Source organism: Lycium barbarum, chromosome 4 (assembly GCF_019175385.1).
Source record: "Lycium barbarum isolate Lr01 chromosome 4, ASM1917538v2, whole genome shotgun sequence".
NCBI lineage: Eukaryota > Viridiplantae > Streptophyta > Magnoliopsida > Solanales > Solanaceae > Lycium > Lycium barbarum.
The window spans coordinates 53,051,132-53,123,220 of NC_083340.1; positions in this window are offsets into that span (position 1 = coordinate 53,051,132).

Genomic DNA, 72,089 nt, shown 5'->3' on the forward strand with positions numbered 1-72,089 from the left:
TTTAATAACGAACAAACAGAACCATATGGTATAACTTGGTAGCGTATCTTTTCCTCCTTTAATTTCTTCTGATCTTTCCCTTTATCATAATACGGGGGTGAGGGGATGGGGCGGTGGTGGGTTTTAAATTATTGTCAATGGTGGTAACGTAGTTTTATACGGTAAAATTCTGCCCACCCTTAGTATTTACACCAAATAAATTACATAAATATAATATATATATATATATATTTAACTCTCACTTAACCATGGTTAATAGCAGAGGCGGAGCCAGGTCGGGAAAGAGGTTCAACCGAACCCCATCATTGAAAAATTACAATGTATATACAAGGTTAATATCAGTTTTTATGTGTATGTATTAGATGCTGAATCTGTTGGCTTCGTAGTGTATTTATTACATCATATTTTTTAATTTTATTAGTGAAAATCCTAGTCCACCACCGCTTAATAGATATTATTCTCACCTAAATGTATAATTAATTGTTTAGGTCAAATTAACTGATTTTATAAACATTGGATGGAAGAAAATATTTACCTATGTGCATAAACTTATGTTTAATTGGTCAGTGGAGAATGAGGAACGTTTAGACGTAGGAAATTAGGAATAGAATACAACATGCTATGCAATCACATGGCAACAGATTTTGCCAATTGTTGGTTGACTCCATATTTTAAGGAGAAATGTGATAGAAAAAGGTTCTCAAATACATGGCCATTAATGTTGGGATTCGTATCCTAAATACCCTTGTAAAAATCAACTAAAGATCCTCTCGGGAAAAAAAATACTGCTAATTGTTTGACCCTCTTTAAAGAGTATTCATCAATTAAGTAAATACTTACCCATATTTCATATTTATATAAAATCAATAAATATAAGATATTTATCTTTAATATAGATATTTATCAATTAACAATTAATTAGTTACATGAATTTTTATTTTAACTTTAACTGCGAGCTAATATTAAATTATTTGACTTTATGGAAACACTAATTTATACTGTACTTACTTTAACTTTAACTACTAGCTAAAATCAAATAGTTGATTTGATGCAATCACTAATTTAATGTTTTTACTTTAACCTTGACTACTGATATACGGTATATATTGTTCGGTGATCGTAATTGATAGCATCCAGCAGATCTAATTTCGGAAAGGAAAGTGAATATTAACTAAATAATCAAAACGATAAGGGGCAGTTTGGTTTGGGTTAAAGGAGATTTAATCTCCACATAAAATCCATTATTAATTTAGACAATAATCAAAACAATAAGGGGCCGTTCGGTTGCTAGTTTTTGTTTCCTCATAAACAATACATACATAATTAATTTATGTAGGAATTTAGATATTATTTCATGCAGGGTATTAGTGATGCATGAATTAAAATTCTAAAATGACAAAACCAATCGTCATAATAGTAAGAATATTTTTGAAGATTATTTAACAAGAAAAGTATTTTAAATTATATTTCCTACGTCCCAATTTAGGTGATGGTGTTTGATTGGGCACAAATTTAATGAATGAAATTAAGACTTTCGAAACTTATGATCTTAAATAACTATAGATATTTGTGTGACTATAAAATCATCTCATTAACGGTAAAATGAGAAGTTTAGCGTTAAATTATTACTAAATATAGAAAGGTGTCATCTTCTTGGATTGATCCAAAAGGAAAGAGCGTCAAACAAAATTGGGACAGGAGGGAGTACATTGTATACTAAAACTTGTTAGTATACTGTGTTCAAAAAAATTCAGTGCAGAAAAATGAGGCATTGCCTCTGTATTTATAGCCGCTGCACATCCATGTTCAGAACAGGCATGGTGTTTGTTCGGAAAGACCTTGCCTTTTCTGAAAATAAGAAGTGACCGTTGGAAATTTTATAATTTCGCGAAAATCAAATAAAAAAACGAAAATGAAAAATAAATTTGATCCAAAAAAATTATCAATCAAATCATTTGACCGAATCCAAAGCCGAAGCCGAGGTGAGCGACGTCAACGGCGTTAGGGGAGTCCCTCTTCTCAACACTTTATAAGCTAGAAAATGTGCTTCTACATATAAGCACACACACGTTACTTTCCACTACCACTGTGGGAGAAAAACCGCTTGGAAAAGTTACTTTTTCCATATTTCATTTCCCTCCATTTCCTAATTCACACCATTTCATCTTTAAAGCCAACCATTTAATGGTCTTTAAAGCCCAACAATGCCCCACATGAATGGGGAATGACCATATTATGAAAAACTATGTGATTCGTAAGCAAGAATTAATTGCATTTGGATAAGTAAATTTCTCTTTGACCTTTCCGTAGTGAACATAGGTCGGATATACTCAATCAATCGGTAGATTTGATATCTTTGAACCGTCAAGCTTTGGTGTATACCTAGACAACCATGTCACACAATTAACCCTTTAACCGTCTTTGGTTCTCATTATTTTGTTCGTTTCAGCCATGAACACAACCTGATTCATATACCCTGTATCATACTTAAAAAACAATGAGCCATGAACATAGCCATGAACAAAACCATTAAAAACCATGAACAAAAGAGCCACGAACACAACATATACCCTGTATCAAACTTAGAAACCATAAAAAAAAAAAAAACTTAATGCCCTATCCAGGTACTAAACACTGTCTCGTCACGAGAATGGACCAAAAAAGTTATTTTGACAATGTTGAACATCATCAATGACTTTGTTTGGTCTCTTTGAACCTAGATCTTGGGATCTCCAGCCATTTAGGTAGAGTTGTAGCCACGATGACTTGTCCTCGGCTATAGTCCCATTCCTCTCAATAATCTTTCAACTACTTCTCTAGATAGGCCTTTAGTTAGTGGATCCGACACATTATCTCTTGACTTTATGTAGTCAATTGTGATAATTCCACTAGAGAGTAGTTATCTAACGGTATTATGTCTTCGTCGTATGTGACGAGACTTTCCGTTATACATAACGGTCCTAGGCATTCCTATTGCCGCTTGGCTATCGCAATGTATGCATATAGGAGCCAAAGGCTTGGGCCAAAATGGAATGTCTTCTAAGAAATTTCAGAGCCATTAAGCTTCTTCACCAGATTTGTTTAAAGCTATGAAATCAGACTCCATTGTAGAGCAGGCGATACATGTCTGTTTGGATGATTTTCAAGACGCTGCTCCTCCACCAATAAACGTATCCACTTGTGGATTTAGTTTAAGTTGATCCACTGATCCAATTTGCATCACTATGAACTTGAATAAATTAGGATACTTATTGTAATGCCAAGAAATTTTTTGAGCATGTTTAAAATACCTCCAAAATTCGTTTCGTTGCCATCCAATTATTTTGGTTGGGATTACTTGTGTAATGACCCAGTTTACTGATAGCACAAGCAATTTCTGATCGTGTGCAGTTCATGATATACATCAAACTTCCTAACACTATGGCATAAGCCAATTGAGAATGATTTTCACCTTTATTCTTAGCAAGAGCAAGGTTCACATCAATTTGTGTCATTGCAACTTTAAAGTCAAAACACTTGGACTTTTCAAGTACCGTTTGGGTATAGTAAGATTGAGACAATGCTAGACCTTGAGGAGTCTTATGGATCTTAATTCCCAAAATTAAATCAGCAACTCATAAGTATTTCATATAAAACTTACTAGCAAGCATGCGCTTAGTAGCATTTATGTTAGCAATGTCATTACTCATTATCAACATAGCATCCACGTATAAACAAATAATGAAGACTTGATTTGTAGTATTATTAATGTAAATACATTTGTCACACTCATTTATCTTGAATCCATTTGACCAACATCGTATGTCAAATTTCGCATGCCACTGTTTGGATGCATATTTTAGTCCGTAAAGAGACTCAACAAGTCAACACACCTTCTTGTCTTTTTCGAGAACTACGAACCCTTTAGGTTATTTCATGTAGATTTATTCCTCCAAATCTCCATTTAAGAAGGTTGTTTACACATTCATTTGATGGAAAAGACTGTACACGGCGGCTAACGCTATTAACACCCAAATAGATGTAATCCTCATTACCGGCCAATATGTATCAAAGTAATCAAGACCTTCGTTTTCTAAACCCTTTGACAACAAGTCTTTCCTTATATTTATCAATAGTGCCATCATTATTCATTTTCCTTTTGAAGATCCACTTGGAACCTAGAGGTTTGTTTCTTGGAGGAAGATCAACCACTTCCCACGTATGGTTGTTAAATATGAATTCTATTTCACTATTGATTGCCTCTTCCAAAAATTTAGCTTCTGATTAAGACATAGCTTCATTGAAAGTTTGAGGCTTATTTTCCAACAAAAATGTTAGAAAATCTGGTCCAAAAGAAGTAGATGTCCTTTGACGTTTGCCACGTCTTGAATTTTCCTTATCATGAACATCTTCCTTTGTTTCTTCCCGAGGTCGCTTAGATCTGTCATGACTCAACCGGAGGGCCATGACGGGTATCTGAAACTAGCCTACTGAGCACCGCCTAGCATACTTCTTCTAAGCTTATCTTAGTGGACCACATGTCTATCTCGTAATCACATAAACTGAGCGGACACAAATTCTCAAAATGAAACCCTGTTCACATGATAATCATCAACTTCGCCTCGTATATACATGCACAAGCCCGCAAGGCTACAAAAAAATTGATATACAATATACGCTAGGGAGGTCATGAAACTTCTGACTATCCACACATGTCTACGAGCCTCTATCTGGAGTACTAGAAATCATAGGGGCGGGACAAGACCCCGCCATGCCCAAAATATATACACAAAAGAAGTATACCAATAGACTGCAACTCCGAAGTAGTAGAGTGCTCCTGAAAATCTGCTAATCAAGCTCCTAAGTGTCCGATCCGTCTCCCTGTCTACCTGCGGGCATGAACGCAACATCCACAAGCAAAAGGACGTCAGTACAAATAATGTACTGAGTATGTAAAGCATGAACAACAACACAAAAAAGATATAAGAAGCAGGAGTTAAGAGATAACCTGTATACCTGATTGCCTCTTAAGGCGGATATCATGCATGCTTAACTTATCTCTTCAAAATGTCGCCCATACATATTTATAGTATATTGTTGTGAAACGTACAGCCCAATCCATGTGTACATATATTTATAATAGTGCCGAGCAACGTACGACCCGATCCATATATATGTATATAATAGTGCCGAGGAACGTACAACCCGATCCATATATATTTATATAATAGTGCTAAGGAACGTAAAGCCCGATCCATATATATTTATATAATAGTGCCGAGGAACGTACGGCCCGATCCATATATATTTGTATAATAGTGCCGAGGAACGTACGACCCGATCTATATATATTTGTCTAATAGTGCGGAGGAACGTACGGCCCGATCCATATATATTTACATAATAGTATCGAGGAACGTACGGCCCGATCCATATATATTTACATAATAGTGCCGAGGAACGTACGACCCGATCCATATATATTTACATAATAGCGCCGAGGAACGTAAGGCCCGATCCATATATATATATATATATATATATATATATATATATATATATATATATATATATATATATCCATATATATATATATATAGATATAGATATATATATATATATAATAGTGCCGAGGAACGTACGGCCCGATCCATATATATTTATATAATAGTGCCGAGGAACGTACGCCCTGATCCATATATATTTATATAATAGTGCCGAGGAACGTACGACCCGATCCATGTGTATTTATATAATAGTGATAGCCTGAATGGGAGCCCAAATATGATGCTACTACTATATCAGAGTGACGTAAGTTCGGTAACCTCCGATGTGTCATTATGGAATCATCACCATCACTATATCCTTAAAGGAATAACTATCATGAGGTGAGATCAACAATAATGAATAAAATTTGTAATCATGTGACAAGCTCAATAGTATCATGAAAACATTAAGAACTTTAAGCTTTGGCTTCTCTAGAATGGAAATCATCATCATTATTCTATCTCACTTTGCTGGAACCATAGCATAAGATAAGGCCGATTATAATGAATGAAATCAAGAATCATATGGTAAGCTCAATCATATCATGAGATCATCTCAACTTTAGACTTTGGTATCGCTAAGCATGGAGTTTTCATAAGCGTCTTGAGAATTAATGATCTCTAGCATTTCTAGGAGTACGGGTAACATGGGTAGCATATATGGGATCGCAACATAGGAATCATGCCTTTTGAAAGGAAGGGTTAGCCTTACATACCTTGCCGTCTTCTTAACGACTAAACATTTTCCTCTAAAGCTCGCAACTGTACATTCAAGAGAATTCATACTAAAGTTAGGTCATTGAAAACATGCTTAAGTTCAAACTAGAGCAACTAAAGGCTAACGGGATTTGGACAGCATTTCCCCTATTCCATCAACTTCCACCATTTTACAAAGCAGCTCCCAAACAACATTAACAACATCCATAGTATCATAATTAAGGAATTATATTCAATTCCATCTCAAATTCATCTAAAATCCTCTTTTCAAATTCATCCCTAGTCATCTTCTTCACCTCAACATCTATGGCTTCTCTACTTTAGATTTCCTCCTCAATAAGAGCTACTAAACCTTTATATCACTTAAACATAAGAATAGGATGAAGAACATACCTTGAAGTAGTAGAATTTCACCTTACTCTACTCTCTTTCCAAGACCAATTTCACCACAACCTTGAAAGGAAGCAAGAACCATCAGTCTCCATGGATTTACCTTGAGGTTTTGATGTTGATTCTCTCTTTGGATGATATGGAAAGGTGTGGAGTAATTCAGATCCTCCAGGAACTCTTTGGAAGACTTTAGAGAAGTGGGGAAATAAGTGTGGAAGGTTGGAAATGAGGTTGGGGTCCTTTGCTATTTAAAAAGGTGGAAAAATCACCCCCGACCCTCATGTGCGATGAGTATGCGGCCTTGCACACTCAATGTGCGACCGCACACTGCCCCTGCATCTCCCGGTTTCGCGAAATTGCATTTGACCTCCAATCCTTATGGGTCCTTCTTGGCACTTGTCTAAAACTTCATTAACCATCTAAGGGGCTCTATATCTCTGCCTCAAAGTTTTGCTAAGAAATGCATAGCTCAAATGATACGAAATTTCCCAAAACATGCCTCAACCTTACCTTTCTCCGACGAACTTACTTCTTTTGCCTCAAATGCCTTTGGAATCTTAAGGTATACTCGTAAAATCATCAAATATCCTTCTTAAACATATAAGGACTTCGTGTTAACTTTAGGATTATGCTAGTCTATTCTTAATGCAAGTGACACAAAATTCCAAGGTGTAACATTCCTCCCCCCTTAAGAACATTCGTCCTCGAATGTTAAACTCATAAGGATTCTGCAAAAAATTCGCCAGAGTTTCCCCTGTAACTGTACCACTATGATGCTACCACAACAACCCAAAATATACAATACCTCCCAGGGATACAACAACAATAACAATATTGGCCACACACGACCAAGAAATTATCAAAAGAAGCATTACATACCCGAGAACAATGATGTCTCTGCCTGAACCTCTTCTGGGGGTGGAAATAAATGCGGATACCTGGACTTCACATCTTCCTCTGCTTCCCAAGTCATTTCCTCTCTGTTATTGATTCTCCACAACACTTTAACTGAGGTTACGTCTTTGGTTCGGAGTCTCTGAACATGCCTATCTAGAATAGCAATAGGTACTTCTTCATAGGACAATTTATCAGTAACTTGGACATCATCTATAGGCACAATTTTGGAAGGATCTCTAATGCACTTGCGAAGCATTGACACATGAAAAACTGAGTGGACTAACTCCAAGTCTGAAGGCAGATCTAACTCATAAGCCACTTGGCCTACTTTACGCACGATTTTGTAAGGTCCAATATAATGAAGACTAAGCTTTCCCTCCTTACCAAATCTCATTACACCTTTCATCGGCGACACTTTCAAGAATACCCAATCATTAACTTTGAATTCCAAGTCTCGTCGATGATTGTCCGCATAAGATTTCTGATGACTTTGGGCTGTCAATAACCGGTCTCAGATAATCTTGATCTTTTCTACCGCTTGCTGGATCAATGCTGGGTCTATTAGCTTTGTCTCCCCTACTTCGAACCATCCAATTGGATCTGCAGTTTCTCCCATATAAAGTTTTATGTGGAGTCATTTGAATGTTAGAGTGATATCTGTTGTTATATGAAATTTCAATGGGTGGCAAATGATCATCCCAGTTACCTCCAAAGTCTAATACACATGCCCGCAACATATCTTCGAGGGTCTGAATGGTGCGCTCTTCTTGCCCATCAGTCTGTGGATGAAACGCTGTGCTAAGCCTCACCTGAGTTCCCAAACTCTCTTGAAAGGTCTTCCAGAAATTAGCTGTAAATCATGCTCCTCTCTCCGTAATGATGGATACCGGGACACCATGAAGTCGTACTATCTCTTTGAGATACAACTTTGTATAATCTTCTGCTGAGTACATAGTTCTAACCGGTAGAAAATGAGCTGACTTCGTAAGTCTATCCATAACTACCCCTATAGGATTTACACTGGAAACAAGGCAAGCCTGTAATAAAGTCCATGTTAATCACTTCCCATTTTCAAGTTGGAATTTCCATAGCCTGCAACAATCCTCCAGGCTTCTGATGCTCAATTTTCACCTGTTGACAATTAGGGCATTGAGCTACAAACTCTCCATATCTTTCTTCATTTCGTCCCACCAATATATGGACTTGAGATCATGGTACATCCCTGTCTCCCCTGAGAACTCCATTTGCAGAAATCTCAAATGGTGACTTTTTCTTTTGAGGAAGTGTATCTCTGAAGTAAATTAATATGGGGTCCTCATATTGGCGTTCCTTCACCTCTACTACAAAAGATAAAATAGCTAAATTCTGAAAGGTAACTCCCGTATTACCTGAGTCCATCAAACGAACTCCTAGGCTGGCTAGCTGTTGAAGTTCACGAGTTTACTCTCTCTTTTCGGTCTGAACGTTACATAAACTGGCCGTAGACTGGCGGCTATGAGCACCCGCTACTACATTTGCCTTTCCAGGATGATATAAGATATTCACATCATAATTTTTAACAACTCTAACCACCACCTCTGTCGTATATTCAACTCCTTTTGCTTGAAAATATATTGGAGGCTCTTGTGGTCTGTATAAATACCAACATGAACACCATATAAATAGTGTCTCCACATCTTCAATGCATGAATAACCGCAGCTAGCTTTATATCATGGGTCGGTTGCTTTTCTCGTGTTCCCGTAACTGCCTTGAAGCATATGCAATAACCTTACCATGCTGCATCAATTCATAGCCTAACCCTACACCTGAAGTATCACAATGAAAAACATAGTCCTCTGATCCTTCTGGAAGTGTCAGGACCAGATCCGAAGTCAATCCAAACGACATTACCCGAAACTCGTAATGACCATATCTAGTTCTGAAAGTTGTCTTCCGAATGTCCTCTTCCTTAACTCTCACTTAGTGGTATCCTGATCTCAAATCTATCTTTAGAAACCATTTGGCACCCTGCAACTGGTTGACTAAATCATCGATTCCTGAAAGTGGATATTTATTCTTTACGGTCATCCTATTCAATTGCCTATAGTCAATGCACATCCGCAAGGAACCATCTCTCTTTCTTACGAACCATGCAGGTGCTCCCTACAGTGATGAACCAGGCCTTATAAAGCTTTTTTCAAGCAAACATTTTAATTGCTCCTTCTAGATATAGACTTAGTATCCCGCCATACGTCAACAACGAAATCAACCTCCTCGAAATCGAAAACGAACCATTTTTTTTGTTCTGCACTCAACATTAGTATAGCAAAAAGCCAATCAATCCATACCCATAATGGCATCAAAATCTACCATCTCCAGCTCAATCAAATCAGCTATAGTATGACGATCACAAACCATAACCACACAGTTCTATATACTTGTCTAGCTATTACCAGGTCACCAACAGGAGTAGACAACTCAAAAGGTTTAATTCACTCGAGTTTCACCCCAAACCGATCGGTAATAAGAGGAAAAATATATGACAATGTAAAACCAGGATCAATAAATACATATACATCATAAGATAATACTGCTAATAGACCTGGGACAATATCCAGGGGAGACTCAAGATCCTGTCGCCCAACTAGCGCATAAGTACGATGCTGAGGAGCACTCGAACTGGACGCTCCTTCTTGATCTCTACCATGACCAACTGGTGTCTGTGAGCTTGCCCTGGAGGGCGTACATATGATGAAAAACCAGCTGTTGATCCTGTAGGCTGGACCCTACCTCTACCACGTATCATTAGACAGTCACGCTTGATGTGTCCTGGCCAACAACAGGCCTAACAAACATTCAAATCTAATCGGCTCGGTCCTCAATGTAACTTACCACACTAAGTACATCGTGGTATAGTTGATCTCATCTGACTGGAACCACTCCTAATCTGAGTACTAGGAATTCTGGAACTCTGAGCTCACCCAAACTAAGTGGGTCTATCAAACCTGGGTCCAGGAAACTGTGGGAGCGCACTAGCTGCTAAATGAGCTGAGCATCTAGAGAACTGCTGCCTTGGGCCACCTTTGAACTCACTGTCAAAGGGTGTGTTTACGATCCTACCGAGCACCGCCTAGCATACTTCTTCTAAGCGTATCTCGATGGACCACATGTCTATCTCGTAATCACAACTGAGCGGACACAAATTCTCAAAATGAAAAAAAATGATATACGATATATACTAGGGAGGTCATGAAACTTCTGACTATCCACACATGTCTACGAGCCTCTATCAGGAGTACTAAAAATCATAAGGGCGGATAAGACCCCGCCATGCCAAAAATATATACACAAAAGAAGTATACCAATAGACTGTAACTCCAAAGTAGTGGAGTGCTCCTGAAAATCCGCTAATGAAGCTCCTAAGGGTCCGATCCGTCTCCCTGTCTGCCTGCGGGAATGAACGCAGGGTCCACAAGCAAGAGGACGTCAGTACGAATAATGTACCGAGTATGTAAAGCATGAACAACAACATAAATAAGATATAAGAAGCAGGAGTTAAGAGATAACCTGTATACCTGATTTCCTCTTAAGGCGGATATCATGCAAGCTTAACTTATCTCTTCAAAATGTCGCCCATACATATACATAGCATATTGCTGTGGAATGTATAGCCCGATCCAAGTGTATATGTATTTATAATAGTGCCAAAGAATGTACAACCCGATCCATATATATGTATATATTAGTACCGAGGAACGAACGGACCGATCCATATATATTTATATAATAGTGCCGAGGAACATACGACCCGATCCATATATATTTATATAATAGTCCCGAGGAACTTACGGCCCGATCCATATATATTTATATAATAGTGCCGAGGAACGTACGACCCGATCCATATAAATTTATTTAATAATGCCGAGGAACGTACGGCCCGATCCATATATATTTACATAATAGTGCCGAGGAACGTACGACCCGATCCATATATATTTACATAATAGTGCCGAGGAACATACGGCCCGATCCATAAATATTTACATAATAGTGCCGAGGAACGTACGGCCCGATCCATATATATTTACATAATAGTGCCGAGGAACGTACGGCCCGATCCATAAGTATTTATATAATAGTGATAGCCTACATGAGAGCCCAAATAAGATGCTACTACTATATCGGAGTGAGGTAAGGTCAGTAACCTCTGATGTGTCATTATGGAATCATCACCATCACTATATCCTAGAAGGAAAAACTATCATGAGGTGAGATCAGCAATAAATAAAAGTTGTAATCATGTGACAAGCTCAATAGTATCATGAAAACATTAAGAACTTTAAGCTTTGGCTTCTCTAGAATGGAAACCATCATCATTATTCTATCTCACTTTGCTGGAACCATAACATAAGATAAGGCCGATTATAATGAATGAAATCACTAATCATATGGTAAGCTCAATCATATCATTAGATCATCTCAAATTTAGACTTTGGTATCGCTAAACATGGAGTCTTCATAAGCGTCTTAAGAATTAATGATCTCTAGCATTTCTAGGAGTATTAGTAACATGGGTAGCATATATGGGATCGTAACTTAGGAATCATGCCTTTTGAAAGAAAGGGTTAGCCTTACATACCTTCATGTCCTCTTAAATACTAAACGTTTTCCTCCAAATCCCGCAACTCTACATTTAAGAGAATTCATACTAAAGTTAGGTCATTGAAAACTTGCTTAATTTCAAACTAGAGCAACTAAGGGCTAACGGGATTTGGGCAGCATTTCCCCTATTCCATCAACTTTCACCATTTTACAAAACAACTCCTAAACAACATTAACAACATCCCTAATATCATAATCAAGGAATTATATTCAATTCCATCTCAAATTCATCCAAAATCCTCTTTTCAATTTCATCCCTAGCCATCTTCTTCACCTCAACATCTATGGCTTCTCTACTTTAGATTTCCTCCTCAGTAAGAGCTACTAAACCTTTATATCACTTAAACATAAGAATAGGATGAATAACATACCTTGAATTATTAGAATTTCACCTTACTCAACTCTCTTTCCAAGACCAATTTCACCACAGCCTTGAAAGGAAGCAAGAACCATCACTTTCCATGGGTTTACCTTGAAGTTTTGATGTTGATTCTCTCTTTGGTTGATATGGAAAGGTGTGGAGTGATTGAGATCCTTCAAGAAATATTTGGAATACTCTATAGAATTGGGTAAATAAGTGTGGAAAGTTTGAAATGAGGTTGGAGTCCTTTGGGATTTAAAAAGGTGGCAAAATCAGTCCCTGACCCTAATGTGCGATGAGTATGTGGCCTTGCACACTTAGTGTGCGGCTGCACACTCTTCCTCCGCCATAAAATGATGTTGGGAAGTGAACTCACCCAAAATGGGGAGTTGGCGACCAGTTTGCGGCTCAACACACTCAATGTGCGACTTCACACTGCCCCTGCATCTCTCGGTTTCGCGAAATCGCGTTCTTTTCGACTCGTTTGATCTGCAATCCTTATGGAACCTTCTTGGAACTTGTATAAAACTTCACTAACCATCTAAGGGGATCTATATCTCTTCCTAAAAGTTATTATAAGAAATTCATAGCTCAAATGATACAAAATTTCCCAAAACATGGCTCAACCTTAACTTTCTCCGATGAACTTACTTCCTTTGCCTCAAATGCCTTTGGAATCTTAAGGTATACTCGTAAAATCATCAAATATCCTTATTAAACTTATAATGGCTTCATGCTCACTTTAGTCTTATGCTAGTCTATTCGTAATGCAAGCGACATGAAATTCCAAGGTGTAACAAGATGCTTCGCTAGATGACTCACATTTCCTTTTATACAGATATATATATATATATTCAAAGAAATCAGCATTATCTGATTCAATTTCCACAAGCTCTGGGGTAAACTAGAACTTATTAACAAGGCATTCATCATCTCCTTTAGTGTTCTATTTTTTCTTTCCGCAATTCCCTTAGATTGTGACAAGTAAGGGGCAGTTGTTTGATGAATAATGTCATATTCCAAACATATTTGTTCAAAAGGAGGTTGATATTCGCCCATATCACCCTTTATCATTTTAATATTTTTCTTAAGTTACGCCTCAACTTGACTTTTGTATTTCCTAAATCCTTCGATTGCTTCATATTTACTATTAAGTAAATAAACATAGCAATATCGCGTACTCTCATCATAAAAGTTATGAAATACTTCTTTCTACTGCGAGATAGTATTGACTTCATGTCATAAATATTTGTATGAATTAAGTTTAAAAGATTTGAATTCCTTTCAACTGACTTATAAGGATTCTTAACATACTTAGATTCAACACACATTTGACATTTTGATTGATTGCATTCAAACTTAGGGAATACTTCCAAACTAATAATTTTACGCAAGGTCCTATAATTGACATGTCATAAACGTGAATGCCATAAAACATTTGACTCAAGTAAGTAAGACGAAGTTGAAATTTTATTCTTATCAACTACCATTACATTCAGTTTGAAAAAACCCTCTGTAAGGTAACCATTTCCTACGTACATATCGTTCTTGCTTATTACAACTTTATCTGAAATAGAAATCCACTTAAACCCGTTCTTGATAAGTAGTGCTGTAGAAACTAAGTTCTTTCTTATTTCAGGAACATGACAAATGTCGTTGAGAGTCACAACCTTATCAGAGGTCATCTTCAGAAATATCTTTCCATAACCTTCAATCTTGGCCGTTGCAGAATTTTCCATTAATATGATCTCGTCGGGTCCAGTGGGAGCATATGAAGCGAACACTTTTCTAATTGCACAAACATAATGAGTGGCTCCAGAATCAACATATCACTCTTTAGGATTTCCCTCTAAATTTTACTCAGACAGCATAGTGCACAAGTCATCAATATCCTCATTTGTTTCAACCATATTTTCTTGACCCTTTTTCTTTTCCTTCTTTGGAGCCCGATCCTCTGTAGCTTTGAGTCTAATTTTTCCATAGTTGTGGCAATTTCCCTTGAATTTCTTCTTACTTGGAAGATTTTTCGAACCAGAGGCTTCTTTCTTTTTGTTGAATTTGCTGGAACAGTTTCAACAATATGTGCTCACCCTATCAATGATTTTCCATTAGCCTTCTTTTTCTTCCGCCTTGTTATCTTCCTCGATCCTCAACCGAACGGTGAAATCTTCCAGCGTCATCTCCATGCATTTGTGCTTCAAGTAATTTTGAATTCATTCCATAAAGGATCCAACTTCTCAATTATTGCCGCAACTTGAAACACGCCATGTATCACCAAACCTACAATAAATAATATGTAAGTAATAGCACACTTAATACTTTCGACAGAAGTATTAATTAGACTTACACCTTTAGCAAGGGGATCGTGGATGATAACTTGCATTTCTTGACCTTGGGTAACAACAAACTTTTTGTCTACCATTTTGTTGTCCAGGAACTTGGCGGCTATACACTTTTTCAATCCGGCATCCTCAGTTTTATATTTCTTTTCCAACACATTCCATTGTTCTTTCGAAGTTTCCATATTACTATAGACGTTGTAATAATCATCCTCCAGCCCGCTAAGTATGTAGTTCTTACACAAAAAATCCGAGTACTTCCAAGCCTCGATCACAATGAAACGTTCAATTTCAGGAGTTGATTCTGGTAGAACCGGAACTTCCTCCTTAATGTACTTTTGTAAACTTAAGTGTTACACCTCGAAAAAATTTCATGTCGTTGTGCGGTGAATAGGCCAACGTAAGTTAAGGTGTATATGATGTCCCTACTAGTAAGAAGGGATACTTAATGATTCTAATTAAGATTCCAAAGACATTTGAGGCAAGAGAAGAAAGCTCATGGGAGATAGTTAAGGTAGAGAATACTTACCCCGAATACAAACGTACCGATAGGTATTCCTGGTGATTTTCTTGGTTAGAAGTTGAGCGGATCGAATCGGTGAAATCTGAACTGAATAAGGGAAATTCTACAGACACCAGTCATTGTTGACGGGTTGTTGACATGTCGACGGACCGTCATTGTGCACCGTCAATATGTTTCTGCAGACTGAGACCTATAGGCGCAAGTCGATGGACCAAGTTTACGGACCGTCGACCCCACCGTCAACACGTTTCTGCAATCAGAGATTCTCAGGTGTAAGTCGACGGACTGTCAATACGTCGACGGGTCGTCGACCCACTCGTCGAACCGCTTATCTGGAACCTTCTAGTTTCAGCTATAAATAGGCGAGTCTTGAACCAAATTTGCAGATTTTAGTCTCTCTCCAAGTCTTGAAGGTTCTAGAAAAATTCTCTCATCATATTTTTTTTATTCTCTCATCATATCATCATATATCCAATGGAAATCAAGGAGTAAACACCAAGATTTACTAGAATCAAGTGCAAGGATACTCTCTAGGGTTTGTGGAAACCAAGAATCTCTTTGGTTTTGAAGTGGGGTTTTCTTCAAGTGAAGTATTTACATCCAAAGTCCATTCCTACATCATCAAAGGTAAGTTTTATGTTCAATTCATGTTATCAAGAACATTGAGAGGTTGAAAGACTTGGATTATGGAAGGAACAAGAATATGGAGTGCAAATATGCAAATAGTGATATTCTTGAATGATGAATTAACTTGAATAATAGTTCTTGACGTGTTATGAGCACAATCTTATGTTGAATAATACAAATGATGTTAAAGGAGTATTATATGAGAATGAATGTGAAGTTGTATTATAGGCATGGTTATAGATGATTTTGAAGGTGGATTTAAGAAGTAAACAATGTTTAACTTGAAAAATTTATTGATTATGTTATCATGGGTGTTCTTATTGATGTTTGAGGGTTATCTTATTTTATGGAAGAAATTGTCGAAATGAAGGAAATGTCGCCAAATTTTAAATTACTCTTAGTTGCTTTAGCCTAAGCTTAAGTATGATTCCGGTTGTCTAATCTTAGTACAAATTCTCTTGAAGGTAGAATCGCGAGCTCGAAAGGCAAGAAAGTAGGCAAGAGAGTTAAAAAGATATAAAGGTATGTAAGGCTAGCCCATCCTTCCAAGGCATGATTCTTATATACATTGTGATTTCTTTTCGGTAGTTCCCATGACCTTCTTACATTCCCAAAGGATGAAAGCTAAAGGGTATTAAAAGTTTCCTACAAGATAGAGATGAGCTATATCCCATGATAATGATACAGTGCTATTATAATGATAATGATCTTTGCATGGTTCCTTGATGGTATTCCGTGTTGATAGCCTCACCATATAGTACTAGTTCCTTCAAGGTGAGACATGACGATCATGATGTTCCATAATATAATCGGAGGTTACCAACCTTACGTCACTCTGATCGAGTTATAGCTTTTACTTGAGCTCTCATACATGCTTTATGTTATGTATATGATGATGAGTACACCGCGCCTATATGGCCGGGCAGTCACCACTACGACAGGCGTAGTGGGCAGCTATGATGATGATTACACCACGTCTAGATGGCATGGGCAGACGCCACTAGTGGGCGGCTTGAGATGTTTAACTCGAATGCGGGCTAATGATGATCACACTGTACCTACATGGTCGGGCAGTTTATTTATATATATATATATATGTGTGTGTGTGTGTGTGTGTGTGTGTGTGTGTGTGTGTATACATGATATGATGATGTTTATATAAGATTTTGCATGCATGATTCCGCCTTAAGAGGCAAGTAGTTACAGTGATCTTTTCTTCGTATGCTTTCTATACTCCTTTGTTATGTTACCATGTATGCCTTACATACTCAATACATTGTTCATACTGACGTCTTTTTCTTTTTGGACGCCGTGTTCATGCCCACAGGTAGACAGGGGGACGGTCCAGATCCGTAGGAGCCAGATCAACTTGCACAGGAGCACTTCCCTACTCCGAAGGTATAGTTTTTGATATATTCTTTTGTGTGTGTGTATATATATATATATATATATATATATATATATATATATATATATATATATATATATATATATATATATATATATATATATATTCGGGCACGATGGGGTCCTGTCCCCTTATGTTCAGTACCCCAGTTAGAGGCTCGTAGATACATATGTGTGGGTAGTAGATGTCTTTTGATCACCCAGTGTATATTGTTGTATATCATTTTACAGCCTTGAGGGCTTATGTGTGTGTGTGTGTATGTGTGTGTGTGTGTGTGTATATATATATGTATTGCCTTGGTGATTATGTGTGTACAAGTTGAGTATGATGGTTAGCATGATGAGTGGTGCTCGGTAGTCAGCTCCGGGTACCCGTCATGGCCCACTGGTTGGGTCGTGACAAAAGTGGTATCAGAGCAGTTCTGTCCGAGGGTGTATCTACGAGTCGGGTCCAGTAGAGTCTTATTGATGGGTCTGAAGCGCGCCACGCTTATAAACAAGAGGCTGCGGCGCATTTAGGAAAAACGACTGTCTTTCTCCTTTATAGATCGTGCGATAGAGATATGTTATAAGGTTTCCTTTTCCCTAATTGTGCGCTATGATTTTAGCGATGTCGGTAAAGAGGAAAGAAATAGCCGCCCAGAAAGGCAAGGCTACAACAGAACGGCGGGTTGAACAGGAGCCGCCGGTATATGTAGAGGAGGGTGAGTCCCACAATGAGGCTCCATCTCATACCTCTCACACTCCGCCTATTTTGGAGGAGCATGAAGGGGCTCCAGCTCTAGTTCCAGTCCCTCTACTGGGTGCTTCGGGTCAACAGATCACCGAGGCCATTTAGTTGTTAGCACAGTTAGTTGCCACCCAGGCTTAGCGGCAGAGTGGAGGTCTGGGTGATAGAGCCACTAGGGCCAGAGCCCGTGATTGTATGAGTTTGAACTTGTCGGAATTTTTCGAGTCAAAGCCAGATGAAGACCCGCAAGGTTTTATAGACGAGATGTTGAGGACACTGAGGATTATACATGCTTCCGATATTGAGCCAGTGGAGTTAGCGTCTTATAGATTGCGGGATGTCGCCGTGCTATGGTATAACAATTGGAGAGCTTCAAGTAAGGAAAATGCACCTCCTCCAATTTGGTAGGAATTCATAGATGCTTTTATTCGTCACTATTTGCCACCGGAGGTTCGAAGAGCCCGAGCGGACAGGTTCTTGAATTTAAAGCAAGGGAATATGAGTGCTTGGGAGTATAGTGTCACGACCCAACTAGGGGCCGCGACGGGTACCCAGAGCTAGATACCGAGCACCGCTCACTCTACTACTCATTTTACTCATTTAATGATCTTTTGCCAGTTTTACGCATGAAAGTATAGGAAACATAATTTGTATCAAAACATAAGTACTTTATATACATATGTCTCTCGGCCATCAAAATAATATATACATAATAATAGCATCTTTTGAGGCCACCTGACCCACACTACGTATCTACGAGCCTCTACTGTCATAATGAATACATAGACGGAACAAGACTCCGTCGTGCCCAAAATATATATACATATTTACCAAAGAGAAATCATAAGCACCTCCGAACAATGGAGTGCTCTCAACAGCTGACAGCTCCTAAGTATCTGGATCAAGCTCGCCTCCCTGTCTACCTGTGGGCATGAACACAGCGTCCAAAGAAGGGACGTCAGTACGAATATTATACTGAGTATGAGAGGCATGAACAATGAAGAAAGGCATCAATAATATAATGAGAGCATCAATATAAAGCATATGGATCTGACCGATAATCATAAATGGAATAATGCATGCTGTCTTACTCATACTTATCATCGTAACATGTATGCATCATATGCAAGCTGCCCGCCCATGTCGGAACGGTGTGATAATAATTAATATAAGCCCACGTCCAGGGCTCCCGCGTCCGGGGTACCATCTCATGCCGCCCACTAGTGGTGTCTGCCCACGCCCGAAGGTCGTGGTGTATCCGTATCGCCGCCCGCCGAAGCGGTGTCTGCCCGGCCAACTAGGCCCAGTATGCAATGCTCATGCCATGCTTATCATAAAATAATCATAATAATGTACTCATTGTACAATACTTATCTTATCATAGCACATGCGTAAGGTTTGAGAACAACTTTACTCTATCGGGGTGACGTAAGGTCGTGACCCCCCGATTACTTTATGGAGCAATTACGGATATTCTGCCTCACCTTGAAAGGACTAGTACATAAGGTGAGTGTAGGCAAGGACTAACATCATCATCATCCTAGCATCATCATATCGTATAACTTATCTCATATAGGCATTTAACTTTTTGGAATGTAGGAGCTCATGGAAAGATGGTAATTCGGACTATAATATTCATGCCATTGGAAAGAAAGGACTAGCCTCACTTACCTTGCCATTTAGCTAAGTTGTTGTCCACTTATTCTCCTTCGATAGCACGTCGTCACCTTCATGAGAGAATTCGTATTACATTAGTTAATTAACTACAAGAACGGATCGCTAGTTCTAGGAAAATTTGGGCAGTAATTCCTTCATTTATACTAATTTTCCCATGTTCTATATCTACCCCCAACATTCACAATGCTATTCACAATATCGCAATCAAAATCATTATTTATGCACTATTAGCAAAACCCACCATTTTCCTCCAATTTTCCCATATTTCTCCCTATAGCTCACCTTAGTGCTTTCATGCATTTACTACTTGTTTCACGTTATAAACATCATTTATATCGTATTTGTACTCACAACACTTCAACATTCATGATTCAATTCCACTATCATTCATTTATGTCACTATTCACTCAATAATGACCAATTCCTATGTTCTTCTACATTTTAAGTATCTAAGCCTTCCAATACCTTGAATCACGTGGTATAGTCATGAAACATACCTTAAATGATGATTGAACAGGCCTTGAGTTGAAATACTTCACTTAGCCAAAACCCTAGTTCCACCCTTTTTAAGGATTTCTTGACTTAGATGATCCTTTGATGTGTTCTTACACTTGTTTTCATGAATTTAGTGGTGTTGATCTTGATGTTCCCTTTGATTCTCTTGAATTCTTATGGAGGAAATATTTGGAGAGTTCTAGAGCATTCTTGAGTTGTATGGAAGAAAAATGAAATGAAATGAAGCCTAAGTTCATTTTAATAATCACAAAACTGATCTTTAATGAAAAATTGTCGGAATGAACGGTGGTCGTAAACCACAGTTTACGGACCGTATTGTGGTTTACGGTCCGTCCTCCATGATCGTTTTTAATCATCCCAGAAACAGAAAGTTTGGCTGAGGGACATGGCAGTTTACGACCTAGGTTTACGGTCCGTAAACCAGTTTACGGGCCGTCCTCCAAGTCGTGTTTAGCCATTTCATCACTTGGCAGAAACTTTGAGATTTTAGAAGGCTGGAGGACGATTGCACTATACGGTCCGTAAATCACTTTACGGGCCGTATAGTGCCCTTTACGACCACTGAGCTGAAAATTTTCCGCAACCTTCTTATTTCCAAAAATTCATAATTAGCCATTCCCGACTTAGTAAAACATCATACACTCAAGCCCTTCATTGTTCTACTCATCACACAAGTACGGAATTTTTTTTGAGGTGTAACATTCTTCCCCCCTTTTGGAACATTCGTCCTCGAATGTTTGACACTCGGGAATTCTAGAAATTTTTTGCCAGAGTCTCCTTTGTAATTTGACTCTACCAACCTGTCACAACAACCCATAATATCATCGCCTTACAAGGCTATATCACACTATCAACACATCCATGGCCACACACGACTAAAAGCATAATACTAAAGTGTACATACCTTACATCTTCGACGTTTCATCTTGAATCCCTTCCGGGGGTTGGAATAAATGCGGGTATTTGGCTTTCATCTTTGCTTCCGCTTCCCAAGTCATTTCTTCCCGGTTGTTGTTTCACCATCGAACCTTGACCAAAGCGACTTCTTTATTTCGGAGTCGTCGCACCTATCTATCTAAAATGGCAATAGGTACTTCTTCATATGTCAGCTTCTCTGTCACCTGCACATCGTCAACCGGGACTATTCTTGTAGGATCCCCGATAAACTTGCGGAGCATCGAAACATGGAACACCGGATGGACTGATTCAAGCTCCGAAGGTAGGTCCAATTCATATGCTACCTGTCCCACCTTACGAACAATTTTATAAGATCCGATGTATCTTGGACTCAACTTCCCTTTTTTGCCAAATCTAATCACCCCTTTCATTAGCGATACCTTCAGAAATACCCAGTCATTTACCTGGAATTCTAAATCTCGTCGGCGGTTGTCTGCATAAGACTTTTGGCGACTTTGAGTTGTTAACAGTCGGTCTCGAATCACTTTAACCTTTTCAACTACTTGTTGGATCAAGTCGGGGCCTATCAATTGTACTTCTCCGGTTTCAGACCATCCAATTGGAGATCTGCATTTTCTTGCATATGAGGCTTCATACGGGGCCATTAGAATACCGGAATGGTAGCTATTGTTATAAGCAAATTTGATAAGGGATAAATGCTCATCCCAACTACCCCTAAAATCCAACACACACGCTCGGAGCATATCCTCCAAGGTCTGAATGGTGCGCTCGTCTTGTCCGTCAGTTTGTGGATGAAATGCTGTGTTGAATTTGACTTGAGTACCTAACCCTTCTTGAAAATATTTCTAAAACTTGGCTGTAAACTGTACCCCTCTGTCTGTAATAATGGTCAAAGGAATTCCATGGAGTCGCACAATTTCTTTTAGATACAACCTGGCATAGTCTTCTGCCGAATACGTGGTTCTAACTGGGAGGAAATGAGCTGCTTTCATGAGCCTGTCCACGATCACCCATATATAATCGTATCTGCCTCGGGAGCGGGGTAATCCCACAATAAAATCCATATTAATCTCTTCCCATTTCCAGGTAGGAATTTCCATTGCTTGCAATAAGCCCTCTGGCTTCTGATGTTCTGCTTTCACCTGTTGGCAGTTCGGACATTGCGCTACGAAATCTGCTATGTCTCGTTTCATGCCATCCCACCAATATAGCAATTTAAGGTCATGATACATTTTGGTCGTACCTGGATGGATGGAATACCGAGAATGGTGCGCTTCCTCTAAAATTCGCTGGCGTAATTTTGCCACATCCGATACACACAGTCTGTCTCGGTATCTAAGAACCCCATCTATGGAAACTGCAAATGGAGACTTCTCCTTCCCACAGGATACATCCCTGTGATGACACATCTGTGGATCTTCGTACTGGCGTTCTTTTATCTCCGCATTCAAGGGCGAGACTGCAGGATCATTAACACTAATTCCTGCCTTACCCGAATCAATTACACGTACCCCAAGATTTGCTAGTTGATAGAGCTCACGAACCATTTCTTTCTTTTCTGAAGGGAATTCACTTAAACTGCCCATTGATCGACGGCTAAGCGCGTCTGCTACCACATTCGCTTTCCCGGGGTGGTATAAAATATTCACGTCATAATCCTTCAACAATTCCAACCACCGCCTCTATCGTAGGTTCAACTCCTTCTGCTTAAAAATATGTTGAAGACTCTTGTGATCTGTATAGATATCAACGTGCACACCGTACAGATAATGCCTCTATATCTTTAAGGCATGAATAACTGCAGCCAATTCGAGATCATGAGTCGGATAATTCTGTTCATGTTTCCGCAACTGTCTCGAAGCATATGCAATAACCTTGCCATGCTGCATCAGCACACATCCTAGTCCCACACCGGAAGCGTCACAATACACGACATAACCATCCGACCCTTCTGGAAGTGTTAACACTGGAGCTGAGGTCAATCTATCTTTTAGCTCTTAGAAACTACGCTCACAAGCATCATTCCACTGAAATTTCGCTGACTTCTGGGTTAGCTTCGCTAATGGGGCTGAAATAGATGAAAATGCCTCTACGAATCTTCGATAATAACCTGCCAAACCCAAAAAACTACGAACTTCTGTAGGCGTCGTAGGCCTTGGCCAAGTCTTCACAGCTTCTATTTTCTGAGTGTCGACTCGGATGCCATCATCTGAAATAACATGGCCTAGAAATGCTACAGAAGTTAGCCAAAACTCGCACTTTGAGAACTTCGCATATAATTCTCAGGCTCGGAGAACGCCAAGAACAATTCTTAGGTGGTCTGCATGTTCTAACTCTGTGCGAGAATATACCAGAATATCATCGATAAATACTATCACGAAGAGATCCAAAAATGGCTTGAACACATTATTCATTAAATTCATGAACACCGCCGGGGCATTTGTCAATCCAAATGACATCACTCGGAACTCGTAGTGACCATATCTTGTCCTGAAGGCAGTCTTAGGAATATCTGCTTCTGTAATTCTCACCTGATGATAACCCGATCTCAGATCTATCTTGGAAAACCACTTAGCGCCCTGTAACTGATCAAACAAATCATCGATTCTGGGAAGAGGATATTTATTCTTTATTGTCACCTTATTCAGCTGCCTGTAGTTGATACACATTCGTAGAGATCCGTCGTTCTTCTTTACGAACAAGACTGGCACTCCCCACGGCGATGAACTGGGTCTTATAAGCCCCTTCTCAAGTAAATCTTTTAGCTGTGCTTTTAGCTCTTTCAGTTCTGCCGGAGCCATTCGATAAGGGGGAATAGAAATAGGCTCGGTGTCTGGTAATACATCGATAGCAAAGTCGATTTCCCTTTCTGGAGGAAGACCTAGAAGTTCATCCGGGAATACATCTGGAAATTCATTTACTACCGGGACAGATTGGAAAACTGGTGGCCTTGCCTCCGTATCATGAACCCGAACTAGATGATAAATATAGCCCTTGGCTATCATCTTTCTCGCCTTGAGGTAGGAAATAAACCTACCCTTAGGGGATGTTGTATTACCCTTCCATTCAAGTACGGGCTCTCCCGGAAACTGTAATCGAACCATTTTCGTTCGGCAATCAAAATTTACGTAACACGACGCTAACTAATCCATACCCATTATTACGTCGAAGTCTATCATTTCCAGTTGAATCAAATCGGCCCTTGTTTGTCGGTCACATATAACGACTACACAATTCTTATATACTTGCCTCGCTATTACGGGATCACCAACCGGGGTGAACACCTCGAAAGGTTTAATCGGCTCGGGTTCCACCCCGATACAATTAGCAACATACGGGGTAACATAAGAGAAAGTAGAACCCGGATCAATTAAAGCATATACCTCACGGGAAAATATAGTCAAGGTACCTATGACAACATCGGGGGAGGATTCATGATCGTATCGCCCTGCTAAAGCATATACGCAGGGCTGAACAGCTCCTGAAGTAGATGCTCCCCCTCTGCCTCCGCCTCTACCTGCTGTAGTCTGAGAAGTCTGTGCTATCGGACGCACTTAAGAAGAGCCCGCTGTTGAACCTGTGGGTTGAGTCCCTGCTCTATCTCTCACCGAAGGGCAATCCCTCATCATGTGACCAACTTGCCCGCAGGCATAACAAGCATCGGTACCCTGACGACACTGTCCGGAATGTAATTTACCGCACTGGCTACACCACGGTACTGGGGGTCTTCTCTGGCTAAAATCTCCCTTGAACTGAAAGTCGGAGGCCCTCGAACTATGGCCTTGTCCCGACTGAAAAGATCGATCGGACCTCCTGTCTGAGAACCTGGGAGGCGCACTGGTCGCTGACTGACCTGAGCGCCTAGAGTGCGTCTGCCTCGGTCCCTCTCTATACTCTCTACTCGCTCCCATCGATCTAGCCCTCTTACCTTGTTTCCTATCACCGTCACGCTCACTCCTTTGCTGTTGTTGTCGTTCCTCAAGATTTTGAGCGTGGGCCTGTATTTGGGAAATATCCATCCCATCTTGCAAAGAGGCCATCAAACAATCTCTAAACAAGTGGGGTCCTAAACCACTCACAAATCTGTAGACTCTATCTCCCATGTCGGCCACCATAGTTGGAGCGTATCTGGCCAACGAATTGAACTGCATACTATACTCTTGAGCACTCATGCTTCCTTGCTTTAAATTCAAGAACCTGTCCGCTCTAGCTCGGCGGACCTCAGGCGGCAAGTAATGACGAATAAAGACATCCACAAATTCTTGCCAAACGGGAGGTGGTGCATTCTCTCCTCTTGATATCATCCAATTTTTGTACCGTAACACCGCCACATCGCGGAGTCTATAAGAGGCCAACTCTACCGATTCGGTCTCAGAAGCATGCATAAGTTTCATCGTCCTCAACATCTCATCAACAAGGCCTTGGGGGTCCTCATCCGGCTTCGACCCGAAAAATTCCGGAGGATTTAAAGTCAAGAAATCACGGGCTCTCGTACTGGCAGAACGGTCACTCGGGCCTGCATTCGGCCGCTGTGCCTGGGCGGCAACCAATTGTGTCAGTCGGTGTAAGGCCTCGGTCACTTGTTGACCCGAAGCAACTGGCGGAGAAATTGGGATTGAGGCTTCTCCCTGCTCTCCTACATTAGGCGAGGCTTCATTCTGTGATTCACTTTCCTCTACATTCGCCGGAGGCTCCCTTTCTGCCCGCTTCTTCGTCGTAGCTTTGTCTTTCTAGGCAGCTGTAGCTTTTTCTTTCGGCGCCATTCTAAAATCACAACGCACTTTTAGGGAAGGATAAAATCCTATGCATGGCTCTATCGCACGATCTAGTAAAAAAAAGATGGTCATTTTCCTAAATGCCCTGTAGCCTCTTGTTTATTGATGTGGCGCGCAACACACCATAAACAAGACTCTACTAGACACGGCTCGTAGACACTTCCTAGGATGAACTGCTCTGATACCACTTCTGTCACGACCCAACTAGGGGCCGCGACGGGTACCCGGAGCTAGATACCGAGCACCGCTCACTCTACTACTCATTTTACTCATTTAATGATCTTTTGCCAGTTTTACGCATGAAAGTATAGGAAACATAATTTGTATCAAAACATAAGTACTTTATATACATATGTCTCTCGGCCATCAAAATAATATATACATAATAATAGTATCTTTTGAGACCACCTGACCCACACTACGTATCTACGAGCCTCTACTGTCATAATGAATACATAGACAGAACAAGACTCCGTCATACCCAAAATATATATACATATATACCAAAGAGAAATCATAAGCACCTCCGAACAATGGAGTGCTCTCAACAGCTGACAACTCCTAAGTATCTGGATCAAGCTCGCCTCCCTGTCTACCTGTGGGCATGAACACAGCGTCCAAAGAAGGGACGTCAGTACGAATATTGTACTGAGTATGAGAGGCATGAACAATGAAGAAAGGCATCAATAATATAATGAGAGCATCAATATAAAGCATATGGATCTGACCGATAATCATAAATGGAATAATGCATGCTGTCTTACTCATACTTATCATCGTAACATGTATGCATCATATGCAAGCTGCCCGCCCATGTCGGAACGGTGTGATAATAAATAATATAAGCCCGCGTCCAGGCCTCCCGCATCCGGGGTACCATCTCATGCCGCCCACTAGTGGTGTCTGCCTACGCCCGAAGGTCGTGGTGTATCCGTATCGCCGCCCGCCGAAGCGGTGTCTGCCCGGCCAACTAGGCCCAGTATGCAATGCTCATGCCATGCTTATCATAAAATAATCATAATAATGTACTCATTGTACAATACTTATCTTATCATAGCACATGCGTAAGGTTTGAGAACAACTTTACTCTATCGGGGTGACGTAAGGTCGTGACCCCCCGATTACTTTATGGAGCAATTACGGACATTCTGCCTCACTTGAAAGGACTAGTACATAAGGTGAGTGTAGGCAAGGACTAACATCATCATCATCCTAGCATCAGCATATCGTATAACTTATCTCATATAGGCATTTAACTTTTTGGAATGTAGGAGCTCATGGAAAGATGGTAATTCGGACTATAATATTCATGCCATTAGAAAGAAAGGACTAGCCTCACATACCTTGCTGTTTAGCTAAGTTGTTGTCCACTTATTCTCCTTCGATAGCACGTCGTCACCTATGTTCTTCTACATTTTAAGTATCTAAGCCTTCCAATACCTTGAATCACGTGGTATAGTCATGAAACATACCTTAAATGATGATTGAACAGGCCTTGAGTTGAAATACTTCACTTAGCCAAAACCCTAGTTCCACCCTTTTTAAGGATTTCTTAGACTTAGATGATCCTTTGATGTGTTCTTACACTTGTTTTCATGAATTTAGTGGTGTTGATCTTGATGTTCCCTTTGATTCTCTTGAATTCTTATGGAGGAAATATTTGGAGAGTTCTAGAGCATTCTTGAGTTGTATGGAAGAAAAATGAAATGAAATGAAATGAAGCCTAAGTTCCTTTTAATAATCACAAAACTGATCTTTAATGAAAAATTGTCGGGATGAACGGTGGTCGTAAACCACAGTTTACGGACCGTATTGTGGTTTACGGTCCGTCCTCCATGATCGTTTTTAATCATCCCAGAAACAGAAAGTTTGGCTGAGGGACATGGCAGTTTACGACCGAGGTTTACGGTCCGTAAACCAGTTTACGGGCCGTCCTCCAAGTCGTGTTTAGCCATTTCATCACTTGGCAGAAACTTTGAGATTTTAGAAGGCTGGAGGACGATTGCACTATACGGTCCGTAAATCACTTTACGGGCCGTATAGTGCCCTTTACGACCACTGAGCTGAAAATTTTCCGCAACCTTCTTATTTCCAAAAATTCATAATTAGCCATTCCCGACTTAGTAAAACATCATACACTCAAGCCCCTTCATTGTTCTACTCATCACACAAGTACAGAAAATTTTTCGAGGTGTAACATATAGTCTTCGCTTCAATTCATTGGCATGGTATGCTCCGACTATGGTGGCCGATATGGGAGATAGAGTACATTGATTTGTGAGTGGCTTAAGGCCAAATTTGTTCAAAGATTGCTTGACAGCTTCATTGCAACAGGGGATGGACATCTCCCGTATTCAGGCCCATGCCTAGAATTTAGAAGAGCAGCAACAGCCGCAAAGGGGTGAGCGTGATATTGATAGAGGGCAGAGTAAGGGGCCAGATCTGCCGACACTTGTGGTGAGTATAGAGGGGGGTCAGCGGTAACTGTATCCCAGTTATTCAAGCCAGTCCGTGACCAGTGCACCTCCTCGATTCGCGGGCAGGAGATTTGATCACCCCAATTATTTTGGTTTGGGTCAGAGTTCGAACGTCTCAGGTCCCCAGTTTGGAGGTGATCCTAGTCAAAGGAGACCATCGGTTCCACGATACAGTCAGTGCAGAAAGTTATATTCGGGGCCGTGTCGCCAAGGCTTAGATGTTTGTTATGCTTGTGGACAGACTGGGCACATGATGCGTGATTGTCCGTCGACAGCCGGTAGAGTTGGGGCTGTCACGACCCAACCGGAGGGCCATGACGGGCACCCGGTGCTAACCCACCCGAGCACCCGGTGCTAATCCACCCGGGCACCTCTTATCGTACATTCACATTTACATATAAGTGAGCCACATGGCCTACCCATGATTTCTATACATCAATAATACTAATCTCATTGGGCAACGACACATTTATATCATCATCAGCAAATATGCCCATATCCATATACACAAGCCAACGAGGCTGCCAAAATAATATACAAAATATGAGCCGACAAGGTTGCAAGACATCTAACTATACACAATTGTCTGCGAGCCTCTAAGAAGAGTATGTAACATCATATAGGCGGGACAGGACCTCGCCATGCCCATGTGTATGTACACAAAATAATAATACCAAAAGCTGTAGCTCCGGATGAAATGGAGCTCCTCTATGTAGTCCCTGAACAAGAAATCTATAGATCAAGCCTGTTTCCCTGTCCACCTGCGAGCATGATGCAGTGTCCACAAACAAAAGGACGGCAGTACGAATAATGTACTGAGTATGTAAAGCATAGTCAACATCACAGTAAGAACATAAAAAATAGCATAAGATAGAAGAATCAGGAGGTAATAAAGCCATTTGTACCTCTAGTGGCCATCATCATATTTACTTACTTGTCTTTCATAGGGACCTTCTATTTCTAATGCTTAATCATGTATATATACATATATTTATCAGTATCATACCCGACCATGAAGGTTCAGTATTTCACGTACCCGGCCATGACAAGGCTTGGCGTTATACATACCTGGCCCTACCAAGGCTCAGGGTTATCCGTACCCAACTGCAGTGGTGTGCGCGCGATAGGTATCATACCCGGCCATATAAGCTCGGTGTTACTTAATAGTCATACATACTTAGACACGTATACATAAGAGTCCATAAGCATCATCAACTTCATTAACATCATCATTTTCGCCACATTTATCCGTAGGGGATCAACTATCATATAAGGGAGATAATAACATTGTGAAAATATCGACGATCACGAGCTTTAGTAATTTTAGAGATAGAATCATTTGAAAGACATTATGGAACTCATGAGAGGTATATAGCAAAGGAATCATGCCTTAATGAAAGAAGGGTTAGCCTTACATACCTCTTTGTCTTCTTAACTACTTAACGTTCACCGTCAAAGCTTGAACAATCTACATTTAGAAGGATTCATACCGTGGTTAAGCCTTAATGATACTCTTAAATTCAAACTAGAATAATTCATGATCTAATGAAAATCGGGTAGCATTTCCCTTATTTCGTCAACTTCCACCATATTACAAAACAACTCCCAAACATCCACAATAACACCCACAATATCATAATCAAGTAATCACATTCCATTGAGCCTTCAAAATTCCTTCTCATGCTCAACTTATACTAACAACTTCACACCCATTCTTAGCACATTTTCATAAAATATTTCCTCATCACTATTACTACCTTCCATAACAATATTATATCCATATTATACTAAGAATCATGACTCAAGTTAGCTTACTACTCAAAAACATCATAAAAGTTACATTTAGCCCTCATTTTCTACTTTCTTTTTCTACCAAAGTTTCTCAACAACCAAGCATCCATGATAGCATGAAAACTAACCTTTTATCTCATAGGAATGAGCTTTGGAACAGCTATCAACCTATGTGAAAACCCTAGCTTCAATACCCAAGAATCTCTTGTAGTCTGCTAACCCTAGCAAGACTTCTAACACATGGGTACCTTGATTCTTGCCTCTTGATCTTTGTGATCTCTTTGGTTGGAGTGGAATATGTTTGGAGAAGGGTTTGGAGCTCTCAAGACTTGTGGAAATATGAAAATGAAATAAAAGAACAAGGGCCATCTATTTATACAAAAAAATAAAAATCTGCCTGATGGACTTATACGGTCCGTATAAGTGGACCGTATAACACCATAATGGAAAAGTCTCTTTCTGTAAAGGTCGAATTATACGGACCCTCCTTATACGGACCGTATAAAGTTATACAAACCGTATAAGTGGTCGTATAACTCCCAGCTATACGAAACTTCCTCTCGTTGATTCGTTTGACTTCCAATCCTCGTGGAACCTTCTTGGCACTTACATAATACTTCATTAACCATACAATAGGCCCTATAGTATCCCCTCAAGACATCACCAAATAAATATTAGCTCAGTCATAGCGAAAACCTTTCTGAACACGACTTACATTTCACTTCCTTCAACAAACTAAATTTCGCATATTCATATGACTTCAAAATCTTATAGTGCGAACTTTAAGCTATCTAATACTTCCCTTAATATCGTAAGGATTTCATAATCACCTTAAGCTCACATTTGCCTATTCACAAGGCAACAGATCTGAATTTCCGAGATGTAACAGGGGTCAGCCTACGGGATCAGCAACAGGTTCTTCTTCGTTCGTGCGCCCTATTGGACAGACTCCCCTGACTTCAGCAAGCCATGGCAGAGGCCGAGGGGGAGCTCCCAGTTTGAGTGGCCTCAGGAGCCCCGTATTTATGCTCTAGCTGGACACCAGGATCTTGAGTCCTCTCAGATGTGGTTACATGTATACTATCCATATTTTCTCATGATGTTTATGCATTGATTGATCCGGGTTCTATGTTGTCCTATGTCACTCCTTATATTTCTGGCCGTATTGGGGTGAAACCCGAGCCAATTAATCCTTTCGAGGTATCTACTCCGGTTGGTGATCCAGTAATAGCTAGACAAGTATACAAAAATTGTGTGGTTGTGGTATGTGATCTCCAGACTATAGCTGATTTGATAGAACTAGAAATGATAGATTTTGATGTGATTATGGGCATAGATTGGTTGGCTTCTTGTTATGCTAATGTGGATTGTAGGACGAAAATAGTTCGGTTCCAATTTCTGGGCGAGCCAATGCTTGAATGGAAGGGTAACACTGCATCTCCGAGAGGTAGGTTTATTTCCTATCTCAAAGTGAGGAAGATGATTTCCAAAGGCTCTTTTTATCATTTGGTCCGGGTTCATGACACCGAAGTGAAGCAACCGACTCTCCAATCTGTTCCGGTAGTAAATGAGTTCCCAGATGTATTTCCAGATGAACTTCCAGGCCTTCCCCTGGAACGCGAGATTGATTTCACTATTGATGTGTTGCCGGATTGACTATAGGCAGCCGAACAAGGTGAGGATTGAAAGAATTGCTCTAGAAGGGATTAATTAGACCCAATTCATCACTATGAGGAGCGCCTGTCTTATTCGTAAGAAAGAAAGATGGTTCTTTACGAATGTGCATTGACTATAGGCAGCTGAACAAGGTGACGATCAAAAACAAATATCCACTCCAGAGAATTGATGATTTGCTTGACCAATTACAGGGTGCCAAGTGATTTTCAAAGATCGATCTGAGATCGGGGTATCATCAGGTGAGAGCTAGAGAAGAAGATATTCCCAAAACGGCTTTTAGAACTAGATATGGTCATTATGAATTTCGAGTGATGTCATTTGGGTTGACCAATACTCCGGCAATGTTTAGGAATTTGATGAATAATGTGTTCAGGCCTTTCTTAGATCTGTTTGTGATTATGTTTATCGATGATATTCTAGTATACTTTCGGACAGAAGCAGAGGATGCAGACCATTTGCGTATTGTCCTTAGGATTCTTCGGACTTGTGAGTTGTATGCTAAATTTTTGAAATGTGAGTTCTGGCTGAATTCCATAACTTTTTTGGGCCATATTATTTCAGCTGACGGCATTCGAGTTGATACTCAGAAAATTGAGGCCGTGAAGACTTGGCCAAGGCCTACAACGCCTACAGAGGTCCGTAGCTTCTTGGGATTAGCAGGCTATTATAGAAGATTTATGGAAGGATTTTCTTCTATTTCAGCACCATTAACGAAGCTAACTCAGAAATCAACAAAATTTCAGTGGACCGATGCTTGTGAACGCAGTTTACAGGAATTGAAGGACAAATTAACTCCAGCCCCGGTCCTGACACTTCCAGAAGGACCAAATGGATATGTTGTGTATTGTGATGCCTCTGGTGTTGGGATAGGATGTATGTTGATGCAGCATAGTAAAGTCATTGCCTATGTTTCCCGGCAGTTGCGGAAGCATGAGAAGAATTATCCAATCCATGATCTTAAATTGGCTACGGTTATTCATGCGTTAAAAATGTGGAGACATTACTTGTAAGGTGTACATGTTGATATTTTTACAGATCACAAGAGTCTTCAATAAATTGTCAAACAAAAGGAGTTGAATCTTCAGCAGAGGCGATGGTTAGAACTACTGAAGGATTATGATGTGAGTATTTTATATCATCCTGGAAAGGCGAATGTAGTAGCTGATGCACTTAGCCGCAAATCAATGGGTAGTCTATGTGAGGTCCCTCCGGAGAAGAAAGAATTAGTCTATGAGCTCCACTAGCTAGCTAGCCTCAAAGTTCGTCTAATTGATTCAGGAAATACAGGGGTTGGTATTCACAACCCAGCTGTTTCATCTCTAGACATGGAAGTAAAAGAGCGCCAATATGAAGACTCCAAGTTGAACCACTATAGAGATATATTTCATAAGCAAGAAAAGTCACCATTTGAAGCCTCTGCAGATGGGGTTATCAGGTATCGAGACAGGCTGTGTGTGCCAGATGTGGTGGGACTGCGTCGTCAGATTCTGGAAGAAACACACCAAAACTCCTCATATTCTAGGAGATATACCTCTCCCAATTTGGACCAAAATCCTGTCCGAAAATTTGCCTAGTTTTCCAAAAGTTCCGACAAACTCCATTCCTTAATTTGCTTGTCCTCAAATCTTTCCATAGCTTATTTCATGGGCTTAAACCCCCATAACCATAATATGGGAACATATAATCTCATACATCCTAGAAGGTAACTCTAGTTTCCACGATTAGGACAACTAACACGTAAAGAATCTCAACGGATGAAACTACGAGGTGTAAAAACTGTAGCGTTCATGGCACCGCCGGAGCGGCCTTAGTATCGCGGAAGCCGGTGACAGACATTTAGTGTTATATCCCGTATTTTTTTTATACGTCGAGTTATTCGCATGCTAATCGACTTAAGTTAAAGACGGGATTATTTTCGGATAGTACACAAATTGTTTATAAAATTTATTTAGTGTAGAAATATTATTGGAGATTAGGGACTAATTAATTATGATTAGATTATTAAGTAAGGATTAATTAAGATCAATTAATTTAATTACTATTTGTGGGCCCCACCCGAAATTAAAAAAAGTGACAAATCAAGAAATCAATTAGTGAGTCATAAGGGGGGGGGGCACGTGTCTATTAATGGACAACCATATATATATGGTTGAATGATCAACAAACAAGCCATTTTCATTCTATTTCTTAAATTTAAAACTTAGAGAAAAAAAATATAACTTCCATGGCTACCAAGCTCTCGGCCAGCCATGGTGATTGAGAAAAATTATTTTGTTGCATATTTTGATCAAGTTCCAAGTGAATTACAAGTTCAAGAAGGTGATATAAACATTGGATATTGAATTGAGGAAGAAGAAATTGTGAAATTGGAGCAAACAAGTGTAGAAATTCCTCCGAGTAAATTAAGGTAAGATTTTCTTATTTTGTGGTATAATTGTATTGATGGTGTTGTAGAGGAAGGATTAAAATTGGATTGGGTGAGATTGGAAGTAAGAAATTGAATGAAATTGTTGTTATATGAAATTGTGGGTTGAAAGGATTAAAAGTACGATTTATGTTCACATGTTGTTATTCGTGTTGTGGTCATGTTGTTGTTGATGTGGATTCTAAATTTGGAAAAAGGAAGTGTATAACGTATCGTATACAAAGTGTGTGTTGGTTTGTTCGGTGTATAACCTTGAAACATTAACGAATTGGATTGAAAAAAGGTTAGGAAGGGTTGTTGGATTGTTAAAGTTGTTTATGGGATGAATTGTAAGGGTTTTATATGCATATCTCTATTATTGTCATTGTTGGTATTTCTGTGATAACAGGAGGTTAATTGGAAGTTCGGGTTAGACGAGTATATAGGGGAGATGCTGCCCGATTTCCGTTAAGTCCTTAACTAATGAAAATCCTAATTAAGAAATTATGAATTAAAAGATGAATCCTATAAGCGATTGGTTACAGATTTATAAGCTAGGAAGTATAGTTACTAACGATAGCGGAACTTCCATATTAAATAGGCTAAGGGGCGACGAAGCGAACGTGATTACGAATAACCTTTAACAGGTATGTAAAGTTATCCTTTCTTTCTTTTTGGCATGATCCTTATCATATGAACGAACACAGTGAGCAAGCAAGTTCCAAAGACTCTGTTCTTAGAGAGTGTAGAGATATTTGTATCGTTGTCCTCCTATGTTTTATGTCCATAACTCCCAGAGACTTTTCATAGTAGCTTCTTATGTCACCAGAGGGGTTCAGAGTATCCTTTTCCGAGTTTTACATGCATTTGTATATATTATATTATATATGGATCGGGCCGTACGTTCCTCGGCACTAACATATTATATTATATATGGATCGGGCCGTACGTTCCTCGGCACTAACATATTATATTTATGGATCGGGTCGTACGTTCCTCGGCATTAACATATTATATATATGGATCGGGCCATACGTTCCTCGGCACTATTATATTATATATGGATCGGGTTGTACATTCCACAGCACTATCAGTTATATTGTAATCTATGCCTATCATACGCCGTAGAGTCAGTTTCAGTCATATCGGGTTACGCAGATATTCTCAGATGTTAGCCACAGATGCATTCAATTATTGAGACTGGTGTTTATGATTCATCTTACTTGATGTTCTTATGCTTTATATACTCAGTACATATTTCGTACTGACCCCCTTCCTTCAGGGGGTTGCGTTTCATGCCCGCAAGTACAGACGCTCGATTCGGTGATCCCCCAGCTTAGGATTTCCAGTCAGCTATCTTGGAGAGATTCGTTGTTCCGGAGACTAGACTTTTGGTACAGATCTTCTGATGTATTTATATCTGGTTGTCCAGGGGTACGACGGGGCCTTGTCCCGTCATATTTCACTTAGTACTCTTAGAGGTCTGTAGACATGTGTGTGGGGTGTATATAGATTATGATCAGCTATGTCTATATAGTTGATGTGGATGTTTCTGTTGGTTGTGGCAGCCTTGTCGGCTTGCGTAGTGTATTGACATATAGTGGCAGCCTCGTCGGATTGCGTATTTGATTTCGTTGTGACTGGTCGAAACTTCGTTGGGGACAAATTATCTTGATATGTGATGCTGAGAATATTTGGGTCTATGTCATTTTCCATGTGGTCTATAGTGTCAGTTTGATTATGTCTAACAGGTATACATATGGGTGTACAGCTCGGGCACTAGTCATGGCCCACGGGGCTGGGTCGTGACAAAAGTGGTATCAGAGCAGTTCATCCCCGGAGTGTCTACAGACCGTGTCTAGTAGGGTCTTGTTTATCGGTATGTTGTGCACCACATCTATAAACAGGAAGCTATAGGACATCTAGGATGTTATCTTTCCTTCTTATCCTAGATCGTGCGATAGAGCTATATTATCAGGATTATCTCTTTCTAACAGACTACTATGTTTACAGCTATGCCTCCAAAGAAAGCGACAGCTGCCCAGAAGGGCAAATCGGTAGCAGGGGATACGAGCCAGACTCGGAGAGTTACTAGGGACCCTGCCCAGCTTATGCCTGAGATTGTGTTCCAGTCGGCGAGTTCTGCTACACCGCCACTTCCAGAGGAACCCAGGGCAGCGACAACTCCAGGTCAGGGGCTGCTCCACTGCCAGTTCCCGAGGTTCCAGTTCCCGAGCCTCCAGCTCCTCAGCCAGGGGCGGAGGATAGAGCCATGAGGGATGCAGTGCAGCTGCTGACCCGATTAGTGGCAGGACATGTTCGCAGGCACGGACTAGGGGTTGACCAGGTGGATAGACATGATAGTGTGAGAGCCCGCGACTTCTTAAGTTGTAACCCTCCAGAGTTTTTCGGGTCAAAGCACGAGGATGATCCGCAGGAGTTTATCCGGCAGATGCAGCGTACGTTGAGGATAATCAAGGCTTCCGAGACTGAGTCTGTTGAGTTAGCTTCGTATCGGTTGCGCGACATAGATGTTAATTGGTATGAATCGTGGGAGCTATCTAGGGGCGAGGATGCTCCTCCAGCGGTATGGGATGAGTTTACGGAGGCCTTTCTTGGCCACTTCCTGCCTCCAGAGATGCGGCAGGCTAGAGTTGATAGATTCTTACAATTGAGGCAGAGGGGCAGGAGTGTTCGAGAGTATAGTCTTGAGTTTGACTTGTTGGATAGATATACGCCTACTATTGTGGTGGATATAGCAGATAGAGTACATTGCTTTGTGAGGGGATTGGACCATTGCTTGATTAATGGCTGTATGGCAGTGGCTCTTCAGCCAGGTATGGATATTGCTCGGATACAGGCATATGCACAGGGGGTGGAGGATCGACACAGAGGGCGCCAGCCAGATAGAGATCATGACAGGGGACAGCATAAGAGGGCTAGATCGGCTGATTATCCGGGTGAGTTTCGAGGTAGACAGCCTCCGCAGCATATCAGATATCCTTCCCAGCCCGCACAGAGTGCACCCCCACAGTTCAGAGGTAGAAGGTTTGATAGTACGGGGTATTCAGGAACCGGTCAGAGCTCCAGGACTGTGGGTTCGCAGTTGGGCAGGGGGTTGAGTCAGTCGAGGCCACCTTTGCCTCGGTGTTCTCGGTGTGGTAGGAACCATCTTGGGGAATGTCATCGTGCTGCAGGTGCTTGTTTTTCTTGCGGCCGCCAAGGCCATATTATGAGAGAGTGTCCGTATAGGGGCGGTTCAGGTCGTATGGCTCAGCCTATTGGTTTGGTCGCTGGCTCATCTTCTTCTGTGGCTATGCGCCCTATGGGGCAGGGTATTCAGGCACCAACAGGCCGTGGTAGAGGTCGTGGCTGAGTTCCAGTTCTAGCGGTCCTTCGAACCGCATATATGCTTTGGCTAGTAGACAGGATCAGGAGGCGTCACCAAATGTGGTTACAGGTATACTATCGATTTTCTCTCGAGAAGTATATGCATTGATAGACCCAGGCTCTACCTTATCGTATATTCCCCTTTTGTTGCTAGTAGAATTGGGATAAAACCTGAATTGATAGAACCATTTGAGGTAGCTACACCGGTAGGAGATTCTGTTATAGCAAGACAAATATATAGAGATTGTTCGATGATTATATATAGTTGTTGCACCAAGGAAGATCTGATAGAGCTAGATATGACTGAGTTTGATGTTATTATGGGTATGGATTGGTTAGCTTCTTGTTATGCTAATGTTGATTGTAGAGACAAGATAGTTTGATTTCAGTTCCCAGGAGAGCCAATTATAGAGTGGATGGGAAATACAGCATCGCCGTGGGGTAAGTTTATTTCGTACCTCAAGGCAAAGAAGATGGTCAGAAAGGGTTATATTTATCATCTGGTTCGGGTGCATGACCTGAAGTCAGAGGCGCCGACTCTTCAGTCAGTGCCGATAGTTAACGAATTCGTAGATGTATTCCCAGATGAACTTCTAGGCCTTCCACCTGAACGGGAGATAAAGTTTACTATAGATGTGCTGCCAGATACTCAGCCAATATCTATTCCTCCTTATAGGATGGCACCTGTAGAACTGAAAGAGTTGAAGAAGCAACTGAGAGATTTATTAGAAAAGGGCTTCATCAGGCCCAGTACATCACCTTGGGGAGCACCGGTACTATTTGTGAGAAAGAAAGATGGGTCGCTGCGGATGTGTATCGATTATAGGTAGTTGAATAAAGTGACGATAAAGAATAGATATCCCCTCCCCAGAATTAATGATTTATTTGACCAGTTGCAGGGTGCTATGTGTTTCTCGAAGATATATTTGCGGTCAGGCTATCACCAGGTGCGGGTAAAGGAGGCAGATATTCCGAAGACTGCATTCAGGACCCGATACGGGCATTATGAGTTTAGAGTGATGTCTTTTGGGATGACCAATGCTCCAGCAGTATTTATGGATTTGATGAACAGAATATTCAAGCCGTTCCTAGATATGTTTGTGATTGTGTTCATCGATGATATTCTGGTCTACTCACGATCAGAAGAGGAACATGCGGACCATCTGAGAGCAGTGCTTAGAGTGCTCCACCGCCAGAAGCTGTATGCTAAATTTTCTAAGTGTGAATTCTGGCTGACTTCAGTAGCATTCTTAGGGCATATTATAGGACCTGATGGCATTCGGGTAGACTCACAGAAGATTGAGGCGGTGAAGACTTGGCCTAGACCTACGACGCCTACCGAGGTACGTAGTTTTCTGGGGCTAGCAGGGTATTACAAGAGGTTCGTAGAGAAATTTGCCTCGATTTCAGTGCCTTTAACAAGGCTAACACAGAAGGCAGCTAAGTTCCAGTGGACTGATGCGTGTGAGCAAAGTTTCCAATCACTGAAGGATAAGTTGACTACGGCTCCAGTTCTAACACTTCCTGAGGGACCAGATGGCTATGTTATTTATTGTGATGCCTCGGGCGTTGGGCTAGGTTGTGTATTGATGCAGCATGGTAGAATTATAGCCTATGCCTCCCGGCAGCTCAGAAAGCACGAAATAAATTATCCCACTCATGATCTAGAATTAGCAGCAGTAATTCATGCTTTGAAGATATGGAGACATTATTTATATGGTCTGCATGTTGATATTTATACGGATCATAAGAGTCTCCAGTATATCTTTAAGCAGAAGGAGCTGAATTTGCGGCAGAGGAGGTGGCTAGAGTTGCTAAAGGATTATGATGTTGACATTCTATACCGCCCAGGGAAAGCGAATGTTGTAGCAGATGCACTCAGCCATAACTCTATGGGTAGCTTGGCAGATGTACAACCAGAATGGAAGGGGATAGCCCATAAGATTCGCCAGTTAGCTAACCTTGGAGTCCGTTTGGTTGATTCTGATGATGGCGGAGTTTCTGAATCCTCTATCATTGAAGAGGTAAAGAGATGTCAGTACGAGGACCCTATTCTTGTACATTATAGAGATGCAGCTCTTCAAAAGGAGGAGACCCCATTCAAGATTGCACCTGATGGAGTGCTACGATAGAGAGGCAGATTATGTGTACCTGAGGTTGCAGGGTTACGGCGACAAGTTACGGGAGAGGCACACTATGCCCGTTATTCTGTTCATCCAGGGTCAACGAAGATGTATCATGACCTCAGATGTTTGTATTGGTGGGATGGCATGAAAAAGGATATAGCAGAGTTTGTTGCTCTGTGTCCGAATTGTCAACAGGTTAAGGTCGAGCATCAGAAGCCCGGTGGATTATTACAGGAGATAGAGATCCCGACTTGGAAATGGGAGGTGATTAATATGGACTTCGTTACAGGTTTACCTCGCACTCCACGAAGATATGACTCTATTTGGGTTATCGTGGATAGGCTGACAAAATCAACCTATTTTCTTCCAGTCAGGACTACTTATTCAGCTGAGGACTATGCTAGGTTATACCTCAAAGAGATAGTGAGACTTCACGGGGTTCCCACAGCTATTATCTCCGACAGAGAAGCTCAGTTTACAGCTAACTTCTGGAGATCCTTCCAGGAGGGATTGGGGACCCAAGTGAGTCTTAGCACAGCATTCCACCCTCAGACTAACGGACAAGCCAAGCGCACTATTCAGACACTACAAGATATGTTACGGGCCTGCATTATTGATTTCAGAGGTAGCTGGGACGATCATTTGCCACTTATCGAGTTTGCTTATAATAATAGCTACCATTCGAGTATCCAGATGGCGCCGTATGAGGCCTTGTACGGGAGAAAGTGCAGGTCACCTATTGGCTAGTTTGATGTTGGTGAGGCTAAATTAATAGGCCCAGATATGATTCAGCAGGCTGTTGATAAAGTGAAGCTTATTCAGGAGAGGTTACTGGCAGCCCAGATTCGACAGAAATCATATGCAGATAATGGACGTCGACACTTAGAGTTTCAGGTTGACGATTGGGTGTTCTTAAAGGTGTCACCCATGAAGGGTGTCATGATATTCAGCAAGAAAGGGAAGCTAAGCCTGAGATACATTGGGCCTTATCAGATTATCCGTAGGGTAGGCCGGGTTTCCTACGAGTTGGACCTACTGTCTGATCTGGAAGCAGTACATCCAGTCTTTCACGTGTCAATGCTTCGCAAATGTATAGGCGACCCTTCCAGAGTATTTCCCGTGGATGATGTCCAGGTGACGGAGGAGTTGTCCTATGAGGAGCAACCTATAGCCATACTTGATCGGCAGGTCAGGAGATTGCGTACCAAGGATGTGGCCTGGGAAGCCGAAGAGGAGATAAAGAATAAGTATCCTTACTTCTTCCCTATGCCTACAGGTAACTTAAACTCCTCACTTGATTATATTGATTAATCGATGAAACTATATGCTATAGTGATAAGAAAGACTTCCCCGAAATTTTTATAAGACCTTACAGGACCAATTCAACATTCGAGGACGTATGTTCTAAAGGGGGGAAGGATGCTATATCCCGTATTTTTTTTATACGTCGAGTTATTCGCAAGCTAATCGACTTAAGTTAAAGACGGGATTATTTTCGGATATGAAACATGAACTTTAAATTTTCAATTTTAATTAGTACACAAATTGTTTATAAATTTTATTTAGTGTAGAAATATTATTGGAGATTAGGGACTAATTAATTATGATTAGATTATTAAGTAAGGATTCATGATTAATTAAGATTAATTAATTTAATTACTATTTGTGGGCCCCACCCAAAATAAAAAAAAATGACAAATCAAGAAATCAATTAGTGAGTCCTAAGGGGCGGGGGGCACGTGTCTATTAATGGACAACCATATATATATGGTTGAATGATCAACAAACAAGCCATTTCATTCTATTTCTTAAAGTTAAAACTTAGAGAAAAAAAGAATATAACTTCCATGGCTGCCAAGCTCTCAGCCAGCCATGGTGATTGAGAAAAATTGTTTTGTTGCATATTTTGATCAAGTTCAAAGTGAATTACAAGTTCAAGGAGGTGATAGCAACATTGGATATTGAATTGAGGAAGAAGAAATTGTGAAATTGGAGCAAACAAGTGTAGAAATTCCTCCAAGTAAATTAAGGTAAGATTTTCTTATTTTGTGGTATAATTGTATTGATGGTGTTGTAGAGGAAGGATTAAAATTGGATTGGGTGAGATTGGAAGTAAGAAATTGCATGAAATTGTTGTTATATGAAATTGTGGGTTGAAAGGATTAAAAGTACGATTTATGTTCACATGTTGTTATTCGTGTTGTGGTCATGTTGTTGTTGATGTGGATTCTAAATTTGGAAAAAGGAAGTGTATAACGTATCGTATACAAAGTGTGTGTTGGTTTGTTCGGTGTATAACCTTGAAACGTTAACGAATTGGATTGAAATAGGGTTAGGAAGGGTTGTTGGATTGTTAAAGTTGTTTATGGGCTGAATTGTAAGGGTTTTATATGCATATCTCTATTATTGTCATTGTTGGTATTTTTGTGATAACAGGAGGTTAATTGGAAGTTTGGGTTAGGCGAGTATATAGGGGAGATGCTGCCCGATTTCCGTTAAGTCCTTAACTAATGAAAATCCTAATTATGAAAGTATGAATTAAAAGATGAATCCTATAAGCGATTGGTTACAGATTTATAAGCTAGGAAGTATAGTTACTAACGATAGTGTTACTTTCATATTAAATAGGCTAAGGGGCGACGAAGCGAACGTGATTACGAATAACCTTTAACAGGTATGTAATGTTATCCTTTTTTTTTTTTTTGGCATGATCCTTATCATATGAACGAACACAGTGAGCAAGCAAGTTCCAAAGACTCTGTTCTTAGAGAGTGTAGAGATATTTGTATCGTTGGCCTCCTATGTTTTATGTCCATAACTCCCAGAGACTTTTCATATTAGCTTCTTATGTCACCAGAGGGGTTCAGAGTATCCTTTTCCGAGTTTTACATGCATTTGTATATATTATATTATATATGGATCGGGCTGTACGTTCCTCGGCACTAACATATTATATTATATATGGATCGGGCCGTACGTTCCTCGGCACTAACATATTATATTTATGGATCGGGCCGTACGTTCCTCGGCATTAACATATTATATATATGGATCGGGTCGTACGTTCCTCGACACTATTATATTATATATGGATCGGGATGTACGTTCCACAGCACTATCAGTTATATTGTAATCTATGCCTATCATACGCCGTAGAGTCAGTTTCAGTCATATCGGGTTACGCAGATATTCTCAGATGTTAGCCACAAATGCATTCAATTATTGAGACTGGTTTTTATGATTCATCTTACTTGATTTTCTTATGCTTTATATACTCAGTGCATATTCCGTACTGACCCCCTTCCTTCGGGGGGCTGCGTTTCATGCCCGCAGGTACAGACGCTCGATTCGGTGATCCCCCAGCTTAGGATTTCCAGTCAGCTGTCTTGGAGAGCTCCGTTGTTCTGGAGCCTAGACTTTTGGTACAAATCTTCTGATGTATTTATATATGGTTGTCCAGGGGTACGACGGGGCCCTGTCCCGTCATATTTCACCGTTAGTACTCTTAGAGGTCTGTAGACATGTGTGTGGGGTGTATATAGATTATGATCAGCTATGTCTATATAGTTGTTGTGGATGTTTCTCTTGGTTGTGGCAGCCTTGTCTGCTTGCGTAGTATATTGACATATAGTGGCAGCCTCGTCGGCTTGCGTATTTGATTTCGTTGTGACTCCGCAGGGGACAAATTATCTTGATATGTGATGCTGAGAATCTTTGGGTCTATGTCGTTTTCCATGTGGTCTATAGTGTCAGTCTGATTATGTCTAACAGGTATACATATGGGTGTCCAGCTCAGGCACTAGTCATGGCCCACGGGGCTGGGTCGTGACATTTAGTTCATTAAATGAAGTGTTAAAAGCCCTTAGTCTATCATTTAATACTATTCCAAAATTTGAGCTCTTGGGAACAATTCTTGGGGATTATTGGTGAAGATTCTTGGTGGTAAGTTCTCCTAACCCTCTTGCTATTTCATTGTTGCTAATCATCTTAGAATGTTACACCCCATAGTTCTGTACATTGAAATTTATAAGTGTTGGTTGCTTTAGGTATGGACTCTGGAGTTGCCTTTAAGGATATATACGATTGTGCACGTTCATCTTATGGTTGTGATGGTTTTAGTTCACATAATAAGCTATGGGAAGATTGGATAGCAAGTGAATTAAGGAAAACTAAGCTTGATGAAACTTGGGAGAGAATTTGAAGGGCAATTTTGGTCCAATTTGGAGAAAGAATATCTTTTAGCATATGAGAAGTTTTGAGGCAAAGAAAAAGCTTAAAGCGAAGCTGGTTGGCAAACCGCTCATCGATATGGCCTAGGATTAAGGAGATATGGACATTGCAAGTCTGGTTGGCAGGCCAGGAAATTTCTATGTGCAAACACGCTAGGAGGTTGCGTGAACGCGCAGCAGGGTGACAAAACAACCCAGCGCGAACGCGCTGAGTACTTTCTAGGTCGGAGCAAACCGACTCTAGATAAGTATAAAAGGAGGATTAACCCCTTATTTTCTGTTACACCTCGGAAAATCTTCCGTTGGTACGAAAGTGAATGAACTAGTGATGAGTATGAGTGTATGACGTTCCATGAGTAAGAAATGACGTTCGACGACCTTAGGCGAGATTTCAAAGGCATCCGATGCAAGACGAGAAAGTTGGCTAAGATAAGGCAAGGTGTGAGATGAGCAAGGTAGGCAAATGGATGTGGATGATTAGAATGAAGAGTCAAGAAATGTGAAAAGTTGTAGGTTTGCAATCTGGCCAGTCGGTCATAAAGTGAAATACGGACCGTAAAATGGTATACGGTCTGTAAACTGGCCTGTCGTATTTTGGCATTTGAGACTTCAACTTTCTGCCAGATGATCAATGGTTAAATACGACCTGGAATATGGACCGTAAAGTGATTTACGGCCCGTAAACCATGGTCGTAAATCACCATGTTGCAGCTTGAGTTTCTGATTCTGTTATGGTTAAACACGACCACGAAGGACGGTCCGTAAACTGGAATACGGGCCGTAAACCAAGTTTACGACCACTATGCACTTCAATTCAGATTTTTAAGTCATTAAATAAGGGGACCAAGACTTATTTCATTTCACTTCTACATCACACCCCTTCTCTCTAAAACATCTCTATACATTTATTATACATGTTTTCAAGGATTATTAGTCATCAACAACATTAATCAAGTGAATCAAGTGTAAGAAAAACCCATTAAAGATCATCCAAGTCAAGAAATCCAAATGGAGGAAAACTAGGGTTTTTGCTCAAGTGGAGTATTATCAACTAAGGCTCATTCCTACAACATCTAAGGTAAGATTCATGATATTTATACGTTGTTTAAGATATTGGAGAGTTGAAATACATGGATCGTAGAAAAATATGGTAAAATGAGTCATGAATGTTGAATAGTACCATTTAGAGAATTAGTTGGAATCGAATCATGATTGTTGTTATATTGTGACATGAATGGGTTATAAATGACGTTGAAAGACCATGAAATAGATATTGTATGTGAATGGACGAAATCATGTGTTATAGCCATAGATATGGGCAAATGAAAGTAAATTGAGAAATGTGGATAATGTGAATGACTAATGGCCATTGTTATGATATTGTGAATGTATTGTTGACGTTTGGGAGTTGAATCACGATATGGAAAAACGTTGTATGAATAAAGGAGATGTTGTTCGATTTTCTCTAGCTTTAGCCATGTGTCCTAGTTATCGATTCTAATGATAGCATGACCTTAATGAAGGTAGAAACATGAGCATCAGAGGAGTACGTGCAAGTGTAGAATAGTTCAATGAAAAGGTATGTAAGGCTAACCCTTCTTTCATAAGGCATGGTTATTTGGCCAATCATTTATCCTTCTATGAGCTCATGATGTGCTCCATATGATTCTATTCTCAAAAGCTACTGAGCCTGCGATCCTTGATGTGTACTACGTTCCTCACACGACGAGTAAACCTATAATGCAGACGTAACGATAATAATGATGATGATAGTAATGATGATGATAGAAATGATGATGATAATAATAATGATGCTAAAGGTGCCTATGGGCTATTATACTTATGTGTGCCTATGAAGGGCTATAATGAAACCCCGAGCTTATAACGCCGGATAGAATATATGTATATGTATGTATATGATTACATAACGCGCGCGCACATCTGCAGATGGTACGGATAACCCTGATGCCTTGGTAGGGCCAGGTAGATATAACCTTGAGCCTTGGTTGGCCAAGTATGTATGAAACATCGAACCTTCATGGTCGGGCATGCTATGTATATCTGTATATATGTGTATATGCTATGTATATGACATCATTAAGAGTACGAATATGTTATGTATATGAGATGTAAATGATTATGAGGGTAATTAAGTACGGATATTGATGTATATATGCGGATACGCAATAGAAACAGAATGTCTCTATGGAAAGCAAGTAAGTGCCATGATGATGATATTATTGTCTCCCCTCCTATGCTACTTCACATGTTGTTCATTATACTTCTATATCGATGTTGATCATGCTTTACATACTCAGTACATTATTCATACTGACATCCTTTTATTTGTGGATGCTGCGTCATGCCCGCAGGTGCACAGGGAGACAGACTTGATCCATAGCTGCTTATTCAGAGATTACATAGCAGAGCTCCATTTCCTTCGGAGCCATAGATTTTGGGTAATTATTCTTTTGTGTATATAATTATGGGCATAGCGGGGTCCTGTCCCGCTCATGTGATATGTTATACTCTTCTTAGAGGCTCGTAGTCACGTGTATATGGTTAGATATGTCTGGCCTTGTTGGCCCGTGTTTTGTATATTATTTTTTCAGCCACGTCGGCCCATGTACATTTGATGTGGCATAGATGCCTATGATGTTATATAGGAAATGTTGTCGCCCAAATGGGACTAGTATGATTGATGACTAGAATGCATGATTTGATTTATGGCTCACCTAGACGTTATGTGAAAGTATGTTAAAGGGGTGCCCAGGTGGGGTAGCGCCGAGTGCTCGTCGCGGCCCTAGTCGGGTCGTGACGTTTTCAGACCAAACACCCCTCAAAAGTTCCCAAAAACTCTGGAATATTCCCCTAACCTCCGTCAACTAAATTTTTGCACAAAACACGTGAAATTCCGAAATCCAGGTTTGGGAAGTATATAGTTGTGATTAAAGCATCGTACTGTGGTGAATCTAAGCTTGAGACCAAGGCGAATATTGAAGTTATTGCTACCCTGGCAAGAATAAGGTATGAATCTCTTCTTATTAATATTAATTTCGGTTTATTTACGAAGATAAAGTTATAAAATAGTCGTATAACAAGTTGGTTAGTTGAGAAACTGGGAAAACATTGTGTGAGATGCTTTATGGAGCCTATTGGTGTTGATAATGTTGTTGTGATGTTGGTGTTGTTGTTGTTATTGTTGTTGGTTGTTGGATTGAGATTTCGGGCTAGGTATATAAATAGAGGAGAAGCTGGCCGAATTTCGGCAGATTCTGAACTAAATTAAATTGAAGGCTTAAGATGAGCGTGTGACATTGAGCCTAACAATAGTATGAATGGTTTATATGTAGATTCACCAGCTTAGAAGGATAAACGTTGAGTGACTAAGGAGACCGAAAGGTATGTTAAGGCTAGTCCCTTTCTTTCAAAAGACACGACTCCTATGTTATTATTCCATATGTGTTTCCATAACCTTCTTACATCCAAAAGTTAGAAGTTCATGATTCTTAAGAGCTTATTATGATGTTAACGATCTGATGTGATCTATATTGTTAATGATGATGATGATCCTATTTCTGGAAATTCCAAAGTTATGGTTTTCATGCTAACATGTGATCATTGAGCTTATTTCATGATTTCCTCGATTTATTCATTGTTGTTAACCTCACCTTATGTTACTTATTCTTTCAAGGTGAGATATAGCGATGATGATTGTTCCATAAGATAATCGGAGGTTACTGACCTTACGTCACTTCGATAAAGTTGTAGCCTTTATACGAGATTTCATGCATACTATTTACATTATGTATATGTAACATATTATATTTATGGATCGGGTCGTATGTTCCTCGGTACTAACACATTATACTTATGGATCGAGCTGTACATTCTTCGGCAATATATATATATATATATATACACACACATTCTTCGGCACTATATATACACGTGTGTATGTGCTTACTTACATATGATTTCTAAAATTCAAGCATTACATATTGTACATTCCCTGATGACGGGTTATCTTTGTCTCATGTTATATTCCACGTTTCCTCTTATGTTATTTTCATGCCTTATATACTCAGTACTTTATTCGTACTGACGTCCCTTCTTGTGGACGCTGCGTTCATACCCGTAGGTTCACGTAGTCAGGCGAGAAGCCCAGCGCAATAGGATTTTCTCTCCGCTACAGTCCTTGCGCTCCACTTGGTCCGGAGCCGCAGTCTTTTGGTATGAAATTTTGGTTTATACACACGAGTATGACGAGGCCTTGTCTCATCCTTCCTACAGTTCATATTCCATATTAGGTTGGTAGACCTTTGTATGTAGCTAGAAAGTTAGATAGCCTTGTCAGTTCTTATTTCATTATACGACATATGTGGCGGCCCAGTTGGCTTACAATGTTATTTTCTGTGCATATATGTAAATGATGGTTATGAGTTTTGGACGTGGAGTTTGTTATGTTGATATCACCGATGTGTATAATTTAGTTAAAAGTCATATATGGGCCCGCTATATTGCTCAGTGAGTTCCAAGTTTGAAAGTAGGAGTGCTTGATTAGAAAAGGTCAGGCACTCATCACGACTCCTCAGTTTGGGGCATGGCAAAGTGGTATCAGAGTAGTTCCTTCCTAGGGTGTGTCTACAAAACTTTTCCAGTAGAGTCTTGTTTATAGGTGTGAAGCGCGCCACACTTATAAATAAGAGGCTGTGGGGCATTTAGGAATGATTGACCTTTACTCTCATCTTAGACCATGCGATAGAGCCAAAGTCTAGGTAAGATCATTTCTGACTCTCTTTTGTGCAAATTGATTCAGATGAAGAGGACGATTTCAGATGATAAGGTTGAAAGGAAGGCCCCCAGGGTAGATCCCGGACCAGTATCACCCCCGGGACAGATTGGGAGGAGCCTCAGTTATTCTATGGAGACTGATCCTTCCAAGGAAATTCAGACGATTCCTCCAGAGTCTGTGACCCCTATAGAGGAGGATCCATTAAAGGCTAGCTACGACACGGATCCATCTAAGGGCTCGTACGAGACTCCAGTGGAGTAAGAGGCTCCTGAGTTTGTACCAGATTTGGCTTCTCCAGTTTCTCCTGTGATTGAGCATTTTGTTAGAGCAGCTACTAATGTGAGTGTTACAGCATATTCTAGCCCTCTGTCTTGGGCTTCGGTAAATCAGGAGTTACCCGAGTACTCATACCCTACAGACTATGAGGGGGAAGAAGAGTAGGAGCAGACTAGTAAATGGCGGGGGGATGACGAAGAAGATGTTTCACTACACAGTTCCCCAGACTGGGATCAGGACGAGCCGACTATAGGTATATGGGTCCTTTTATTGACGCTTCTTATGTTATGTGTGATTATTAGGATATTATCTAATTGTGGGCAAATGAAAATTTTGAGGAAGTTAATCACCAAAGTAATCATGGATAATTGTGAGTAAGACATTTTGTTACCGCTAGCGACCCCGGGATTAAGGATGAAAAGCAGGCGTTGATTTGTGACTGCGACAATTTTCTGGGCGTTGGAAATTTCAGAGGTCATGATAGTATTTAACCAACCACGGGAGTCAAGGACTTTGCTAACCGCGGGGGAAAATGTGTTACAGAGTTTTATTCGAGTTTTGCTTTAGAACTTCAAATAGATGTTTGAGGATAACTAATAAAGACTAGGTTGTAATAAAAAGGACGGATGAGATCCTTCTAAGGAAAGGTATCTTAATCTTTTTTTCAACAAAAGTGGTGAATATCATTTGACAACAGGAAACATATGAGCCTTATGATTTATCTTATGAGGTACTAAACGTACTGATCAAGTTGGGTATTGAAATTAAGGTAGCCATTGCCACAGGATAAGTTGATATTGTCTTTCTCCGAATATTAAAGTAGAGTAATTATGATATAATAATATTGGGGAAGGCGGAATATGTATATATATAAGAGTAACACGATTATGATATCGTGAGGAGAGAAGAAGCTTGAGTAAGGGAAGTATGTTGTTAGTAAGAGTTAAGTGGAATTCTTGAGAAGAGGACTAAGGTGATAGTAAAGGCGAAAAGCCATTCGGGTAAACTCCTAAAGTAAGTAAGCCGAAAGGATGGGATATGGCAAAATGTGACAAGGTTAAATGCGAAAATCTTGAGAGCAGACTGGAATAAATAGGGTTAACAGTATAAGAACGATGGATATGGATGCGATCCGAGAGGGGATGATCAAATTTTATGAAAAATGTCAAGAAAAGTCTAACTCTTAAGGTACGTCTGAGAGGATAAATATGAGGCCATATTGATACGTTCGCCTAGGGAATGGAATACCCCCACCCCAAGAGATGATCTTGGAAATGAAACGGATTCGTACTTCTAATAGAGTATTTTACAAATTATGGGGTCAATGTGGTAAAATAGCAAAAAGGGGAGGAGAGTGATTTATGAGCGAGGAAAGTTAAGCAAGGTTCTAAGGGAAAATGATAAGGGACTGACGGACTGGGCAAGAGGAAATATGCAACCATCAAGGATAAGAGGAATGATAATAAGCTAATAAGTCTGGCCAAGAGACCAAAACATCGATGACCGGAGATAAGAGTCATAGTAAGAAGTACATCATGGTAAGAAGTACAAAAATTCGATCGTAAAGGAAATATGAAGAATGTACGAGGGATGTGCATGAATACGGACAAGTTGTAATATCTTATGAGTTGGACAAAGGGAGAAGAAAAAAAAGAATATACTTTACGAACTTCATGATAAGCACAAGAGTTGGTAAATGAACGACTATGATACAGAACTGTGATGCAAATGAATGGATGAATTTGGAGAATGAATAGTATAGTATAGATGTAAAACAGGAATTTCAAGTAAGAAGAATCTTAAGGATCTTAGTAAAAGTAGTCAGGAATGAAGATTACGGCTGAAGGAGCATCGTATAAAGACCCCGATAAACCTTGATGTCACCATTAATTCATTGGCCTAAAGGATTAATAATCACGAAAGGAAGAGGTGGTCTGAATTGTATTCAATATGTGTAAATTTTTGACCCAGTACAAAAGTTTAGATAATGAAAGGGAAATGACTAAAACCAAGCAATGAAAGGAATTCTAGTATTGTATAGGATAAAGAGTTAGAGGACTGCTAAAGCGGGGAAAAGCTAAATTCAGTTCCGAGATGAATTACAACACTCTTAAGCTCGAAAAGGGGAAAATATATCGGCTTGAAAAAGTCAAAGTTGAGATGTACCGGTTTACTACAGGAAAGTGGGAATGGACTAAATGCAGGTGTATATGAAACAAAGGTGGAACCATAATGCATGACAAGACGATGAAGAACTAGCAAAGACTAAAAAGAATAAATCTTGTCCATAAAATACATTATGTCCCCTGGCTATGGTTCGAACCGCTCACATTTTGAGTTACATTTAAATATGCAGCAAAGTACTTCACAAGACAATGAAAGAAGCAAAGAGGAGATTTTAGTATAAGAGGAAATGAAGATTTTAATAAAAGGGGAATAACTACAGAAGGTTGTGATTAAGTGAGATTTTGTTAATTATGTTAAGATTTGAAGAGAGGAAATTGGAGGAAAGTTCCAAATATGGATTTAAAGACATCTTGAGTCGTAAGCCAGCTTACGTTGTGATTTTTAATATGTTATGAATGTAACTTTGCTATGAGAGATAATAATAATAATAATGAGGAAGTGTCATATACAAGTGTATAAGGTATTGTGTTACGATTGTTGTTAGGGACGGATTGTGAAAAGAAGTCTGGTTGATTGAGTCTAATTTGAATATAAACCTCTCGGCAACTTGATATATAGTGGATGAACAATCTGAGGACAAATCATCATTGAGAATAATAAGATGTTAGTAGGGAAAAATTAATACCAATCACCTGGGCGTTACTACAGATGGAACTATGATGAGATTGTAAAGAATTAAGGGGATCCGGCCAAGAAGCAAAAAGGACATGATATGCTATATTTATAAAGTCAACAAGTACTAAGAGGGATAATCTAAGATAGCACCAAAGAAGTGAGTATGGAAAAGTGCTACAGCCGAACAAGAATTGTTCATTGGTGGAGCAATAAAGAGTCACGAAACAGGTTGGGCTAAGCCAACGGAAGGGGAAGTCATGGAAATAGTTGGACATAAGATCACGAAAAAATGATTTAAGGTTATAAACAAAGAAGATGGGTATTTATGGAATTAAGTGATCCATTCGATTGATAAACCAAAACGACAGATAGGTGCATCTGATTGTGGGAAAGATTTATTAAGTGAGAGTCGAGTAAAGGTCAAAGGTAAGAGGACAACCCCAAAGGAAATGATCAAAGAATATCATGTTGATTAGGATAAGCTGGTGACAATGAAACCTCGTAGAACAAGAAAAATAATGGCTCTTATTGGAAAGAGATGAATGAAGGCTACAGACAAAGGAAAGAATGAAGTGATTTGAATTCGTTGCATGACAAGGAACCTTGGTTAAATTTCAACAAATCTCCGAATTCACCCCTAATTTGTTAGCTGAACTAAGGAAAAAGAGTGATTGAAAGAAAGAAACCATCAAAGAAAAGATTCAACATATTCTTGATACGAATAACCAACCCGAACGTAATAAGTCAAATCGAAGAAAAAAATGATTAAGCAAGGGATTTCATTGTTGCACTAGCTGAGAGATAAAATACCGCAGGAAATTGATTTGACTGTTGTAAGAAAGCAAAGAAGGCTATAATATGACCAGTTTTGAAATTATCTTAAGGGGAAAGTGCGTCAATCCCAACAAAACGAAGGCCGGGGATATTTGTGAAGTGTAAGAAGGATACGTAGAGATTGGAGAGAACAAGAATTCCTAAATAGAATGAAGATGGGATCAAAAATTGGACAAAAGTATGTACCGGGGAAAAAGAGCATATAGAATTGTAGACAATGGATGTGAAGACCCTTGAGCATGAGCCTAAATTTTGCCACAAAAAAGGAAAGATGAGTTACGCAATTCAAATAAGTTCAGTCTTAATGAGCAAGTCAGACTCCATGTAAGTAAATTAAATACCGATAAATACGGTAAGAACATTGACATCTACTTCGACATTCGAGGATGAATGTTTTTGAAGGGAGGGAGAATGTGACACCCCGTAGTTCTGTACGTTGAAATTTATAAGTGTTGGTTGCTTTAGGTATGGACTCTGCAGTTTCCTTCCAGGATATATACGATTGTATACGTTCATCTTATGGTTGTGAAGGTTTTAGTTCACATAATAAGCTATGGGAATACTGGAGAGCAAGTGAATTAAGGAAAACCAAGCTTGATGAAAGTTTGGATAGAATTTGAAGGGCAATTTTGGTCCAATTTGGAGAAAGAATATCTTTTAGCATATGAGAAGTTTTGAGGCAAAGAAAAAGCCTAAAGTGAAGCTCATGAAGTCTAGTTTCTAACTCAACAAACCGCTCATCGATATGGCCTGGGAGTAAGGAGATATGGACGTTGCAAGTCTAGTTGGCAGGCCAGGAAATTGCTCTGCGCGAACGCGCAGAAGGGTGACAAACAAAACAACCCAGCGCGAACGCGCCACTACCCAGTGCGAACGCACCGAGTACTTTCTAGGTCGGTACAAACCGATTCTAGACAAATATAAAAGGGGGATTACTATTACACCTCGAAAAATTTCCCATCAGCATACAGTGAATAGGCCAACGAAGGGTATGACGTATACGATGTTTTGACAAGTAAGGAATAGCATTTGATGACCCTAATCAAGATTTGAAAGACATTTAAGGTAAAGGAAGAAAGTTGTTAAGGAAAGCAGGTTATATGTTGTGCGTCGGGCAAGAATTTCGAGTATCGAATTAATGAGAGTTTAAAGACGTTTTAGAGAAGAGTTATAACATCCCTTAGATTGTTAACGAGGTGATAAACAAGTGATAAGAAGGCTCCGTATGGATTGGAGATCAAATGAAGTGACAAGAAAAAGATCAATGAAAAGATAAGTTTTACGGTCGATTATACGGACCGTATAATATTATACGGCCCGTATAATGGATCGTAGGATTGTCACAGAATGAAGTCGTTGAGGGGTTGATTTCACAGTCACTTATACGGACCGTATAAAATTATACGGCCCGTATAATGTGCCGTCAAATGGACACAGAATGGGATGGTCACTGGAGCAGTTTTACGGTCACTTATACCGACCGTATAAGTGTCCGTGTAATGACGTCGGGACAGGTTTTAAGTTTTAAATAAGAGACCCAAGTTTATTTAATTCATTTTCATTTTTCATTCTCCACAACTCAAGACTTCTCTAGAAACTTCCACACATTTCATATACAAGAACTCATGAGAAATTGATGATCAACTTCACCAAATCAACAAAACTAAGTGTGGGAAAAACATTAAAGTTCATCTAAGCCAAGGAATTCCATGGAAGGTGGAACTAAGGTTTTGTTCAAGTGAAGTATTTCAACTCAAGTCTTATTCCTACACTATCTAAGGTAAGTTTTATGGTATTTACATGTTATTTGAGGTACTTGAAAGGTTGAAACACATGGATCGTAGAAGATATAGGAAATGGGTCATGAATGAGTGAATAGTGTCATTGTTTAGTAGTAGTTTGGAATGAATCATGAATATGGATATGTTGTGATTGTAAGTATATTATGAATGACATTTAGAACATGGAATGAGCATTATACGTGAAAGAACATAGTAGTGAATTATGACCATGATTATGGGGAAATTGAAGCGAAATTGGGAAATGTGGATAATGTAGATAAATGATGATTGTTATTTATGATATTATGAATGATGTTAGGGGTGTTTGGGAGTTGATATAGAATATGGGAAAAGTTGTATAAACAAAGGAAATGCTGCCCAAATTTTCCTAGAAATAGTAAGCACGTTTAAGCAATCGATTGGCTAACATTCATGCGACTTCTCTTGAAGGTAGAAACGTGGGCATTGAAGGAGAGCAAGAAAGCGATAGATTAATTAAATGCAAAAGGTATGTAAGGCTAACCCTTTCCTTCAAAGGCATGAATCTTCTTAATTCTCCATGATCATCCTATACGATGGAGACTATGAGTCCATGAATATACAAAGCTACATACGCATATGATTAAGAAAGGAAATACGATATGAGCATGATAATGATGATGAATATATGTATGGGTAATCCTAGTGTAGTATAAGATGTCCATGAAGCTAATAATTCTAAGTATGGTTTCATCGATGCTTCTCTTTGCGTACACTCACCTTAAATTGTTAGTTCCTTCAAGGTGAGATATGATGTTGATGATTACTCCATAATATAATCGGGGGTTCACGACCTTATGTCACCCCGACATAGCCATAGTTGCCTTCAAATTCTAGTGTACGTTCTTAAGGATAAATGTATAATGACGCTAAGTCATGATATGTCTATGAGATGTTCAATAATGTAAGTTTATAATATATCTATGCTATGTATGATAAGGTTGAGTTACGACGGGTATATAACGATATGATTACACCGCCCCTAGATAGCCGGACATGTCACCGCTAATGCGGGCTGCTTATGATTACACCGTGCCTAGATGGCCGGACATGTCACCGCTAATGAGGGCTGCTTATAATTACACCGTGCCTAGAGGGCTGGACATGACACCACTAGTGGGTGGCATATGATGGTTACCCGGACGCGGGTTAACGATGAGGATTATGATGTGATGATATATGCGCTGTGATGACATATGTATTATGAATATATAAATATACGATATATATGAATTGTATCCACTTATGAAACTCATACAGGTTACACCTTCCTCTTATGGCTCATGATTCCTCTATCACGTTTATTTCATTCTTGTCTTACATACTCAGTACAATGTTCGTATTGACGTCCGTTTTCTTTGGACGCTGTGTTCATGCCCACAGGTAGACAGGGAGGTGAGCTTGATCCTGACTCGTAGGAGCTGTCAGCTGAATAGAGAGCACTCCATTGTTCCGGAGGTGCTACTTGGTTCATTCTTTTGTGTGTATATATATATATATGTGTATATGTATTTTGGGCACGACGGGGTCTTGTCCTGTCCATATGTCTAGTACTCTAGTAGAGGCTCGTAGATACGCAGTGTGGGTTATATGGTCTCACAAGGTCACTACTGTATATATGTATGTATGTGTATATTATCATTTTGATAGCCGAGAGGCATATGTATATAAAAGTATTTATGTTCTCAAACGAAAAGTGATTTTCTTATGAATTGAGTATGAATTTGATAAGATAAGGATTAATGAGTATGATGGGTAGTAAAATGAGTGGTACTCGGTGGTTAGCCCCGCCCCGGGTACCAGTCATGGCCCCTAGCTGGGTCGTGAAAATTACCCCCTTATTTTCAGACCAAACACCCCTCAAAAGTTCCTAAAAACTCTGGAATATTCCCCTTACCTCCGTCAACTAAATTTTAGTGCAAAACACGTGCAATTCCGGAATCCAGGTTCGGGAAGTATATAGTTGTGATTAAAGCATCATACTGCGGTGAATCTGAGCTTGAGACCAAGGCGAATATTGAAGTTATTGCTGCGCTAGCGAAGAATAAGGTATGAATCTCTTCTTATTAATATTAATTTCGGTTTATTTATGGAGATAATGTTATAAAATAGTCGTATAACAAGTTGGTTAGTTGAGAAACTGGGAAAACATTGTGTGAGATGCTTTATGGAGCCTATTGGTGTTGATAATGTTGTTGTGATGTTGGTGTTGTTGTTGTTATTGGTGTTGGTTGTTGGATTGAGATTTCGGGCTAGGCATATAAACAGAGGAGAAGCTGCTCGAATTTCGGCAGATTCTGAACTAAATTAAATTGAAGGCTTAAGATGAGCGTGTGACATTGAGCCTAACAATAGTATGAATGGTTTATATGTAGATTCATGAGCTTGGAAGGATAAACATTGAGTGGCTAAGAAGACCGAAAGGTATGTTAAGGCTAGTCCCTTTCTTTCAAAAGACACGACTCCTATGTTATTATTCCATATGTGTTTCCATAACGTTCTTACTTCCAAAAGTTAGAAGTTTATGATTCTTAAGAGCTTATTATGATGTTAACGATCTGATGTGTTCTATATTGATAATGATGATGATGATCCTATTTCTGGAAATTCCAAAGTTATGGTTTTAATGCTAACATGAGATCATTGAGCTTATTTCATGGTTTTTTTTTTTTTTATTCATTGTTGTTGACCTCACTTTATGTTACTTGTTCTTTCAAGGTGAGATATAGTGATGATGATTGTTCCATAAGATAATCGGAGGTTATCGAGCTTACGTCACTCCAATAAAGTTGTAGCCTTCATACGAGCTTTAATGCATACTATTTACATTATGTATATGTAACATATTATATTTATGGATCGGGATTTACATTCCTCAGCACTAACATATTATATTTATGGATTGGGCCGTACGTTCTTGGCACTAACATATTATATTTATGGATCAGGTTGCACGTTCCGCAACACTAACACTTGAATTATATATATATATATATATATATATATATATATATATATATATATATATATATATATATGTGTGTGTGTGTGTGTGTGTTTGTGTGTGTGTGTGTGTGTGTGTGTGTGTGCGTGTGTGCTTACTTACATATGATTTCTAAAATTCAAGCATTACATATTGTACGTTCCTATATGGCGGGTTATCTTGGTCTCATGTTATATTCCACGTTTCTTCTTATGTTATTTGCATGCCTTATGTACTCAGTACATTATTCGTCCTGACGTCCTTTCTTGTGGACGCTGTGTTCATGCCCGCAGGTTGTGGTAGTCAGGCGAGCAGCCCAGCGCTGTCGTATTTTCTCTCCGCTGCAGTCCGTGCGCTCCACTTGGTCTAGAGCCGCAGTCTTTTGGTATGATATTTTGGTTTGTACGTATGAGTATGACGAGGCCTTGTCCCGTCCTTCCAACAGTTGATATTCGATAAGAGGTCTGTAGACCTTTGTATGTAGCTAGAAAGTTAGATAGCCTTATCAGTTCTTATTTCATTATACGACATATGTGGCGGCCCAGTCGGCTTATAGTGTTATTTTCTATGCATATATGTAAATGATGCTTATGAGTTTTGGACGTGGAGTTTGTTATGTTGATATCATCGATGTGTATAATTCAGTTAAAAGTCATATATGGGCCCGCTATGTTGCTCAGTGAGTTCCACGTTCGAAAGAAGGATTGCTTGATCAGAAAATGTCAGGCACTCGTCATGACTCCTCAGTTTGGGGCGTGACATAGAACTCCCCTTTCCTTGTTAGTCCCTTAGTAATGGAAGATTAAAAGTGGGTTTTGATGGATTTTCTATCTAGGCTTATTAATGGTGAAATTTATTGGGTTTATGCTAGATTATGATATATCTAAGGTTGTTAATCCTATATCTCCCATTATTAGTGTATAATTCTTGAATTTTAGAATTAGGGTTATACCCAAAATTGGGGTTTTTGCTTGAAATTTGAAATTAGGTGAATCCTTGAGTTAATTTAGCAATTAGTTGTTGGGTTTTGATCACCTAGTGCTTAATTTGATATTAGACTCCTGAATTTCTTCTTTTGACCTTGTGGGCCACATTTCCCAAAATTCTATGGTTGGTTTTGACCTGAATTGAATGATAGTAATATAAGTATCAATCTTTATGATTTCTAATCTAGATTCTGAATATGCCTAGACTTTCTTGATCTTGAGGCTCAGCAGAAAGGGAAAACGAAGGAGTGATTGTTGGTGCTTTGCAGTTCGGCCATCCAGGTAGGTTATGGCTTACCCTTGGTGAGACTTAGTGTAGTGAAGTATATATTTAGATAATAATATCGGAGACAGCTTGTAAACCTTCGAGTATGAAGTTAGGTTGGGTATTTGTCATGACCCGACTAGGGGTCCATGACGGGTACCCGGAGCTGGCTACCGAGCACCTCTTATTACCCTAGTCATCATAGTCATTCTGAACACATATAACTCCAAGGCAATACATAGATATACAAAATCCCTCACGACTACAAAAATGATATACGAATGTACAATGCGATCATCATGGGACATCAACTACCCACACGTACGTATCTACGAGCCTCTACTAGAGTACTAGACGTAAGGACGGGACAGGACCCCGTCGTGCCCAAATATATACACAAAGTAATGTATCAAAATAGCACCTCTGGAATAATGGAGTGCTCCTGTAAATCTGCTGATCAACTCCTATGAATCTGGGCCACCTCCCTGTCTACATGTGGGCATGAACACAACATCCAAAAGAAAAGGACGTCAGTACGAAATATGTACTGAGTATGTAAGGCATGAATAATCCTAGCATAATAAAGAAATCATGGAACATGAGATGGAGATCTAACCTGTTTACCCTTTAAAAGAAAACACATGTCATACATATCACATATACCATTATTGTTAACCCTATCGCACGCCGCCCACTAGTGGTGTCATGTCCGGCCCTCTAGGCACAGTGTAATCATATGCAGCCCGCCTTTGCGGTGACATGTCCAGCAATCTAGACACGGTGTAATCATATGCATCCCGCCTTCGCGGTGACATGTCCGGCCTTCTAGGCACGGTGTAATCGTATGCAGCCCGCCTTCGCGGTGATATGTCCGGCCTTCTAGGCACGGTGTAACCTCATCATCATATACTTATCATAAATCATGCATTAGAACTCAAAGATAATCTATAACTATATTGGGGTGACGTAAGGTCGAGAACCCCCGATTCCATTATGGAGTAATCATAATCATCATAGCTCACCTTGAAGGAACTAGCATTTTAAGGTGAGTGTAACAATAATGAATATCATATCATTATCTTTAGAATCTCTAGACTTAGACTCATCATCATCATTATCATACTCGTAACATATCTCTTATCTTTATCTTATGCGAAGCTCTTTATAAACATAGACTCATAGTTTTCGGAATGTAAGAAAGTCATGGAAAGATAAAGGAAGTCGTGTCATAGGAATCATTCCTTAAGAAAAGAAAAGACTAGCCTTACATACCTTTACGTTTTGCTAACTTAATCACTTGAACGCTTCCCTCCAATATTCACGTTTCTACATTCAAGAGAGTTAGTACTAAAATTAGATAATCGAAAACATGCTTAGGCTTAAGCTAAAGCTAACGAAAATTGGGCAGCATCTCCTTTGTTTCTACAACTTCCTCCCCATGATATAACAACTCCCAAACATCAATAACAACGTTCCTAATATTATAATCCATAACATGACAAGTTCAACATTATTAAATTCCCAAAATTCCCCTCAAGGTCACTTATAATCATAGCCATACTATAACACCACATTCATCCTCATATAATGTTTCTCCAATATTCTTCATACCATTTATAACAAGGTTATACTCATAGCATCTCAAGAATTATGGTTCATATCACACTATTATTCAAGAACACCATTTCTTCACATGTGAGCTCTATATTATACCTTCTTCCACAATCCAAGTCTTTCAACCCCTCAATATTTCAAATAACATGAAATGATCATAAAACTTACCTTTGATTATGTAGGGATGGGCTTTGGATGGAAATGCTTCACTTGAAGAAAAACCCTAGTTCAATCCAAGGAGATTTCTTGACTTGAAGCAACCCTAGCTACCATTCTTACACTTGATTCTCTTGAATTTGTGATATTGATCTTTGATTTCCCTTGAATTCTTGTGGATGAAGGGTGTAGAATGTTCTAGAGACTTGGAGAGAAGTTGTCACGACCTGACTCGGGGCCGCGACGAGCACCCGGTGCTAGCCCATCCGGGCACCCTCCTAGCTTACTCTTATGCTTACATCTAGGTGAGCCACCTAATTATACATGCATTTCCATTCATTCGTCAACTAGTCCCATTTGGACAACAACACATTTATATCATCATAGGCATCTATGCCACATCAATGTACATGGGCCAACGTGGCCGACAAAATGATATACAAAACATAGGCCGACAAGGCCAAACACATCTACCCACACACACACATGTCTACGAGCCTCTAAGAGTATAACATATCACATTAGCGGGACAGGACCCCGCTATGCCCATAATTATATACATAAAAGAATGAGTACCCAAAAGATATGGCTCCGAAGGAAATGGAGCTCTCTATGTAATCTCCGAATAGGCAGCTATGGATCAAGTCTGTCTCCATGTGCACCTGCGGGCATGACGCAGCGTCCACAAACAAAAAGACGTCAGTACGAAGAATGTACTAAGTATGTAAAGCATGAGCAACATCAATAAATAAGCATCATGAACAACATATGAAATAGCATAGGAGGGGGAGATAATAATATCATCGTCATAGCACTTACCTGCCTTTCGTAGGACTTTTCCATTTTTCATACGTATTTGTACACCTACGTCATCATCCGTATTCAATAATAGTACTCGTACCATACTTGTGTTCTTATTCGTATACATGTCCTTATTCGTATTCTTATACATAGTCTTATCGCATTCATATTCATATTATATACATAGTCATTTCATACACATAGCATTTACATAGCATACCCGACCTCATAGGATCAGTGTTTCATACATACTTGGCCAACCAAGGCTCAAGGTTACTCATACCTGGCCCTACCAAGGCTTCAGGGCTATCCGTACCATCTGCAGAGGTGTGCGCGCGTTTCGTAATCGTATACATACTTTATACATATTCATATACATATATCCTACCCGGCGTTATAAGCTCGGGGTGTCATTATAGCCCTTCATAGGCACATGTAAGTATAATAGCCCGTAGGCACCTTTAGCATCATTATTATTATCATTTTCGCTACATCTATAACTTATGGTTACTCGTCATATGGGGTGCGTAGTACAATCGTATCACATATCGGGGATCGTGAGCTTATGAGCTCGGAGTGTCAATCATTTGAATACAACATACTCATATAGAGGATTTAAGAGTTTGGCCAAGGAACCATGCCTTATGAAAGAAGGGTTAGCCTTACATACCTTTTTGTCGGACTATTCTACACTTGCACGTTTCCTTCAATCCTAGCGTCTATACCTTCATTAATATCATAACAATGGCCATTAGTCATTCACATTATCCACATTATCTAGATTCCTTAATTTGCCTCTAATTCACCCATATTCATGGTCATAACATCCAACTTCGTCCATTCGCCTAAAGTGTCTAGTTCATGATCTTAGTACCATTTATAATACATTCATACCACAACAAAACAACATTCATGATTCAATTCAAACTATTCCTCCAAATGTCACTATTCATCATTCATGACCTACTTGACCATATTTTCTACGATCCATGTATTTCAACTCTTCAATACCTTAAACATCATGTAAAAATCATGAATCTTACCTTAGAAGTTGTAGGAACAAGCTTTGGTTAATAATACTCCACTTTGAGCAAAACCCTAGTTTTTCTCCATTTGGATTTCTTGACCTAGATGATCTTTGATGATGTTGTTACTCCTGATTCACCTTGTTTTATGTTGTTGATCCTCAAATATCCTTGAAAACTTGTATAATAAATGTAGAGAGAGGTTTTAGAGAGAAGTGGTGTAATGTTGTAATGAAATAAAACAAGTGTTGGTCCCTTTATTTAATGACTTGCAAAATCTGTGCTGAGGTAAACAGTGGTCGTCCATCATGGTTTACGGCCCGTATTGCAGTTTACGGACCGTCCCTCGCGATTGTCTTTAACCATTTCCAGAACCAGAAGCTTTGGCTGCTTGCATGGTGATTTACGACCATGGTTTACGGGCCGTAAATCACTTTACGGTCCGTCCTCCAGGTCGTATTTTACCATTTCTCGACTGGCAGAAAGTTGAAGCCTTGCATGGCAGTTTACGACCTGCTAGTTTACGGACCGTATACCAGTTTACGGTCTGCCCTAGCACTTTACGACCACTGGGCAGTTGCAATTCTGCAACTTCCCATATTTCTTAGACTTCTCATTTTAATCACCCACGTCCATGCACATGCATTGCTCACCTTATATCTCATCTTAATTTAGCCAACTTTCTCATCTCACATCGGATACCTTCGAAATCTCGCCTAAGGTCATCAAACGTCGTTTCTTGATCATGGACATCATGCATTCATACTTATCACTAGTTCGTTCACTTACGTACCAACGGAAAATCTTTCCGAGGTGTAACATTCTTCCCCCCTTAAGAACATTCGTCCCCGAATGTTAAAGTGCTCGGGAATTCTACAAATATTTCGCCAGAGTTTCCCTTATAATATGGCGCTACCATCCTGCCACAACAACCCATAATATCGATTCCACACAGGGCCACAACATAACAACATAAAAGTTTGGCCATACATGACCCAAAAGCATAAAAGGAAAATATACATACCTTATGATCTCGACGTCTCATCTTGGGCTTCTTCCAAGGGCTGAAATAAATGTGGGTATTTGGATCGCATACTTTCTTCTGCTTCCCATGTCATCTCCTCTCGTTTACTGCTTCTCCATAGAACCTTAACCGAGGCCACCTCTTTGTTTCTAAGCCTCCGTACTTGCCTGTCTAATATGGAAATGGGTACCTCTTCATAAGTCAATTTCTCTGTCACTTGCACATCATTTACTGGGACGATCCTAGTGGGATCTCCAACACATTTTCGAAGCATCGAGACATGAAATACTGGATGGACTAACTCCAATTCCAGAGGTAGATCTAACTCATAGGCCACTTTGCCTATTTTGCGCACAATCTCATATGGTCCAATATACCGGGGACTAAGCTTCCCCTTTTTACCAAATCTCATAACTCCTTTCATTGGCGACACTTTCAAGAATACCCAATCCTTCACTTTGAACTCCAAGTCTCTTCGACGATTATCCGCATAGGACTTCTGACGACTTTGGGCTGCTAACAACCGATCTTGTATAAGCTTGACTTTCTCTATAGCTTGCTGGACCAAGTCTGGCCCTATCAATTTAGTTTCTCCGGTTTCAAACCACCCAATTGGGGATCTACACTTTCGCCCATATAAAGCTTCATATGGTGCCATTTGAATGCTGGAATGATAACTATTATTGTAAGCAAATTCAATGAGTGGCAAATGATCATCCCAATTTCCTCCAAAATCTATCATACATGCTCGTAACATATCCTCAAGAGTCTGAATAGTACGTTCAGCTTGTCCATCGGTCTGGGGATGAAATGCCGTGCTAAGGCTAACTCGGGTCCCTAAACCCTCTTGGAAAGACCTCCAAAACTTAGCTGTAAACTGAGTCCCTCTGTCGGATATAATAGATACCGGGATGCCATGGAGTTTTACTATCTCTTTAAGATAAAGCTTCGTATAATCTTCTGCCTCATAGGTCATCCACAATCACCCATATGGAATCATACTTACGTCGAGAACGGGGTAAGCCTGAAATGAAGTCCATGTTAATCACTTCCCACTTCCAAGTTGGGATTTCTATAGCTTGCAACAATCCACCCGACTTTTGGTGTTCAATCTTCACTTGTTGGCAATTAGGACACTGAGCTACGAATTCCGCTATATCTTTCTTCATCCCATTCCACCAATTTATAGACTTAAGATCGTGATACGTCTTCGTCGCTCCGGGGTGAACAGAATAATGGGAACTATGAGCTTCTCTCAAAATCTGGTGGCGTAAACTTGCCACATCGGGAACACATAATCTTCCTCTACATCGGAGAACTCCGTCTCCTGAAATGTCAAATGATGACTCCTTTTTCTGAGGGAGTGTATTTCGGTACTGCATTAGCATGGGATCCTCATATTGTCGCTCTTTCACTTCTGCTACTAGCGACGAGACTGCTGTATTCTGGACAGTAGCTCCGCTGCTAGCTGAGTCCACTACTCAGACTCCTAGGCTAGCTAACTGTTGAAGTTCACGGGCCATCTCTTTCTTTTCTGGTCATACATCACTTAGACTTCCCATCGACCTACGGCTAAGAGCATCAGCCACCACATTTTCCTTTCCGGGGTGGTACAGGATCTCAACATCATAGTCTTTTAGCAACTCTAGCCATCGTCGTTGCCGCAAATTCAACTCTTTCTGCTTGAAGATGTATTGAAGACTCTTATGATCTGTGTAAATATCCACGTGGACACCATATAAGTAATGTCTCCATATCTTTAATGCATGGACCACCGCGGCCAATTCTAAGTCATGGGTAGGATAATTCTGCTCATGTTTCCGCAATTGCCTTGAAGCATACGCAATCACTTTGCCATGTTGCATCAACACACAGCCTAGCCCAACACCTGAAGCGTCGCAATACACAACGTATCCTTCCAATCCCTCTGGAAGTGTCAGAACTGGGGCAGAAGTCAACCGACCCTTTAACTCTTGGAAACTACGTTCACAAGCATCTGTCCATTGAAACTTGGCTGATTTCTGTGTCAACTTTGTGAGTGGTGCAGAAATAGAGGAAAAACCTTCAACGAATCTCCTGTAATAACCTGCTAAGCCCAGAAAGCTACGAACTTCTGTAGGTCTTGTGGGTCTTGGCCAAGTCTTCACGGCCTAAATCTTTTGACTATCCACTCGAATACCATCGGCTGCCACAATATACCCTAAAAATGCCACTGAGTTCAACCAGAACTCACATTTGGAAAACTTTGCAAATAATTCTCGAGTTCGAAGAACTCCAAGGACAATACGCAAATGATCCGCATGTTATGCTTCGGATCTAGAATACACCAAAGTATCATCAATGAATACGATTACAAATAAGTCCATAAAGGACCTGAACACATTATTCATCAAATCCATAAATACCGCTGGCGCATTAGTTAGCCCAAATGACATCACCCGGAATTCAAAATGACCATATCTCGTTCTGAAGGCTGTCTTAGGGATATCTTTCTCCCTAAATCTCACTTGATGATACCCGGACCTCAAATCAATCTTTGAAAACCATTTGGCGCCTTGCAATTGATCAAACAAGTCATCAATCCTTGGGAGAGGATATTGATTCTTAATCGTTACTTTATTCAATTGCCTATAATCAATGCACATTCTCAGGGAGCCATCTTTCTTTCGGACGAACAATACGGGTGCTCCCCACGGGGATGAACTAGGCCTAATGAAGCCTTTCTCAAGCAAGTCCTTCAATTGCTCCTTCAAGTCTTTCAATCCTGCGGGTGCCATTCTATATGGAGGAATAGATATAGGTGTGGTGTCTGGCAACACATCAATGGTAAAATCATTCTCCCGTTCAGGAGGAAGGCCTGGAAGCTCTTCCGGGAACACATCCGGAAATTCGTTCACTACGGGAACTGACTGAAGAGTCGGTGATTCAACTTCTACATCTTGAACTCGCACTAGATGATAAATACATCCTTTAGTGATCATCTTCCTTACCTTTAGATAGGAAATAAATCTACCTTTTAGTGATGCCGCATTCCCTTTCCATTCTAAGACTAATTCTCCCGGAAACTGGAAACGAACCATCTTCATTCGACAATCAACATTGGCATAATAAGAAGCCAACCAATCCATGCCCATAATAACATCAAAATCTACCATTTCTAGCTCATGCAAATCAATCATGGTACGACGGTCACAAATCGTGACTATACAATCCCTATATACTCGGCTAGCTATTACCGATTCACCCACGGGTGTGGACACCTCAAAAATTTTGATCGACTCCGGCTCAACTATAAATTGACCCGCAATATAAGGAGTAACATATGATAACGTGGAGCCCGGATCAATCAAAGCATACACATCATGAGAGAATACCGATAATATACCTGTGACCACGTCAGGAGAAGACTCTAGATCTTGGCGTCCAACCAAGGCATAAATACGGTGCTGAGGGCCGCTAGTACTGGGAGCTCTGCCTCTACCTCTACCATGGCCGACTGGCGCATGTGAACCTGGCCCCGTAGGGCGTACAGATGCCGAAGATCCGGCTACCGACCCTGATGGTTGGGTCCTACCTCTACCATGTACTTAGGGGCAATCACGCATAATATGTCCTGGTCGACCACACGAATATAAAACATATGAACCCAATCGGCATTGACCCCAATGCGACTTCCCACACTGGGAACATCGTGGTATATGTGGGCTTGACTGCCCTGAATCACCTCTAAACTGGGACCCCGAATAACTCTGACTCGGCCCGGGATGAGTAGATCTATCAAGGCTCTAGCCTGAAAACCATGGAGGTGCACTGGTCATAGAATAGCCCGAATGTCTAGGGAACTATTGCCTGTGTTCGCCTCTGGACTCACTTATTGGGCCCGAAGATCTGGCCCTCTTGCTATGTCCCCTATCCTGTTCACGTTCAATTCTCCGCTGCTGTAGGCTTTCCTCTAAGTTCTGAGCGTGTGCCTGAATGCGTGTAATATCCATACCGTCCTGAAGGGACGCAGTCAAACATTTGTCCATAAGATGGGGCCCTAGGCCCTTTACAAATCGGTGTACCTTGTCGTCCATATCTGCTACCATGGCCGAAGCATACCTGGCCAAGAAGTTAAAACGGAGGCTATACTCTAGGGCACTCATACTGCCTTGCCTCAAATTTAAGAATTTATCGGCCCTAGCTCGCCGAACTTCTGGGGGCATATAATGATGGAGAAAAGCATCAAAAAACTCTTGCCATATCGGGGGAGGTGCATCTGCTCCCCGTTAAGCCATCCATACCATATACCACTGAATCGAGACATCTCTCAATCTATATGACGCTAACTCCACTGACTCGGTGTCCGAAGCATGTATCAACCGGAGCGTCCTTAGCATACCATCAATAAAGTCCTGGGGATCCTCCTCCGGTTTTGACCCAAAGAATTCCGGAGGGTTCAAAGTAATGAAATCACGGGCTCTTGCACTAACAGCCCTATCAACATACCCTGAACTGTGCCTCTGAGCCTGGGCCGCAACCAATTGAGTCAATAAAGTAATGGCCTCTTTTACATCTTGGCCCAAAGCATTTGGTGGAGGAGCTGGAGGTGTTGGAGCTGGGGCTGAGGCTCCCTCACGCTCCTTAGAGATGGGCACTGTCTTGGAGGACTGAGATTCAGCCGCACCCTGGGACTCACTTTCCTCTACTACCGGTGGCGGTGCTTTCTTAGCCCGCTTCTCTGCCACCGTCTTGCCCTTTTGGGCTGCCATAGTCTTTCCCTTTTTAGGCATCTCTAAAATACACAACACACGATTTAGGAGCAAGAATTTCCTACATCATAGCTCTATCGCACGATTCTTATGAAGAAAGAAGGTCATTTATTCCTAAAATGTCCGCAGCTTCTTGTTTATAAGTGTGGCGCGCAACACACCCATAACCAACACTCTACTAGACACGGCTCGTAGACACACCCTAGGACTGAACTGCTTTGATACCACTTTTGTCACGACCCGACTCGGGGCCGCGACGAGCACCCGGTGCTAGCCCACCCGGGCACCCTCCTAGCTTACTCTTATGCCTACATCTAGGTGAGCCACATAATTATACATGCATTTCCATTCATTCGTCAACTAGTCCCATTTGGACAACAGCACATTTATATCATCATAGGCATCTATGCCACATCAATGTACATGGGCCAACGTGGCCAACAAAATGATATACAAAACATAGGCCGACAAGGCCAAACACATCTACCCACACACACACGTGTCTACGAGCCTCTAAGAGTATAACATATCACATTAGCGGGACAGGACCCCGCTATGCCCATAATTATATACACAAAAGAATGAGTACCCAAAAGATATGGCTCCGAAGGAAATGGAGCTCTCATTGTAATCTCTGAATAGGCAGCTATGGATCAAGTCTGTCTCCCTGTGCACCTGCGGGCATGACGCAGCGTCCATAAACAAAAAGACGTCAGTACGAAGAATGTACTGAGTATGTAAAGCATGAGCAACATCAATAAATAAGCATCATGAACAACATATGAAATTGCATAGAAGGGGGAGACAATAATATCATCGTCATAGCACTTACCTGCCTTTCGTAGGACTTTCCATTTTTCATACGTATTTGTACACCTACTTCATCATCCGTATTCCATAATAGTACTCGTACCAGACTTGTGCTCATATTCGTATACATGTCCTTATTCGTATTCTTATACATAGTATTATCGCATTCATATTCATATTATATACATAGTCATTTCATACACATAGCATTTACATAGCATACCCGACCTCATATGATCGGTGTTTCATACATACTTGGCCAACCAAGGCTCAAGGTTACTCATACCTGGCCCTACCAAGGCTTCAGGGTTATCCGTACCATCTGCAGAGGTGTGCGCGCATTTCGTAATCGTATACATACTTTATACATATTCATATACATATATCCTACCCGGCGTTATAAGCTCGGGGTGTCATTATAGCCCTTCATAGACACATGTAAGTATAATAGGCCGTAGGAACCTTTAGCATCATTATTATTATCATTTTCGCTACATCTATATCTTATGCTTACTCGTCATATGGGGTGCGTAGTACAATCGTAGCACATATCGGGGATCGTGAGCTTATGAGCTCGGAGTGTCAATCATTTGAATAAAAGATACTCATATAGAGGATTTAAGAGTTTGGCCAAGGAACCATGCCTTATGAAAGAAGGGTTAGCCTTACATACCTTTTTGTCAGACTATTCTACACTTGCACGGTTCCATCCAATGCTAGTGTCTATACCTTCATTAATATCACAACAATGGCCATTAGTCATTCACATTATCCACATTATCTAGATTCCTTAATTTGCCTCTAATTCACCCATATTCATGGTCATAACATCCAACTTCGTCCATTCGCCTAAAGTTTCTAGTTCATGATCTTAGTACCATTTATAATACATTCATACCACAACACAACAACATTCATGATTCAATTCAAACTATTCCTCCAAATGTCACTATTCATCATTCATGACCTACTTGACCATATTTTCTACAATCCATGTATTTCAACTCTTCAATACCTTAAACATCATGTAAAAATCATGAATCTTACCTTAGAAGTTGTAGGAACAAGCTTTGGTTAATAATACTCCACTTTGAGCAAAACCCTAGTTTTTCTCCATTTGGATTTCTTGACCTAGATGATCTTTGATGATGTTGTTACTCTTGATTCACCTTGTTTTATGTTGTTGATCCTCAAATATCCTTGAAAACTTGTATAATAAATGTAGAGAGAGGTTTTAGAGAGAAGTGGTGTAATGTTGTAATGGAATAAAACAAGTGTTGGTCCCTTTATTTAATGACTTGCAAAATCTGTGCTGAGGTGAACAGTGGTCGTCCATCATGGTTTACGGCCCGTATTGCAGTTTACGGACCGTCCCTCGTGATCGTCTTTAACCATTTCCAGAACCAGAAGCTTTGGCTGCTTGCATGGTGATTTACGACCATGGTTTACGGGCCGTAATTCACTTTACGGTCCGTCCTCCAGGTCGTATTTTACCATTTCTCGACTGGCAGAAAGTTGAAGCCTTGCATGGCAGTTTACGACCTGCTAGTTTACGGACCGTATACCAGTTTACAGTCCGTCCTAGCACTTTACGACCACTGGGCAGTTGCAATTCTGCAACTTCCCGTATTTCTTAGACTTCTCATTTTAATCACCCACGTCCATGCACATGCATTGCTCACCTTATGTCTCATCTTAATTTAGCCAACTTTCTCATCTCACATCGGATACCTTCGAAATCTCGCCTAAGGTCATCAAACGTCGTTTCTTGCTCATGGACATCATGCACTCATACTTATCACAAGTTCGTTCACTTACGTACCAACGGAAAATCTTTCCGAGGTGTAACAGAAGTGGAGAAGAATCTGATTTGTCGTGCATTCTACGGACACTTATACGGTCCATATAAGTGACCGTGAAATTGCCCCAATAACATCTCATTTCTGTAACCATTATACGGCACATTATACGATCCGTATAATTTTATACGGTCCATATAAGTGACCGTATAACTCTATCAATGATGGACCTTCCCTGTAACGGTTATACGGACCATTATACGGACTGTATAAATGGTCGTATAATCGACTTTTCTCTGAACTTGCTCTTGTCATTTCGTTTGATCTCCAATCCTTATGGAACCTTCTTGGCACTTGTTTAACACTTCACTAATAATCTAAGCAGCGTTATAACTTTTCCTTAAGACATTATTAAGTCAACACTAACTCGGTACTTTGCAAATCCTTTCTGAAACACAACGTATACTTCACCTTTCTTAATGAACTTTCTTCTCTTGCTTCAAACATCTTTGGAATCTTAATGGGAACCGTTAAGTACAATTTCTTACTGGTAGCAACACCATCTACGCCTCACCCTGCATTGGTATATTTACTGTGCAACAACATGAAATTTTCTGAGGTGTAACAGTATTGTCTTAGGTTGGGCCCTGTTGTGTGATTAGGGCTAGCCACCCCGTTGTGTTGTAATTGAGTTATCTTATTGTGGTGGGCTTGATGCCGCATAGTGATAGTGGATATTGGAGACTTTTGATATATCTTGTTCATGATATTGTGGTGCCCCACTTGTTCGCATTTGATTTTGGGATAGTGTCTTTATATGACTTGTGTAATCTTTCATGATATTGTTGGCGTATCCATGATTGGTACTTTGATATTGATCTGATTATTCAATTTGACTTATACATCGCACGATTCACATCTCTCATGATATATTGTTGATACATTGTTGATACTTGATGAAACACTGTGATGAGCTGAGCTCTGTTTGCATGAGAGTGATGTGAGTAGTTCGATATCCGATGGTTGTCTCGAAATCGTGGATTGTGTGCGATTGATATGAGTAGTCAGATGTCCGATGGTTATCTCAAAATTGCGGAAGTTGTGATGTGAGAGTCGATGTCCAATGATTGTCCCAGAATCGTGGACGAATGAGTATATGGACTTCGCGGGTCCCTCATGGGTTCTACTTCCAGGACTTCGATAGTTC